A 71,180-nucleotide genomic window follows, 5' to 3' on the forward strand; every position below is an offset into this window, starting at 1 on the left:
GGGGTTTTGATCCCTCTAAAGTGATTAAAGGTAAAAAGTTGATATGAAAACTAATACCTAATATTCTTTCTCATTATAGGTCACAAGTATTTTTTACAAGAGAGAATTTAGCTCGAATTGATTAGAATTAATATAGGCGACATAATTTTTTCTCCAAATGTTTGACATAGTTTTATAATACAAAAACTTGAACTTGAAAGCTCCTGGTGCAGTTGAGATCCATTATTCTATCTTATTCAAGATTTGTTATATATACGAATTCTAACCTGATTGTTAATTTTTTTCATCAATAATCAAAATTAGTTAATTTACCGTCTAACATGAGTTGTAAAGAGGATCTCTTCATATTCTAATTTATTGGTTTAAACATAATTCTTTTAGTTTATTTCTTTCTGCTTATTTTTCTCATTTATTATATGTTGAAATTCAAATAGGGATGTTCATGAATTAGTTCAGATTTGGTTTGACCTATGATTTAATCTAATCAAAATTATATGAATTGGATCAATCCGAACATTAAAATTTATTTTAAATAATTTTTCTAAAATTAAAGTTGAAATAAGGACAAAAAAGTAGATCATGAAAATTAATTTGAAGCTAAATTACTTTGACCCTGATGTGATATTGTCATTATTTATAAAAGCACTTTTTAATGAAATTTATTCGGCTTCTTAAAAAAAATAATTTATAAAATCACGGTGGAAAACCAAAATGAATAACTAGAAATTTAGGATACTGAGATAAATTGAATTCCATATCTTAAGTATATACTAATAAATATAGTTTGAAACTTGGTTAATTGGTGCATCATCCAAGCATTCTAGTTAATTATTATTTAACAAGTACTTAATTTCAATAAAGCAAAAGTAATTATCAATCCAAAAGCTTATCTTATATTTCAGGTAATAATCACAATTTGTTGAAACTAGAAAATGCAATTAAGGATAGAAAAAGTAACTAAAGAACGAGTTGGCACACTGCATCCACCATACTTAAATACAAATAAATACAATATTTTCAAATGTGTTATCGCTAATATTTTTTTTAATCAAGTTTGTGAATCACACATGTATGTGAACACTCTTAGTTCAACGATTTTTATTTTTTTTTGTTTAACGTTTGTGTTGTACTTAAATGTGAAACACACCTATAAGGACGAAGAGACTAGTAAATATAGGAACAATCTAGAGGTATGAACTTGACTTTGGGAGCATTAATGGTTGAGTTTTGAAGCATTTTAAGATGGAATAGTTCACATGTCTTAAGGCACACAAATCTAAATTAAGAGAAAATATTGATTGCACGTTAATTTTTCATTCCTTGGCAGTGCCGTGACTGAACCTCAGGCTCAGATGGTGCGTCCCATGTGCTCGCAAAAAATAGCGGTCACGTTAACTAAATTAAATTAAGTGCTTTCTAGTCGAGATTTTTATGAAAGAATTTAATTGAAATGAATCGTTGATGTATCATCGATAATAAATTATCAAGTAAGATAAATTTGTTAATTTTTATAATAATTATTTTAAAAATTATATTAAAAATAATTTTTAATTAATTGACATTATATTATTGTAATAATGGTCCAACATGATAATACTATTATTACAAATGATAAAACTCTTCTTTTACATATTTATCACAGTTGAATACTTTAAATTTGAACTGAAATGTAAACATCTCTTTTTCTCACTTACTTTTTGACATTATATATATGTGTGTGTTAGCCACTGAATAATTGAGACCAGATCTTGGCTGCTAATATATATTTATTACATAATCAATATTTAGATACTGTTAAAAAATGCAAAAAAGTTGCTAGAATTTTGTTTTAATATAAATTAGTAGCTATTTCCATCGAATTTTTAGTCATAAAATAATTTTAATTTTTTTAATGTTTATTACATAATCAATGTTTAATTTTTAGTCCGTCACTAATTTGTCCCTTAATTAAAGACATCAAAAGTATTAACAATGAGACACTCATGGTTTTGTGACAAAATATATCCGTTGCTAAATGCGACTAAGTTTTTATTCCACTACTAAAAGAGTTAGAAACTAAATACACATTGTAACTATCCTTTTTTGGTCATCAGTTTGATGACCAGTTTATTGACCAACCAGTTTATTGACCAAAATTTATCGTTTAGAGACCACATTGTAGTCGCTAAATACTCTTCTTTTTTCCAAGGAAAACTTGATAATAGAAGCATAAGCTGTTGAGTTTTATTTCAAGAAATTAATGTAAGATTTGAAATTCTCATTCCATTTTAATTTGTAATTATCCATTATCATATTTATGTGTATCAAATTTTTTAATATGTAGTTAAGGTAACATAATTAAATACGTCTAATTTTACATACTTTAAAAATACATATAACTTTTATCTTAACTTATATTAATGGTTTACATTGATATACATTATAAAAGAACATCCATTAAAAAGTGTTATATATATATATATAAGAATATTTTTAAATCCATTTTTCAGTGACAGAGTAGTCCTTTTCATTTGAAAATATATCATTACAGAATAAATCCAACAAAATATAATAATACATATAGAGATGGGAATGTGGCGCGCTTGTTCTTAATGATCAATTTAGAGTATTGCATGAAAATTGAAAAGTGATACGTGCATGAATCTCTTGCACTTAAAACGCCCACGTAAACCTTTTGCATTTCGAAAACTTGGCCAACAAAGCCTGGGGATTCTACAGCACACAAAGCCACAAACACCTCATCTCTGTCTCGGTTTTCACACTTGAAAATATCTTGGAATAAACAGTATAAAATTCTTACAACGTAGCCAAGGAAAGTAGTAGTGTATGAACCAGTGAAAATGAGGCCTTGATTAAACAAGTTAATACCTAGTGCAGGTAATTTCTATATATATATAGAGAGAGAGAGAGAAATGCACATGTTCAGAATAGGCTTCATTTGTATCAAGAAGATGTCACTCTATTTCATTTCAGATAACCACGTCTAACAATAAATTTAAACTATATATATTAAACTTAATGGATATCACTGCTCCCAATATATGGAAAACTTAATTAATACTACTATATATATGGTTTAAACTTGCTCATGCAACTATCCAACACACTTCAGCTAAATACTCTTTATTTGTTCAATTTATTTAAAAATTTAAAAATAATACTTTATTTTTATTTTCTAAACAATAATTAATTAATTTTTCTTTAGAAAAATAAGTTACATTGTCCAATATATATGTTATAAGAAGAATATATAGTTTATTATATATATATATATATATAAGTAGAAGAAGAAGTTTTAAACTATAGATCACATGTGTTATGTGTATATGGTGAAGGATAAAATATATCTTTCTTCTGAAGTTATAATGCGATATTTATTAAAAAGTGACTATTTAAAAAAAATAAATGTTTTTTTCGTAATTAATTTGTGTGTGTGTGTGTGTGTTTTTTGGGGATTAGACTTGTATCTTATGTGAAGCTATCACGTTTTATAGATAAATATGAAATTAGTTACTTTGAGGATCACTAGATACACCATGTTCAACTCAAAGTAATCTAAATTTTATAATGAAACCTCATCTTAAATCTATGCGAAGAACGTGGTGATGGTTTTGCCATAGCTAGAGGATCTCTGAGTCGGGGCATGCAGGATGAAGGGAAGAGGAGAAAATAATTCGTTTAAAAAAAATTAATTCATGTCTATTTTACGAGAGGAATTTCGCTTGCATAAAATAAGGGCATGGCCTGCCACATGCAAAGCCATGGTTGTGCTAGGTGCAATGCCCCTAGCATGCAAAGTCATGGTTTTACCCATCTATCATCAATCTAACATTACTGTTGGGATTTGTGTTCATTCAATTTAAATTTTTTATCGCTTCAAAGGTAAGAATGAAACCACCATGTTGCCTAATCCATATATATATATATATATATAAAAAAGCGTATGCTTAGTGTAATCTTGGTGTTTAATGAAATTATATAGTTTGTCAATCCATATTTTTTTATCACACCAAATAAAATTACTAGTAGAGGTTTTCTTTTCTTACCGGATATAGTATCAATACTAAGTTATCCTTGTTAGGAGTGATGATTAATCTTTATTCAAAATAATGAGTAATATACATAATGTGAGTATTCTTTTCCTAACACTGATCTATTTCACACTCAATAATCAATTAGGATTTGAGTCTTATACCATTTAATTAAAGAACATAAGTTACTATCACCACATGTACAACTGTTAATTTGTTAGTATATCACGAGTAGGGATTGGATTTAAGTATATAATAATTAGTTTACCACATCTATAACAAAAAATCTATTTTGTCCGAAGCTATATTTTATAATAAACTGTTAATCAATTCCCCTAATTAAAACAATCATGAAATTCCACTTAGTATTTTTTTAAAACATTAATGTTATTAGATATATTATTTAGAATAAATAAACAAATGCAAACTATATTAATCCGTGAGGCAGAGTATCGTGAAAAAAATTAAAATAATTTTCTTTTAAAAATCCTTTTATATATAAGTAATTTAATAATTATGCATTATTATTAGTATATATATTTTTACATTACTAACTAATTAAAAATTATCGGTTATATAACTTTTAAAATAATTATTATAAAATTTAATAAATTTACTGTACATAACAATTTGTGATTAAATATAATAATATAAAATTAGACTATCAGTATATAAATTATTTTCTCTTTATATATTATCAACACAATATTTTTTTTTATCAGCTATCTGCACAGTATGAAGCATCGTACAATTATCAGGTTAATAATCGGCAATGTTGTGTAAGAAGTATTTTTAAAAAGGAATGCCGTTTATGAATTAAAGAAAATGAGATGATAAGCGATAAATCTATTTTTTTAGAAAATGGAAAAAATATATCCATAATATAAAAGGAAAAAAAATCAAATTAAAATAATAAAGAGTAGAATCTGTATGTTTGTCGTGACATATTAATGGCTAAGCAATACTACACTAATTTTGACTAAGATGATTCCGTCTCATAATGCTTGGCAAGACAAAAATCTAACCCAAGAATTTATCACCTATAATTTAATACAAATCATATTTACTTAGATTATGTTCTCTTATATACCGGAGAAAATCCAAACACATGCCAGAAAATATTCCAAAGCTAGAAAAAGTCGGTGTAGTTTTGTCTCCGCAGCTAGCTAGCATCATATTGTTTCAAAACTAAAAAATAATAACCTCCGTAGATTATCAACCATATATTATTAGACATCGTTCCTTTGAAAGTAATCGAATTCACTAGCATATTTTTTTTGAATTTTTTTAGTAATAATATTTCTATACTAAATATGCATGATTTTTAAAAGCACTGGTCAACTGTCAACATGATGGTAAGAGTCACTAGTTCTTTTAAAAAAAAAACATTATGTGATTTTAAGTGCAACAAATCTCGTGTTGCTTTGGCCTATTCAAATTCAAATAAGTATATCATACATTGCTTTTGTAATTTGATACTATTGACCAATTCACTTTTTGATGTAGGATAACGGGTAGAGCTTAGTTTGAGGGAAATTATATGGAACTAAATTAATGAAAACTATATAAGCTTGGTTTTTCTTAATTGTAAGTGTCAACTCGATCATATTCTAGTTAATATGTAAAGGAAATCAAAATTATATTTTAGACTAAAACTAAAAAATGATTTTAATTTTTAAAAACTTTAAAAGTAAAATTAACCACCAACAACATTATCTTGGTCTTGATCTAAACGGGAAATGGATTAAACTCTCTCAAGAAAGATTTCAATTTTAAATTTTATGGAAAGAAGAAAAGTGGTAAGAAGGGAAAATTCACTTGAAATTAAAGGTAGTTAATTATATTTTCCAATGAATATTAGTAATTGATAAAACTGATCCATATTTCACACTAAGAAAATAGTTTTTTAAAAAAAGCTTAAAATGTCAAATTGGAAGCAAAGGATTACAACTTAACTGTTTTGGCATTTTTCATTGGAATGTATATTTTTTTGGTTCAACGTGGGCTAAATAATTTTCCAAATACAGCCTACGATGTATATTAATGCATGGATTGGTAATTCAAGTGATGATAAGAAGAGAAAAGCATTCGACGTGTGAATGTTGTTTTAATGATTGGGTGTAGCTGAGTGCAATTTTATATATACACCCTAAATAGTCATGAATGGGGGTATAAAAACATTTGATGTGTGGGTGTCATCGGTACGCGTCAATTGATTATACTATGCAATGCATGTAGAAGTTGGAGATAGAGATCGAGAGCTCCTTAGTTTCATAAAATGTTCTCGCAATCTGTTGGGACCCTTTGTTAATCATGAGCTGAACCTAACACTAAATTTTTTAACATATTCTGCGAACTCTTTATAGTTAAAGTATTATTATTATATATTAATTTCCTAATATACCAAAACAAATACCTAAAAAAGGAGATTTATATTCCTTAGTTGACCAAGAAGAAACTTGTGGCCTTAGATGACCCTACCTACGAATATGTGATGAAAGCAATTAGGGGAGCAACAAAGTAAAAGACAGACACTGAATTGAAACAGATTCGAATGATATCAATGTATCTAACTAAGGTTTGGGTTTTTAGTTTCTACATGTTTGATTCGATGATGTCAATTTCAGCTAGTTTTGAAGTCTCTTTCAAAAATTTACCACATTTTTAATAAAGGGTAAATTGTCTTTTCAGTCCACAAATATTTCTGAATTATTATTTTCATAATTTTAAAATTAATAGATATTGTCTTTGTATTTTTTATAATTAGATTTGCAATTGCTAGTGTATATTCATTATTTTTCTTAGTTTAAACACATTTAGCAAGTTGTAATAAGAGATTATGATAGAATATCATGACAACATAAGTTATTAACGTACTCTAATTAAAAAAATAAGTTCATGCATATTAGAAAATTATTTTAAAAATTTCTAAATTTAAAATTTTGAAATTAATATTTTCCTTTACATAAGAATCAAAATTCGAGTATTTCAAGAAATATAAGAACTAAAATTAATATTTTAAAAATTCAGAATAAAAACGAAAATATGAAGAAAAAAAATAGGGACTAAAAATTTCATTAATTCATAAATTTAATATAAATAACCTAGACAAATCAATATAAAAAAACAGTTCAAAAATAGACTAACTATGATATGTAGAAGTTTTTTCTAAGTCATATTAAAGAAGTGTTATTAGTTAAATTTAGGGGTCATCAAATCCAAATCCATCCAAAATAAAAATAAAAAATCGATAAAAAAAAACTAAAAGTCAAATCAAATTAATTATTTTTTATTTGTTTGGATGATCTTTTTTTCAAACTGGACTAGTTTGGTTTTGTTTGCGGTTTGTGTTATTGAAATCAAATCAAACCAAATCAAATCAAACCTAACACTTATATTATTTTAGTGTTATGCATTTTATGAGTATAACAATTGAATTTCACAGTACTTTATCGTATTATGTATACATAATTTACACAATGTATAACACTTTTTTTTCAAATGACTTTTTTAAGATATGTTTAGTTTAAAATAGATGAAATTTTGACAAATTTTTATTTAGAAGGTTTAGCATATTAATAAGTTTCACGTATTGTTATCAACAATTTTTTAATGTAATTTAATTTAAAAAAGAAAAGAAAATATATAAATTTTAATTAAATAATATTTTAGTAAAAATCACAAAAATCGAACCAAACTAAACTGCAAACTACTAGTTTGATTTGGTTCAGATTTTGTTTTAAATCAAAATCAAACCAAATCATAAATGTTTTTAAGTTTGATTTGAGTGAGTTTTTGATTAAAAATAAATAAATCAATTTGAAACGCAAACACCTCTAATTAAATCATGAAGTACTTGAAACACATTAGAAGAGGGGTTGAAAAACGTGATGGATGAAAACCTAGTCTTTCAAAAACTTTTGAAAGCTTTTCTCAAATAGATATCAATGAACAATGGGTTTCATCCAAGGGGTTCGAAATCACCTTGTGCTTAAAAAACCAGTTCATAAAACTTGGATATGGTATTGTAAAAGTAACTTATAGAAAAGAACTAGTTATATAAAAGCAATAAAGAAAATACAAAGTTTTATACTGGTCCATCCCAACTCTTGTTATGTCCAGTTCTTCTTCAAACCTTGAAGGGTTCCACTAATCAATTCTTTGATTACAATCAAGTATTCTCTATATTACTTTTGACTACAATGAATACTCTCTGGGGCATTCCTGACACTACTCTTAATCTCCTCCTGAGGTTAATACCCAAATATTCTTTGTCATTAAGCCACCACTGGCTTTCACAAAAAATATATGTTTGATAGAAAAAGTATTATAATCTCTCAAAGAGTGTTTACACAATAAGCTTGAATACAATGAAACTTGTTAACTTACCAAAGCTAAGATTCACTTAATTCGCTTAAGTTTCCTTCGTCCAGTAAACTGACAGTGTTACAACACTTTGTTCGTTTTGTTTCATATTATTCTCTTGTGATTTGACAACATTAGTACAAACATCTTCAAGCTTTATATAGACTTTAGAGCTTCTATCTGTTGAGAGATCTCAACTAGCCGTTGTTTAATAGCTTTGGCGTTTTACACGAGGATGCTACTGTACAAAGAGAGTAGGGACAACAAACACTTTTTGTAGCATATCTTCATAGAAATATAATTTGTCAGTGTCACATAGTGCTCAAAGTTGACTTTCAGCGTACAAATCGAAAGAAACATTAACATTATAGAACAAAAAGAATTGAAAATTTCATGACAAGATAATTTAAATCTTCTCTTTTGTGTGCTAAGGCACAAGATGTTTACTAAACCTATGGACGCTACTCTTTAATGATTGTTTTTAGTACTTGAGGATCGAGTAATTATTCCATTGCTTTTGTGTTGCAAGTCAAGTGCTAAAACATTTGTCTTTTTAGGATTTGACGTTGAGGCAATATCGTCCGATGACTGATATTGTGGTTATTGTCTGGAGCCTTTTTTGTTCATGTTTTTTTACTTGTATCTCATGGAAATAAATGAATCTGTAGTTTAAGCATGAAAGATTAATACATAAAATTTATATTTTATTAGCATCAAAACCTTAAAAATTTTATTGTTTGATATAGTTCATTATGATTTAGATGCAGAAAGGCTTAACAAATCACTTCCTTGCATCATCTTTTTTTCCTATGTAAAGGGAAGATTCTCTCTCTTTAGAGTTTTCAAGTTAGAGGCGTATATTACTTTGAATTGTTTTATGCATTGAATCCATTAGGGGTAGACGCTCTAAGACAAGTCTATCTATTTTTGTTTTTGTTTTTCTTTATATTTCATTCGCATTCTAATGTTTTGTAGTTACTATTTTTATTATTCTAAAAATATATAAAAAAAGAGTTTATTATGACACCTTATTAATCCTATATTTGTATTTGAGATATATGGATTGTGACAACTTAATGATCTTTAATAATAGTATAGTGTAAATTATACCAATTATTCTTGAATTTTAAAGAATTTACAGTTAATATACTTCGTTATTTAACTCTAAAAAACTTTTTTTTATTTTTCACATATAACAGCATCTATTCTCCCCTCTAACGTCTTTGACACTATATATTAACAAAAAAAAGGAGGATACGAAAAAGAAAAGAAAAAAAAATGATCTCCCAATTTTTTTGTATTTTTTTATTTTGTTAGTTCCTTTCTCACTTTGATTTTCTTGCCCCTAACTTTTTTTTAAGCCACATTACGCTATACTCACAAGTACTTTCTTTCATTCTTTTTCTCTCTTTCTTTCTCACTTTTTAATTTTTACCGGATGTAAAAGACACACCCCACTTGTGGAAATGGATTCTCCATCGAAAATTAACATGAGAGAATAAAGTGCTTCCATCTCATCCATTTATAATTTTTAAACACAAGTTTATAATATTTTTATTAAATAAATTAAATAATTTTAATGGTTGAGATCTCAATGTCACTGTAGAGGACCCCACTTGCTACTTTATTAGGCTGCATCTTAATACTTTCTTTTATTTTTTTAACTTAGTTATCATAATTTAATAAAATATTGTAATATATTCTTATTTAAAGCTAATTTTAATTCTAAAATTTTCTTAATTAATTTTAAAAGTTTATTATAATATGAATGTGTTTTTTAAAATGAAATATGGATTTTTTTAATCTCTATGTGTGTCTGTGAATGTTTATAATTCTCTACATGTCAATTTCATGAAATAAACTAATCTCATTCTCTATAAATCATGTTTTATTAAAAATAGAGTATTAAGAAAAATGTGTTAGTAACACACGCCTTATATATAATTAATAGTAGTATTATATTTTGTAAAGAAGCTAATATAAGGGTCATGATTTAATGTTTTAGATGAATATTTTAATAATTAGATATATTTTTATGTATTAAACTCATTAGGTTTTTAAATTTATTTGCAAAATTTGTCTTTTTGACAAAATTCTTACCTCTCGTACCTTTTCAATTAGATGGCAGATACAACAAGCACATAGTTATATATTCCAATTTATTCCAAACTAGCTAGCTACTGATCCTATCTTTGCTTCAGGAAAAAAAAACTACTGTTCTTATCTTAATCAAACTAATCCAAACTATAACATTATGACGCGCATTCAATCAAAACGAAAGATCTTTGTTATATTAAAGGTAAATGATCAACTCCATTCCTATATTTTATACTCACTGCTAATTTAGTCTTTCTATTATAAAAATGATTGATTTATTTCACAAATATATAAAAAAGTATCGATGATTTGGTTTGACGGTCAAGTGATTTTTATTTCCATTAATATTTTAATGACATAACACGTGAAAGACAAGGTGACAAATTTAAAGTGACAAAAGTGATTTTCACATGTTGTGCAAATAATACCATATGTCTTTCATACTAAATTCCTTTCTCAATTCCCTCTACAGCAACAACATCCTTTACATTATAAGCTCAATGGGAATTTATGAAATGATGATATCAAGGACTCATTTCATCAAGGCATTTCATAATTTTTATTATCCATTTTTTGCAAATAATGTTGCTGCTTATGCCTACAATCATGTCGTATATAAGCTCCATGGGGAGCATGTGTGTTTGAATTTCCCCAATCTCAAGGATCCATAGAGCTACATTTTGGGAGCAACGGGGTGGTGGTTTGTGATGGTTGGAGAAGGAGAAGGAAGGGTAAACCAAGAAATATGTTTGATTCTCCATGTTGACGTTTATCGTTGCGGTGTTAAAGATGATGTGGGTGGCGGTGATTCACAACAAGATAATAATATATCGGAGCATCGCTTGAAGTTTTGCTCATAACCTCTTATGGTGGAGAGAAGAAACAAATGGGAGAGAGAAGAATTTTTTCCAAAACATTATGTGTTGATGTAGAACCTACCTACACACGTGAATTTGACACTTTAGCAGGAAACGGACATTACTTGGTGGTAAAACTAAATTGTTGATATATTTACATAATTGTGAATTAAATTTATTATTTTTATGATATAAGAACTAAATTGATTATTTATCTTTATATAAATGTCCAGTTTAATTTGTTTTTGGAAAGATATTCTGTAATAATTAAGATTAAACTTATCCTATCTGCATTTCGTAAGCGACAAAAGTAGATAATTAATTAACTCAAATTTTTTGGCTTCACGCTTAATTGGTTCTTAGTTCTTTCGTCTCTCTCGATCTTCCAATCGATCTACCAACTTAGAAATGTCTCTGCAGCCAAACAACAAATAGAGTATAGGAAAATTGGAGTGGAGGCTAATAAATTATAAACTTAAATCGTAGTGGCACGGCCATAATCTGATAATCACATATTCCATAGCAAATGTGTTATATGTTAAGGTGAAGTTGAGTGCAGACACTTAAGCTTCAAAGAAGCTAGCTATTCGTGATTACGTCTTTCTCGAACTTTTCTTTAGTTGTGCGTGACTGAAACTCAATATAGTACAACGTTAAATTAAATGCAACTATATATTATATAGTTTAATATTCCATATAGGCTTTGCCATGTTATTATATTATAGTTATAGTACTGAATAAAGTCTACTATCTTCTATTATCTATCTATTACACTGGAAATTATCTCCTTTATTCACTGATTTAAGATGGTAGAAACTTGCTAATTACACCTTTTTTTTATAAGTACACCCAAATCTTTCCTTTTAAATCTTAAATATCCGTTATATCTTTTATTTAATCTCTCTCACACTTTCTCTCTTTAACGCATAGGCAACGGTATTATCCATGTATACGCACAAGTATCATACTAGTTAATATGTAATGAGAGGAGTTATTGCCTCTAAAAACTATAGTTCTTATAGTGTTATGCTTGATTTTTTTTTTTAAAAAGGAAAGGAAGATTCCAGATTAATCAAAGCATTTTAAGTATGTTGACACCCTAAAAGAAACCCATCATTAACCCGATGACCTTAAATTTATTAATGATAAACAGAGAATCAAAAAGGACATAAGGGCACCAAATCAAAACTCATGTTAAAAAGAAGTAAACTTATACTAATTATGAGATGTTTAAAATCAAGTAATTAAGATCTCAAGTTTTTTTTTTTTTTGAGAGGAAGATCTCAAGCTAAAATGAGCTTTCTAAGGACATTGTATTTAATTATTTATGATATAAACTTTCATATGATTTGTGAAATATGGGTTGAGATATTTTCCAGCAACATATTCCTCTTCAACCTCTTTATCTTTTTCTCTCACTCTCACTCTCTCTCTTCAACCTCTCCATTTGTCAGCGTGGAAATAACGTAATCATCCTTTATGAGGCAGCGTCTTGGAGGAGAAAGAGAGAGAGAATGTGTGTGTTTTTAACCTTATAACCTTGTTGGCTTGTTCGGAAAAAAGCTTGACCTCCTATATTAAGGGCATGCGAGTATTTTTCTATGTTTACTATTTTATTTTTACGTACTTAATTTATTTCTTAATTTTTTCTCTTCAACTAAATAATCTAACATTCAATATTGTTTTATTATATTTTTCCTTTTTCAAATTATATTTCTTCTATTTCAATCTATTCCATTTCTCTTCTCTCTACTAAACAAAACATATATTTTGTTGCAAGAGAGGTAAAAGGACAGGATTAGATCCAAATTCTCTAAAATATTCGTCATGTACTATGTTATGCTCTGTGTAATATTTTTTGGTAGAAAATACAAGTATATAAAATAATATTTTTTTAAAAAGCAAAACAAATATATTAGATAACGAGTATAAGAGTTATCCCAACCCACATACACACACTATATAAAAAGAAAATTGTTAAGTCTTTTTATACTTGTAATGATGAAACAATTTATATCTCCCATTGATATAAATATGATATTACCGTAGGATCCTATTGTATTCTGGTACAACTAGTACCCTTTTATGTGCTAATATATATTTACATTTTGTCTATTGAAATAAAATGATAAAAAAATTTATATGTAATTTTTAAAAATTTGTCGCTGAAATTTTAGTGACACTAATATTAGTCACAAAAATTGTTATTAGTAATTACAAAGGTTTTGCCACTAATTCTTTGGTCAAGTAGAATTACTATATTAACAATAAATTTTGTTTTCTTTTGAGTATTTAAAATAATTAATTTTAGTTTTTTATTGTGTATCAGTTAATTCTTTTTTAAGTACAATAACAAGAAAGAAGTTTTAACATAAAATTTTATATAGACTACTCAAACTCATTATTAGGTCCACTTTACTGGATTATCTATCATCTATCAGTCAATCCTAACGCACATATATATGCTCCAAAAACGTGTTTGTTCAGTTGATGATGATATAGTTGTTTGTTAAAAATATCAAGCAAATAATCATCGCCGACATTAATAAATTGCTGTACACATGAGGAAAAAGTAGTATTTGAATTCTCATCCTAAAAGCAGAAAAGGTCCTAAGTGAAATATTGGGGTGATTCCCAACCTGGCTGTGGAGCAGCGCAAGGCTGGTGGGGGAAGCTTAAAAAGATAAGAAATCAATCACATATATCCTATCATATCAAGAATATGGGACATGACTAGCTAAAAGGAACATATATCTAAGTGTATTCCTCTCTCATATATCTTTGGTGTGTGGGCATTTGGAGGATTGTTTTTTGGAGCATTTGAAATGATATAGTACTACTAGGAGTAAGATTGGAATGGTAGTGGCTAGCTATGCAATACTATCATTCATCCATTCCAAATCAAATTTAATAATATACACACACAACCTTTAGAGAAACGCCAAGCTCGTAGATTACAATATTTTCATGAAAAGGAGAGACTCCTATGAAGTTCGAGGCCTCATGCACATGCTTCCCTCCTTCCATGAAATTTTAACCACTTCTAAAGTGGGGTACGTACACCGTTAATTTTCAAACCAAAGAATTCATATGTAGAGTCACAAAGTAGTAGTTGTAGTGCATATGTATATATATTTGTGTGGTCGACTTGGGAGTTAAATAACACCTAGAAAAAGTCATTGTCAACTAATCAAATAAGACTATTAAGACGTACCTAATTAATTTGGCATCCTTTATCATTATCATATGCACGTTAAAGTACATAATTAGGATTATGTGTACTACTCACCGAAAGTGATGTGCTTCAATAATTTCTTAGCCCTCCACGTACCAATGAAGTAAACCAAATCACACTAACTTTGTAGATTCACATGCCCTTCCAATCAAAGTACAAGAAGGTGAAACCATCATGCTACTTTGCTATAAGATAATTTGATCATGTTTTGATGATAATTTGATCATATTGAAGCAATATCTAATTTTATTGCAATGTCGATTTAACAAGGCTCTTATTAACACTCAACACTAATTGGTGGTAATAAAGAATTATAAGATTTTGTATCATATATTTGTATATTGTGGATTATTTAGGTAAAGGTTTCTAAAAGTGGGTTGGTTAGGGAGAGTTTTGTTTTTGTATTTGGTTGGAAGGTAGAAAGCAAGTATAGAAGTTAATGAACAAATATAGTTGGCCAACGTGGGACTGACACATGGCACCCCGCGTGGTGTGAAAATTGGGTTGGCGGAATGGGCTTTGTGGGCCGAAACAACCCTACAACTCGCGTATCCAATTATTTTGGGGGCTACCACACTTGCGTCACATGAGCCTCTTAGAGCAAGTTGATTCTTTGGTAGATTTATTATTGAGTAATAAAATGTGATTATTTGGAAAAATGTATATTTTATTATTATAATCAATCATGGGGAATTATGTTAAGGAAAAAAGTCATAGTTTTAAGCAAATATAATTAGTGGGTTCTATGATCAATCCTTGTTAATCTTATTTGATAAGAAATGAGGTTTTCTAACATGACCATGTTCCTATTTCCATAAACTTTTTAATAAGTAATTATAGGAGAAAAATAAAAAAATTAAAATGAATTAAGTTATTTTCATAAATTAAAATTAACTCACGTACAAGTTAATTTATAGAATATCTCTCAATTAGCTTTTCTAAGAGCTGATTTTAACATAAACATAAGCTAATTCTTATGAGAAACTTAATTAATTTCATCTTTACATTTTCTTTTTCTGTAAGTGTTTACTGAAAATGTTTATCCAAATAAAGCCTACATTACATCACGTAACAAGAAGAGGGAATCAAAATTTCTCTTCTCTATTTCAGTTAACTTTCAATTATCCACATCAACTTAATTTCTCCCTGCCAACTAATCAACAAATTGTATATGATTTTTTTTTCATGTTTTAAATTGATTTTACTTTACAAATATTATGTTAGCTTAAGTGAAATTGGACTCAAATATTTTGAGTAATGTTTTATGTTTGAGTCTAGTGAGTAAAAAAAAAGTGATTGTAAGAGACAGTTCCATTAATTAAGGTGATCAACTAGAATTTTTTTAGTAAAAATTATTCATCAAAAAACTAAAAAATAATACTTCACATTTATAATATGATAAATAAAACTTATTTCACTTTTTTGTTAATCTCATACGACTAGATATTAATGATCATTATTGTTATTCCCTCTTCATTATTTATATGTTAGATCGACTAGGACGCTTCTTAATTGGGTCTTTTAAATTTTGTTGCATTGATGATATTTATCTTTATCTTTTGCGATTCATGTAATTATCAAGATAATAATTTTTAAATAATTTTCTATTAAGTTTATGTCATTTCAGAAATATGTTTTAGAATTTATTATTTAGCTTTGTTCAGTTTTATATGCACTCCTTATCAAAAGAATCACGTAATAAATCTTACCTAAAGGGTAATGATAAGAATTTTGGAAAAACCTCGTTACTAAAGTTAGCCAATATAATTAGAGAATTCAAACCTTTATAAAACACACACCTGAATTCCTTATTTTCAATGTGGAAGTAGTAAACACTGCTTGAGAGACATGATAAAAAGAATTGGCATCTATTATTAAGAACTTTTAGAAAATAACATCACACAAAAAGGTATTCATTGTAGTTAAATAGTTAAAAGCCTTATAAATTTCACACCGATATTCCATACCTTCAATATGAAACTTAAGTTGCATACCTTATAATTGAATCCTAATACATAAGATTACAATTTGGAGGTTGTTATCCTTATCCTTGCAAATTGACCCTTCTGTTTTTTGTGCTTTAAACAACGACCCCTGTCCACTCCAGTTCTCCGTAAGAAGATATCGTTATTGACTATTACCGGTATGTAACAGATGTCATGCTGGCACATTGGGTGCATGAAAATCCCATGCCTCGGCTAACTGTGTCGCACTTATCACCTAACTAATCATCTTGCATATCGCAAAAATTTATATTTTTATGATATGCAGAATAATTAGTTAAATGATAATTGCGACACAGTTAATTAGAGACATGCCTTGTGATGATGATGAAAGAAAACTTTCTAAAAGGAAAAAATATTAATCAATGAGTGTCTTTCAAATATTGATTAAGAAATTAAAAAATATGTAAAATCATATTATTTATAAATTTTTTTAGGCTCTTAATTTTTATAATTAACATTTTTTCTTTTTAGGTTCGTATTCCACGGAAGATCCATGCAATAATGTCACTTCATGAAATATTCACTAAAAAAAAACAAATGACATGATAACAAGAGAAAAAAAGGGCATTAACTCTCCACTTCAATCACTCATTTCCAAATCTTCTATTTAAGCCCCTCCAACCCCCTCTCTCCTTTCAATCCAAACTCAAACCTCAAAAAAACCAACTCTTACTTTTTTTTCTCTCTCTGAACTTCCAAAACTGCTTCTTTCAAACAATCTCTCTCAGCAAACCCCAAAGGCCAATTAAAACTCAGAAAACCAACACAAGAGAGAGTGAAAAATGGAGAACTTGTTTCGCCTAGTTGACTACGAGGACATGTTCTCAAAACGTTGCATTTGGGTCAACGGACCCGTGATAGTAGGAGCTGGTCCTTCAGGGCTAGCCACAGCAGCATGCCTCAAACAACAAGGGGTACCCTTCATGGTTCTCGAAAGAGCAGAATGCATAGCTTCCCTGTGGCAAAAACGCACCTACGACAGATTAAAGCTCCACCTTCCAAAACAGTTCTGCCAGCTCCCTAACCTTCCATTCCCCAAAGACTTCCCCGAATACCCCACCAAGAAACACTTCATAGACTACCTCGAATCCTATGCTCAGAAATTCGAGATCAACCCACGGTTCAACGAGTGTGTCCAGTGTGCTAGGTACGATGAAACCAGCGGGCTGTGGCGGGTGAAGACCGTTGCCACGTGTGGCTCCGCCAAGAGCGAGTTCGAGTACATTTGCCGGTGGCTCGTGGTGGCCACCGGCGAGAATGCGGAGTGTGTGATCCCTGATATTGAAGGGCTTGGTGAATTCAAAGGTGATGTTATTCATGCCTGCGAGTACAAGTCTGGAGAAAGCTTCAAAGGGAAGAAAGTGGTTGTTGTTGGTTGTGGCAACTCTGGCATGGAGCTCTCACTTGACTTGTGTAACCACAATGCTTCTCCTTCCATGGTTGTTCGTAGCTCGGTAAGTTTCTTCTCTTTTCTTGTAAGGATCTGACTCCTCTAGAGTGAGCAAATCGATACATAAGAAAGCAATCATCAGCGACGACTGAGACTACTTACTTTACACCAGCTTACTCCAGAGGAGTAGACTTTTGGACAAAACTTAGATACAGTACTTTTTTTAAGTGTTTCTGAGGATGTTGTCCAATTAGAATTGGAGTTTTACCTTGTTATGCGTATCGTCTAGGTGAAACTTCAATTATAATAAGAAAGCATAGCCAGAAACACTTAACTGCTTATAAGTTTTTTTTCCTACATTTTTTTTTAATGTTTTCAATATAAAGAGAGAGGGGAATTTTGAGGGTGGTGATTAAATGGGGTTGTTCTGTTTTTGATTTGGCAGGTTCATGTGTTGCCTAGGGAGGTGTTTGGGAAGTCAACGTTCGAATTGGCGGTTTTGATGCTGCAATGGTTGCCACTTTGGTTGGTTGACAAGATTCTATTGGTGTTGACATGGTTGGTGCTGGGTAACATGGAGAGATTCGGGCTCAAAAGGCCTTCAGAGGGTCCATTGTTGCTGAAGAACACAAAGGGGAAGACCCCTGTGTTGGACATTGGTACCTTGGAGAAAATTAGATCCGGTGACATTAAAGTTGTGCCAGAGATTAAGAGGTTCAGCAATGGCTACGTTGAGTTTGTTAATGGTGAAAAGCAAGGAGTTGATGCAGTTGTGCTTGCAACCGGGTACCGCAGCAACGTCCCTTCTTGGCTTCAGGTGAGAAATTGTTACTTTCTATTCTTACAAGAAAGAAAAGTGTCCAATGTCTATTGTCTAGTCACTAGTGTCAATAGAAAAGAGATTTTTTTTGTTTTGTTTTGTGATCATTATTATTATATATTTATATTCATGGCTATAGAAGATTGTCAGTCATGAAAACTTTTTTGGGGTAGATTTTTTTTGTCCTTTTTTCCAACCCCAATATATTTTTTTAGAAGCTTCTTTGTTTTGGACCCTTTTTGAATAGTAACTAGTATTTTATTTTATTGATTTTTTTTGTTTAATGGGGCAGCAAAATAATGTGATTGTGGTTATGTTATGTGCAGGAAGGTGAATTTTTCTCCAAGAATGGTTTCCCAAAATCTCCATTTCCTAATGGTTGGAAGGGAAATGCTGGACTTTATGCAGTTGGGTTCACAAGGAGAGGGCTCTCAGGTGCCTCATCTGATGCTATGAATATTGCTCAAGATATTGACCAAGTTTGGAAACAAGAGACTAGGCAAAAGAAACAACGCACCACTGCTTGTCATAGACGTTGCATTTCCCAGTTCTGAATCACTCTAACTCAAAATCAAATACAACTACATACAAGCAGTGATGTTTCTTTTGTCATAGGAATTTGTTGGTGTATAAACAAAATAACAATATCTTTTGTAAGAATACAGAAAAGAAAAAGAAAAATACACGAATAACAAAGAGCAGAGCAACATAGGCCATAGCCCTCTCCCATGGCCCAAGTTTTTGACTTTTTTTGGGCCTTATTTCTTTAGGAAACCAAGGATGATGAGGCTTTTCAGTTTTTACGATTTGTTTTCCTATATTCGTACGGCGTATACATGTAACCATATTTCATTGATCAAGTTAAATAACAATTTGAATTTCATTTCCATCTCTTCCCTGTATTTAATATATTTTCTTAAGATTTATAAGCAATTTTTGTCTGTTTTCTCCTTTCTTTTAGCAAAGAAACTTATGTTGGTGATTAGAAGTGATTTTTTTTTTCTCTCACTCAAACTTTGTCAACAAGGACGAATCTTAGGGTTGTTGAGCCAAAATTTGGTTGCAGCCAACATTTATTGGTCAAATATGGAAACCCCAAAATCTTGATGAAAAGAAAAGGAGAAAAAGGTTACCAAAAAAAGTTTCCATTTTTAGGCTTCATCTTAGATTTTTGAGTCCTTGCCTCTTTGCTTCCATCGATTAGACTTTCTCCGATAAGATTGGGACTAGGACTAATCTAACTGAAGAATTTTCATGATAGACTTTCTCAACTTGTTGGGGGTAGATTTAAAGCAGCTAGCCAACAAACTGGATGCAAATTTCCTTATCCCGGGTTGAGTATCTTGTGATGGATCTTCATGTGATGTAAAAGTTCATTATCATGTTGATATAAACACATTGGAGAATAAGATGTTCTAACTTACCTTGTCTTTTCTCTAAATAGTAGAGAGATTATATATCCTATAATTAGTGGTCCACAGCGTCAATGGTTTGATGTTTGTGACAACTTGTAGGGCCAACTCCATCGCCCCCATCACATCTCTCTCTCTCTCTTCCTTAGAAATTAAAGCCAAATTTAAGATGGCTACATAACAATATTCTTGTTATAAAACATATACATTGATATATTGGGTTTGACCCACATATAGAACTGTGAGGTTATTCAAACAATTGTTGCACTGCACATGGTCAAAGCTTAATTAGAAGAATCAAACCCTTAATATAAATTGCACCCAAATCATTTCTGTAAACCATAATTCCTGAATACCCTGAATATAATCCAGTTCACATAACTTAGGACCTAATTATTAAGTCATGTTTAGAGAGCGAGTTGTTTAATTTTTAATAAAATAAATATAATTAATCTTAAGGCTCATTGTCGAATTTAAAATTCAAGGGTGCAACTTTCAATTGGAGCAACTTGATGAGATTTCTGGAAACACTTGGGTTCAGATGTAAAAACACGTGATAAAAAATTAAAATTAAAACCATATAGATCAATTTTGGAAATTAAAATCAAGTGAAAAACTGGGTCTTGATTTTCTAAGGTCTAAGACTCTGACCAATGGCACTAGCTAGGTCATGAAGAACGCGTCTTTGCAGTAAACTAACTGCATTTTACCAGCTCTTCATAAAATGAATGTCTATCAAAGACTAAAGAAAAGTTTGACATGAACAGTAAACATTTCAAAGAGGGAAGGATATAAAAATGTACCAAATACACTGCATGGTTGATTACTCCCCTAAATAATTTATAGAAGACCTAAAAATTATAGGGTGTATGACTAAGATTCAAAGAGTTAGCAAGTTAAGATTATGTATATAATCTGTAAAAGCTTCAAATTTGAAAATACTTTGCTTTTACCTAACCAATTAGAGTCATATACCTACCTCTTAGAAATTCTTATTTGAATAGGATTTAATTTAAATATATTAACATTGTAAAATCTAATAATTTTTTTTATAAGCCAATGAAATTTTATTAAAGAAGACCAAACTTGGCACAAGATGTGTCAAAGTTTAGTGAAAAATTACGTACAACAGCGCATTCGGTATTTCAATACCCATCAATCTGACAACCTAGCCAAGAGAAACATATGCATAAAGACACTGTAAACCCATTACATGACTATGCAGAGCAACTTTTACTTCCCTGCATTGGTACAACTTTTGCTCCCAAAAAACATATAAACTAACTAAAAATAGAACCGGTGCATGTTTTTATCATTTCCATGCTGTCCCATTGAATTTGCTTCCAACTCCTCTCAAGAGACTGCAATCTGTGAAAAACTTACACCATTCTGCAGAAGCTCAAACCAATCTGATGTTACCAGTTACCAATCATTAATTGTCAAATATAATAAAATTATTGGATTTATTAATAATTATTTCAAAAGCTATAATAAATAAGTTGACGATATTGACAAGATTTAATACAATTAATAGATAACTGGGTTCTTTAAACATGCATGTTGTCAGGATTCAATTTTGAAACATAAGTTTTCCAACCAGTAACCAAGAATGGTAAAATTAAAGATTGAAAGTAGAACTAAATTATGTGAATTAAAAGATACAAGGAAAAAGAAGTGCAAACTACAATTGATAGTTGGTAGATTACTCCTTTGTCCTTATGACCTAAGTCCACTTCCCAAACATTGTATGATATTTTTCAATTAAAACTCAGCTTCAGTTAATGCTTGAAACCTCTACACAAGCCCTCTTACTTATTGCCACTCTTGGAGCTTGAATCTCTTTTATAAAGGATATAATAAAGAAAATAAAGTGTTTAATCTTTCACGATAACATATCACACAACTTGAAGCAGGAACATGATCCGGGATATGTCTCAACAAGGCCTGATAAGATTGATTGACAAGATTAATGAATGCCCGGATCAATAATTGCCAAGAAGTTGCTGAGTGCATTAAGTGTCCTAAGTCACATTTATAGTCCAGTGAAATTATAATGTCGGGAATAGTTAGTGGCACATTTAATACTGCAAAACCAAGTTATGATACACTTCTAGTTAGTGGCACAATTACACTGACCTGATACTCAATTAATAGTCTTAAGAACACTTTTTAGGTGTTGTATGAATTTTTTTTACCTTTTCATCTTATATAATTCATCTTTAAAGGTAATGTATAATTCTAAAAGAATTATTAAATACACAAATTATTATGATATAGTTTTTTTTTACCAAAATAACCCTGTATTAAAAGAGATAGTATGTGACAAGTTGATTACAACATTGAAAACAAATTTTTGAAGAGTCAGTCAAGCATTATTGCTAAAATATTACCAAATGTCCTAATATATTACCAGCGATCAAAACTTGGGTTTTTTCACCAATCAAACAAGTTTTTCACATTCCAGGTTCTAGAGCAAAATTTTGTAAAATCAAAGTAGATCTTTTTTCCAATATCAAAACCCATCAACTTGAAGGATTTTGAAGTGAACTTAAAAACAAGCTAAATTTGAGCTTAATGAGATATCAAGGATTGCTTTAATTTGTCCAAGACCCTGTGTCCTATAAATTTATTAATTGTCTTTGAAGTTCCTTGAACTTGGTCATAGTCATTGCTATATTTTCATCAAAACCTTCCACAATCATGCATTTCACAAAAGGGTCTAATAATCTCCCAAGCTTTTGATGGCACAACTAAAACAAAATCCCTTACCTTCATGGCGTCATTGAAGGATCCTATCTTATTAGAGCAACTTTATAAGCACTTTATCCTTAAAGCATTGATTTTTTCTCTCTTACTAGCCACCTAGACCACAAATAAAAAGTAGATTAAGACCCTGGTCTCTCTCGAACAACTGCACCTGTAGCAAGGAAAGAAAGACACATGATTGAGACTCATCTGATAATGTCTTTTCCTATCTTTGCTGCATGGCCTTGTACTAAATTAAGCAACATTACTTCTATAAACGATTGTACTTGTACCTAGCATTACTTTTTGAAAAAGTTAATCATACATCCCAATTTTGGAGTGTATAGATAAAGGGGAGAGAGAGATTGAGAAAAAAATTAAAAGAGAAAGAAATTAAAGATGTGACAAATGATATAATAGAAAATAAAGAAAGAGATAAAAGAAAAATGAGATTGAAATGAAATGGAGAAGTTGAGCATACAAATTTAAAAACCTTACTTTCTATAAAACCAAAACTTAGCAACTATTGAGGAAGGAGCGTTAGAATTATTCTCAAGATTCTACTGGACCTAAGCCTTTAGAAACTTCTTTATTTTTGGAAAAAATGAGCCTTTAGAAACTAAGCTGGTGTTGCACCAATCAATCAAAGAAAAGGAATTTATATCCGCTTTTTAAGATCTTAAAACACCAAAAGTGGAACAGGTAAGAACCACTATACTAATCAAATTAATCATTATGCTTTTAAGTGATTAACACTCACATATCCGCCTAGTAAACAAGGACAGAGTTACACAATTTTGTCTAGAGGCCAAAGAGAAATAATACCATTAATTGGGAGCCAAGGGTCCCTCAAGCACAAGGACTCCCTGCGCTGCCCATGCTTGTTAAGAATTCACTTGACACCTCTATTACAAGAAGTGACAAAACACTCCAAGGATTTATTTCTTATTCTTCAAGCATCAAATAAAACCCTCTCTCTCACTTGGTTCAGAATCATCTAGAAAATGTTGACAACCTACCTAAAGAATCCAACTAAGAAATTGCGATTTTGTCAAATATTAAAATGTTGATAAATTAATTGAAACTTGAGTAAGTTTCCTTGGGCAATTTGGTCATGAATTCATTAGAGAATGAGTTAGTGACCAACATTGACACCACAACATAACAAATTACTAACATTGGCATGGATTATGGTCAAATACATAATGTGTAAGATTAGCCTCGACTAACTGTTACTGTGTTTACACACAAAATACTACAAATATTTGTCCCTTCAAATAGAATCTTCACTCTTGAGTGTAGAAGTTGGCAGTGCTGATATATGACCTAGTTCACCTTCTCAAACAGGACTCAACAAGTAGAAACAACCAATATGAGTGCCCATGCTAACTTATTCAAAAATAATTTATGTAAGATTTTGAACTGAATGGCCCATCTAAATTCTTCACCTCACCAACCCCAAATCAGTTAGACTTTCAGTTTTCTCCAAACCCGGCTGCATTTCACAGCTCCAATTTGTTTTGTTTCTATTGGCTTTATTACATGTCTCTGACTTCTTCTTATTGGAGACATTCACTGATAATAGCATTAAAAATACACACATGGGATGATTACTATTCTTCTTCACCACAAGGGCCCATCATTCATCTGCTTACTCAGATTATACAAGCTGCTAATGTGTGAAACAGAACTTGTTCTCTTCACATGCTAATGTCCACAATGGATTTGAGCAGGTGGACCTATGAAAATCCACAAAAAAACATATAGGTAGTAGAAAAATCAATTTCTTATACAAATTTGATGATCTATGTAGTATACTTCATGAAAGAACATTGCAGCACAATATCATCTACAATTTTTAAGTAATTGTACGTCTACATTCATGTCATGTACTCTTTAGTACTGTTGAATTACTACTTATACTTATTTGGTTTTGCTGGAAGATGGAATTAGAAGCACACTTTCAATTACTAATATAAAGAAACTATTTGATTCATTCTTCTCATGATTATTACTCTAATAGTATATTGAAGTGTTTTTCTCTGAAGTTGTTGGCAAAAACTTGAATGATAATGCTCACCTACCTATTGCGCCATTACACTAGTATATATGCCCTTGTTATCGGTTGTATCGTGCATTGCAACCTTTTCTACAACTAAATGGCAACAACCTTGCAACATCCGCATACCAAAATATGCATATTGTTAATTAGAAAGGTTTTCGAATGTATGATATATTGAGAATATGTACACTGAGAATGCTCTTTTTTTTGTACCAAATCAAGAATGTTTCCATGAGTTGATTTTCACCTCTCAAGCCATACTTTTGATTGCCTTTCTATGTCTTCGCCAATTACAACCGAAAGATAAATTGAGACGGCGACATGTTTTTGTCAGATGGGAGTGGTCAGTAGCTAGAGTATGAGTATGACTTGTTCTACTTACCTCATGTGGCAGATCAAACCAAACATCCTTAAATATCAGAGACAGTGTAAGCAACAAAAACATGGTCTCATGGCATGTTGGGTAGACAATAGCAGTACTCCTCATCCCAAGGCTGCCACCTCCAATCAAGCAGGCCTAGTTGTCAGTCCACCCTCATGTTCACTAGATGACAGTGATACCACATTGCCATCACTATGAAGTGTTATCTCCAATGAAGTTGTGCAAGAGTGGACCATACACAAGCTGAGAGTTCATGATTGAATGCAAAATTGAAATCTGATTCCAAAACCATCCAGCTATGAGATGTGCCTTGGTTGACAAGGACACAAGACTGACATTTAAACCCATTTCAAATTGTTGAAAATTGAAATAGTCAAGCCGTTGTAGAGAAAAGCTACAATGTAACAACTTTGAATGTGACTATGGATGTTAGTTAGGGAAAATATACAAGAGGGAGAAGAATGATGATTAATTCAACGGATGTAGCCATGGCAAACCAAGATTCGAATTCCTGCTAGGACAGGTGCTTACATTTAGTGTTCGATTATACCTCGAACATAATTGCCTTTACCGGAGGACATAAAAAAAATATAAAAATCTAACTGATGTATCAATGACTTGGTGAGCTAGCTACTTGCATTTTTGGTTGCCAAAAATAATCTCAGTTTGTTGTCCATTATGAAGACCAGCACCTTGATCACTTTTAATTTGTTCTGTGGACAATCAACCTCATCACTTAACCTTTTTCTCGGGCCAGCATTAACGCCATCACAAGGAAATTCCCAATAGAACAAACAAAGAATTAATAGCACCAAAACAGTGGCATGTGATTGTGAAATACCAGCTCGTTTGAAATGACTATACAGGTCTAGACCATAGTAGTGGCCCATTAGGATTCTTCATATTTGAGTGGGTGAATGCATGACAATTTGGACCGAAGAAGTCCAGATTGGACATAAAAAAATAATAGGATACGTTACTTGTGATGTATATATAAGAATGACTTCTTATCCACAAGTTTAATCTTTTGGGGTGGGTCATGTAGGTTCATTTGGACAACGTACCTCAAAAGTTCATTTGAACTTTACACTTTTCTTTTCTTTTCTTTTTTTGCGTACTGGACAAAAGCTAGTGTCAAGAGTGGATCTCATAAGAGCGATCCTTGGATGGTAACAAAGAGGAGAGAGAATTGGCGTCTCTTTGATGGATCAAAATAGCTTGTTGAATATGCAAGCTACTTACTATGCACCTCTCAGATTTAGCATGTGTGGACTTTTATGCTACATGCATGATATTATGGATGAAGAAGTCCAAAACGGTTTGCTATTGCCACCTCCAATTGTTAATTTTTTTATTAGCAAATGTTAATGGTTAATTTGTTAGTTCTTATTAGCTAGAAGATTCAAGTCTACCATCTATTCCTCCCTCCCTTCTCCCTTCACCCCCAATTGCTAATGACAACCCTTAGATGTGTAATTTATTATAAGATTGAAATGTCCATTGCAATGGTGAGAAGAGGGAGTTTGAACGGATGGAAAGAGCGAAGGGAAGGGGTGGGGGTGGAAAAAACTGCCTTAGGGATAATTTGGTCTTTTCCTACTAGTTTTCAAAAAGTGGCAGTAAGAATGGCAATTGTGGTACTGGGAATAATAGTCTCCAAGTTTGATGCTATACCACACAAGGCCTCCCACTGACTACCAAAGCCTTTTTCCCCCTTCAAAAATTACACTGAATTTCGATTAATTTGAGTCCATTTGAATACATATACTAAGGTAGTTTTGTTTTTACTTTTTTCATTCACTTACTTGGTGTCAAGTTTCCTCTTTTATCTGTAAAAAAAAAGAATTTCCTCTTTTAAGACCTATTACAAACTTTTGCAATACTATTAAGTTAGTAAGTATTACACATCTTGTACAATTTTTTTTTAGAGGTGAAATACAAAAATATAAAAATATACTTATTGATTTTTTTTTATTGATGTCATTGTTGACTTTAAGGTTTCAACAAAATAGGTGATATTATAGTATAAATTTTCACTTTTAAAATTTAAACAGTTTTACAAAAATTCATTTCATTTGTCAAATGGGCACTTTTATAAACTTAATATATTAATCATGAAGGTATATTTTTTATCTTAACTTTCTGATTTATCACAGAAAAAAAAATCTTGATTAATCTAAAGTTTATCTGAATAGTAAGTAAAGTCTCTGACAAAAAATTATTTTTGTCGAGAAACGAACTCGAGTATTATTTGAATAATTTAATCTTAATTCTATGTGTCACTTGGTTAACATGAAGGTATTAAAAGCAAATTAATTACATTATTAATTAATAAATAATTAGTATAGTTGACTATTAAATCTACTTATCCTGTATAAAAAAAAAAGAAATTAAGCATGATTCATTGTCTTGTTTTTTTATAAGAAGTCTTGAATGTAATTCCGATTAGGATACTTTATTTTTCACACGAAGGACTAAAATTATTTATTTTAAAAAATATAAAAAATATCTTGATTTTAAAATTAAAAGACTAAAATTAAGAATTTAATATTATAATGAGAAAAAAAATATAGTTTAGCTTTGGTGAATTGTAGTCACTTAAAATAGTACAAAACAAAAGTTTCTCTCCATTTATTTAATTGGAACGAAAGTAAAAAAAATTAAAAAAAAATACAATTTTTTTCTTAAAAAAACATGCCTCTAAAATTACGAGTTATATAAAGTGGTAGACATCAAATGAACTAGTACTGAATTTGATGGATAGCATATGTCACTAACACTACTGGTTGAGAAAGTCAATGGAATATAGAATTATAGATACTTTGTTTGCAGGAGAAAAGATAAAGGTGAGAAAATGAGCAAGAATATGAATAGAAAAAAAATAAAAATAGCATGTTTTTGTATTATTTGATAGACTTAAAAACTTTTTGTAGACGTATGTAAATCATACCAAATTATTTGTTTCCATTTATTTAATTGAAAAGAAAGTAAAATAATAATAATAATTTTCTTATCATCGTCTAGGCCTTCCACCCCCAACGCCCATCTCTGGTTTATTATTATTGGTGTGTTGCGGAGCTTCTTCTACAACCACCGCATTCTACCCGCTAAGCCCAAACCTAATTAAATTCCAAAGCAATAAGATCGGTTATGGATTGTATTTTTCGTCATTTGTATGATTCATGCCTTTGTTTATGCAAATGTTTCACATAGACACACTGCATCCAATGCAATTCCTACTTCCAACTAGCTAAAGAAATGTTTCTCCCATAATAGAAAAAATTACAACATATTTTAACATGTATATTATATAGAAATAGAATAAATGTTTACTTTATATAATTATAATTTATAATATAAGATTATTTTTAATTGAAATAGACAAACTATTCCTGTCTAACGTTGATTCTCCCGTGTGTTAAGTATATTTATAAATACTAAATGCAGGAAAAAAAGAATGGAAGAAGTAATAGTATGGCATTGGCATTGGGTAACGCTATTCCTCTCTCAAACTTGAAACCTTGTCCAAAGTTATCTTGTTGTTGTATGAAGAAACTCTTTTTCACTCACTCAGTCCCCATTTCTCGCATCCCAACAACGCCAAAGCGTACTCCCACCACCGTAGTTCGAGCCACTTCCTCTTTCGGGTCTCGCCTCGAAGACACCATCAAGAAGACTGTAGCCGAGAACCCAGTGGTGCTTTATTCCAAAACATGGTGCTCCTATTCTTCTGAGGTCAAAATCTTGTTCAAAAAGCTCGGCGTCGACCCATTGGTCTTCGAATTAGACGAAATGGGTGGGTATTCCAATTCAACTCTCTTTCTCTCAACCCTAACTATTCATTAAGGGGCAAATCATTCTACACTTATCATTTCGTTTGTATCTTAAATAAATGTTAGGTCCTCAAGGCCCACAGTTGCACAAGGTATTGGAAAGGATCACAGGGCAACACACTGTGCCAAATGTATTTATTGGTAACTAGTATTATTCTTCTTACTTAATCATACTCTCAGTCACTCATTGTCAGATAATTTATTGCTCACCCCTCACACACATGTCTATACACAAGACAAGAGAGAGAGGTCTTGGTAAAAAATTTCTCAATTTGATTCAACACACCTAGAAGCTTTCCTTTATAGGCTGATTACATGATGTAATATCTTAATCAGAAAACTCTAATTGTAGTGAAGTAGGGCATTAAATGCTTGGCTGATGATAGCATGCAGTTCAATTGTAGGTTTTGGTGCCTAGACTTCTTGCCGTTTTCTTCAGCTTTCTACTTAGGCAGTTAGGCACCTTCATTACTGCACTATGGTACAATTTAAATTGCAATTAAAAAATGGTGCTATCTTGGGGAAGCTATTAGGTTCATGTATTATTGACTGCTGGATAGCTGCTTGTCTTGAGGTTGTAAATCCATCTTGAGTGTGGTGTTATGCTCATTCTCAGTTTTCAAATTTCTTGCCAATGATTCAGATCATTTTTATAAAATGAAAAGTGTGAAAACTTTAATTTAGGACGTGATAATATTTTGTTCCTTTCATTAAATATCAACTATAATTTTAACCCAACGGAAGATACTAGAGATATTAGAATATGAGCTTATCTGCTTATATATTTCACTCATGCCCCTTAAGTTATGAAATGACAAAATCTTGTACAGAGTATAGACATCTGTGTATGTTCAACTTGAGCTGCTATATAGTCTAAATTATAACTTGAAAATTATATGACATATAGGACATATAGGAAGCACTTATAGGTTGAGGACATGCTGAATATGCTTAAAATCTAATGATTTACGAAACTAAGTCTATGTACCTCAAGAGAGAGAGAATTTCAAGTTCGGCTGTGAAAGTTTTACTGTTTTTTCTAATAAAAAAATCATTTGAGTGAAAAGAAATCATTACAACTGGGCTAGGATAAGGTATCGTCTAAAAAGCACACAGATGACAGAATAACAAAACAGGATTTCTCAGTTTTTGTGGGAAGTGGGAACTATGAGGAAAAACCTCTAAGGAGACATTTCCAACCCAATTATCCTCCCAAATTTGAAATTAGTGTTGTCACACAAGCTAATAGAAATAAAAAAAAAATCTGACTTAGAAAGATAAACTCCCACTGTCCCACAAATTAACATTAGTTACCTAAAGTTGAATCATTAGGTTGGGGTAGCATCCATTTTCATCTCAACCATACCTATTTAAAGTCTAAACAACTTGGTGCCATAAAGGAGTAGTCTATTCAGACACCAAATTTCCTTAGCCCAACCTCCCTTTGCAACAAATCTGCTACTACACAAAGTTATTATTTGCACACAATTTGAGAGACAGTCAGATATCCAGTTTTCCCATCTAAGTCCACAGCCCTTTCTTTGAAGAATGTTACATTTGAAACTCCAACACATTCAACCATAAGCTTAATCGAAACCCAACTTGAAAACTAGGCCACATTGACCGCTCAAAATCCCTGAAAGTTCTTACGTTCAATTCAGGTCTCTATAATATTTCATACTTGAACAATGTATTGCATCCTCATATTATCTACAATAAAACCTTGCTTTTGAGTTCATCTTTTGAATGCAACAGTTTATAACCAATCCTAAAGTTGTTCTTCTTTATTGCAGGCGGCAAGCACATTGGCGGCTGTACAGGTATATTTTCCCTGTTTTTTTGTTTTTTATGTTATTGATTGTCTGGGTAAGGATGTCTTAACAGTTCATAACATCATTTTTCCCTCGGTGATTGAAGTGGTACTATTTTTTTTTTGGGTAATATTTATTAATTTCAAAATATCTATAACTGCAAATTCAAACTGTCTGCATATACGACCTTGGTATTCTAAAAGTTTTAGAAGTTTAAGGCTATAAAGTTTAATAAAAACCTAAAAGTGTGATTTCTTTGTTTTACTCCTTTTGACCAACATTGTTTTCTACTCATGCAGATACACTGAAGCTGTATCGGAAAGGAGAACTTGAACCTTTGCTATCAGAAGCTAATGCTAAAAAAACAGGGAGCTAAGCTGTTGACTGGCATCCTAAAGGGAACCTGATCCCGTTACCAAGTTGTTACTTTTAAGGTCAATGCAGTTTTCTCAATGTTATTGTTTGTCACAAATGATGGTTGAAAGAAATCAGACCGCACTGATAACTTGAAAATTGACGTTTAGTTAGGAATTTATAGTTACAAATATGCAGTTGAAAAGTTGCAACTTGGGATTGTACCTGGAATATGGATATATTTATATTTTACTTCTTAGTTAGTTAATGATTCTACTCGACCATTTTGTTTTAGATGGCACGATTGTCATGCTCAATCCAAAATACAATAAATAAGGCACAATCTAAATCATTCTTCATAGGACATATATTGAGTTTCCAATCAATCAAGAAGGCACATATGTACGTAATTGCTAACTTGAGACTGAGCCCGCAAAAATTTATTGGGTGGAATCAGAATTTTCCAATTTTATCAGAATTGTGAACCATATATATCTCTTAATTTTCTTGGAAGAGGCAAGGAAAGCCACTATTGGCTTATTGACTCCGCCATCTATCTCTAGCTTGTAAATTTAAATTGAAAGTTAAGGTGATATTAATTCAACTGTCCAAAGAACTGAACACAATTAAAACGCAAATTATTGTGAACACATTCTGCAGATTGAATGATGGTTGACATGTGAAGTAGCATCATTGAAACAAGAACATTATCCAATCCAATTATCCTAGCACAAGGAATTTTACTAAATGTAAAGGAGTATATCGTACAGATAACATATCAGTTCTAGCCAGCATTCATGCTATCTGGGATGGAACCATGGTCTCCCTCTTCTGCTTGTAATAATCAAACAACTCTTGGTGACTTGGGAAGTTTGTCTTGACAGCGGGGTGCTCCCTGAAGTTCTGAATCCAAGTAAACAAGCGAGGGAAATCATCCACAACTAAAACTTTAATACCAACAACATCTTCAATGACTCCAAAAAACAAGGCTATCCATCCCAAGTTTATGTCTAACAGTCCAATTTCTTCACCACCAAAATACTTCTTGTCCCCAATGGTTTCTTCTAATACTTTGAGCACTTCTCTGACTTCCTTTCTTGCCTTCTGAAACTCTTCTCCAACACTCACAAAGAATGACATAAAAGAAACGCTCTGCAATTGGGATTACAAATACAGATGAGAGAACAAGAATAGAGAGAATTGAAAATTTTAACTGTTTAACCAACAACCTTGTTACCTTTTCCTCTGCAAAACTAACCCAGAACCTTGCCACGGCCCTCTCATACGGGTCCTGTGGAAGCAAGTGTGGCTGTGGCCATGTTTCCTCTATGTATTCAAGAATAACCATGGATTCAGCGATTGGCTTTCCTTCAAGAACAAGAACTGGAACCTTTTTGTAAACTGGGTTATACTTCAACAGCAAATCAGAGAAATCAGGCTTGTTGAATTCTCCTTGTATATACTCATATTTTACGCCCTTCAGCTCTAAAGCCCATATGATCCTGTAAACGAATCCACTAGGCCAAACTCCCAGTAGCTTCACTTCTCCCATTGTATGGTGCAGGTGCGGTTCTTCAACTGCACGTTGTTTAAGTGATTGTTAGAGAACTTAGTATTTCCAAGTTTCACAAAATGGTACTCTACTACTTGTAAAATGTAAATCTTATTAGGAATGGATCATCTCATTAAATTTGATGTAATAAAGTTGTGACTTGAGTTTACAAATATTGACAGTGTAAAGTATTTTGACATTGACTTCCAATATGATCTAACCACTTTACCAATATAAATAAGCCTCATTTAACATCTACGAGAAAAGAGACATACACAAATTTTGAATGACTTGTGTACACGAGAGTACCAATTTCCAAATGTTAATATACAGCAAAATTTGTCAAGGTTTAGGTTGACAAAATGAGAACGACCAAAAACAATGAGAGTAACATTTCCATTGTCTATCCCACTTCTTCTGTCTTTAGCTTATTCTGACCTTGTAGTGCCAGCAGAGAAGCAACCACACGATGTTAAAACATTAAATACACTTTATGAAATGATTTAAATTACTTCAAAAGAAAAAAGCATTGCATGAGTTTTGTGTTTTTTTATTTAAATTTTTTTTGCTGTTTGTGAGGGGTTATTTTCTGTTCCTTTTTTTCTTTTCTCAAGAAGATCCGAAGAAAAATGGAGCTGAAGCAAATAAAAATAGAATGGCACAGGTTTTGAGTTTTGACATGTAATTTTGTTCTCAGAAAAGAACTGAACTTGAACAAAATTGTATTGATTTCAAAATTTGTTAGAGGAACTTCATACTGTTAATTCTATGACATAATTTGATAGAAGACTCAACACAAATGCATAAAATGGTACCTTATGACCAAGTCAAAGATCTTTTCCCGACATAGCAAGAGAAGCTGTCAAACTTGATATCATCTTATAATATGGCATCGAATTTCAATATTGGATATTTTGTTTAGCAGGCTAATCAAGTCCAAACTTCAAAATATCATCGATAAAATCTTTTACAAAAATATTGACTTACAGTTTAATCGTTAATGCAGAGTATCAACCGAGTGAGGGTAGTCCGATCCAATTCTGATCTCAAAGTGGATGAATTGGTTGTGAGAAAGAGGAAGCCATGATTTGGTCGTGTGTAAGGCTGCCAAGATTGACCATTCATACATGGTCTTTAGTTTTATTTTTTATACTATCGCATCAGTGTGTTAAAAAGTAGATTACTCCTTAAAATTATTAGATTAAGAGAAAATAAAAGATGAAAAGAATTTTTTTTAAATTACTCTAAAAACTAATTTGATTTACTCTTTATATATATTAGGTTAAAATACACTTTTAGTCGTTTATGTTTTCAACTAGTTTAATTTTAAAGAAACTCAATTTAATTTTTTATATTTTTAAAGTGAGTTAAAATAATTATTTCAAAATAATAATAATTTTTTTAGTTTGGAACATGAATTTATTTTTTGACTAATTCAAGATGTGAAACTTATCTTATTAGATTCATTTACATGAAAATTATGAAATTCAACTAATGTTTGAATCAAACAAGAGCATAATGAAAATTGTGTGAAAAATAAGTCTTACGAGCAAAAAAAAAATCTAATATTAGATTTTTTCAATTATTTAATTAGTCATTATCTAATTTAATGAATTATTGTCTTGATATGTGAAGTTGCAAAGTTGTATCATTGATACAAGAACATTATCTAATCAAATTATCCTTGCACAAGGAAGTTTACTAAAAGTCTAAAAGAATATATCGTAAAGATACATATCAGTTCTAGCCATCATTCATGCTATTTAGGAGGATGGAATAATAGTCTCCCTCTTTTGCTTGTAATAAACAAACAACTCTTGGTGATTTGGAAGGTTTGTTTTGATGGCCTGGTGCTCCCTGAAGTTCTGAATCCAAGTAAACAAGCAAGGGAAATCATCCACAACCAACACTTTAACACCAACAATATCTTCAATGACTCCAAATGACAAGGCTATCCACCCCAGATTTATGTCTAACAGTCCAATTTCTTCACCACCAAAATACTTTTTATCTCCAATGGTTTCTTCCAACACTTTGAGCACTTCTCTAACTTCCTTTGTTGCCTTCTGAAATACTCTGCAATTGGGATTACAAATATAGATATATAGATGAGATAACAACATTAGTGAGAATTAAAATTTCAACTGTTTAACCAACAACCTTGTTACCTTTTCCTCAGCAAAACTAACCCAAAACCGTGCCATGGCCCTTTTATATGGGTCCTTAGGAAGCAAGGGTGGCTGTGGCCATATTTCCTCTATGTATTCAAGAATAACCATGGATTCGGCAATTGGTTTTCCATCAAGAACAAGGACTGGAACCTTTTTGTAAACTGGGTTATACTTCAATAGCAAATCAGTGAAATCAGACTTGTGGAATTCTCCTTGTATATATTCATACTTTACACCCTTGAGCCCTAAAGCCCATATGATCCTGTAAACGTATGGACTAGGCCAAACGCCCAGTAGCTTCACTTATCCCATGGTGCAGCTCTGCAACTGCACGTTGTTATAGTGATTCTTAAAGAAGTTAGAAAAAAAGAATGGTTGCAATATTTTCCAAGTTTCACCAAAATGGTACTATACTACTTTTAAACCTTATTAGAAATGGATCATCTCATTATGAAATGAGTTTAATTTCTATACTTTGTCAACCAATCCAAAATCACAATTAGTATCACGTGCAAGATTATCATAAAAATCAACAAACTAAACATATATATCAATTTGAAATTGAATGAAAGTATAAAAATCCTTTACATACACTATTTACTCTAAAGTTATATTCAAATTATGTATTTGTCTCTCTCTCGATAGATATTAAATAGGCCTCATTTGACGTCTGAGTAGAGCGATATACACACAAAAAAAAAAACAGCAGAAATCGTCAAGGTCTAGGTTAGCATGATGAGAATGACCAAAAACACTAAGAGCGACATTTCCATTGTGTCACACTTCTTCTGCCTTCAGCTTATGCTCACCTTGTGGTGCCAGAAGAGTAGCAACCTCTCAATGTTAAAACATTGTATACACCTTATAAAAATGTTTTAAATAACTTTAATACAAAGCAATGCATGAGTTTTGTATTTTCTTTTAACATTTTTATTTTTTTGCTGTTTGTGAAGAGCTATTTTTCTTTTCTCAAGAAGATCCGAAGGAAAATGAAGCTCAAGCAAAGAAAATTGAATGGCAAAGGTTTTGACATGTGATTTTTAGTTCTCAGAAAAGAACTGAATCGCTTCTTCTTGAACTGAATAGTATTAATTTAAAAAATTGTTAGAGCAACTTCATACATATCATTAATTCAATAACATCATTGCCACTTCCAAAACCTTGTCAGCCACACCACTATACCTCTGGATTATATATAGATCACTGTGCAATAAATAAGAAACAAATAAAGTGAATATAGCTGATTGCACATATGGAGGTTTTGATAGAAGACTCAAGACAAATGCATAAAATGGTAACTCGTGGCCAAGTTAAAGATCTTTTGTTTAGCAAGAGAAACTGAAAGACATGATATCATCAATCATATGGCATCAAAACTTAATATTGAATATTTTGTTTAGCTGGTTAATCAAGTTCAAACTGCAAAAAAAAAAAAAAAAAAAAAAAAAAAACAAGACTTGCAATTATTGGGTATTGATCTTTAATGCAGAGTGTCAAAACTGAAGGTGAGGGCTGTTTGATCCAATTCTGGGGTGGAATGGTCTCGCTACTAATATTTTGACCATTCAAACGTGGCTTCTACTTTATGCAGACTTCTCTCTTTGTCATTTTTTTAAAACTATCATAGTATACGTTTTCATGCTAATAATATATATATAGTTAAAATGTATTGAAATCTATAAAATCAGAAAAGAGTTATTAAATATTAGGTAAGACTCATTCATTTTTATAATTCTTAATAAATTTTAACCAATGAAAAAAGATATATTCAAAAGAGTCACTTTAGCATTTATAATTTATATATTACTGGTAATTTCAACTAAAGAATTAAAATGGTTAAATGAGGATAAATGTTTAATTGTGTAAGAAATTAGGACTTGAATAAATTACAAATTTCGGCGGACAAAAATAAGAGACTAAATTGAATTAAAACTCGTATAAATTTTAAAGTGAAACAAAATAAAACTCAATCCCAACACTTTGTAATTTGATTTTGATTCATCTAAATTTTCATTGCATTCTTGATTTTGTCTTTGCTTGTTTTCTAAAAAAGAGAATGTAGTAAAAAAAATATTACTACTTGTCAATATTAATCATTCTTTTTTTTCAATCAAATCAAACCTAATCCATCTTTTGTGGCTCATATTAGAATCGTTGTTGTGAAGTGCAAATTGATATTCGATACCTAAGAATGATACTCCATTTTAACCACTTTGGAAATTATTATTTGAAACGATCTGTTACATTCCATCAAATGACGAAGTTAAAAAAAAAACAAATAATTAAAACAAAAAACAAACTAAAACCTAAATTAAACTTACAACAGAAAAATATTAAACATTGCATTTCTAAATTATAAAAAGCTGTCATACTTTTTTCTAAAAGTATGATTTATTGAAAAACTGAAAAAAAAAATAGAGAAAGAAACGTATCTTGTGATCTTCATTCTTCACTCTCCAGCATCCCAGTAATAATACAAATCATCAACGTTTTGATGAATATTTGTTAGGTAAATCCCGTCATCCCTAGCACTCCAAATGCACTTCTTCCAATCACACTTTTGAAAAAGACGTTCATCGTACCAAAAAACATCAAATGTAGCACTTTCACAAGCATTGTTGTTGTCCTTCTTCACATGGCACCAAAATAGTGTTGAGTGGGCGAAATCTGTCCTAAAACTCCAAGTGAAATTGGACCCTTGAGATAGGTTGCGGACACCCAAATCATCATCTGCGGATTTGCAATGGGCTAATAGGTTTTGGTTGTTCCTTAGCCCATTCACAATGTACACATGCCACTTTACGAATTCAGGGTAAACATCTGAAGCAATTGGAGAGGCAAAGGCCAAAATAAATATTGCCAAAATAGCTGAAATTCTATTCTTCTTTTCCATTTTCACTTCTTTTGCTTTGGAGAGCTCAATGGAGTAGTTTAATATATAAATTGTAGTTGTTCCACTTTCCATCATGGGTAAAAAGATTGAATCGTTTGTGGGAATTTTTGGCATTTATGAAGTAGCATGCTGCTTGAGAAAAAAAGGAAGATATAGCATGCTGCCGTTTAAATAGACAGGGGAAGGTTTTATTTTCGGGCCATGGTATGCTTTATTGCATGGATGTACAATTAAAATTAGTAATTGGCTTAAATGGACATAGGACTGTTACAGTGGAAAAATAAAATGTAATAATAACATCCATTAATTAGAAAACCAATCATTGATATTATAATTAATTTTAAATTTTTATATATATGTGTATATATATATATATATATATATATATATTTGATTTTATCACAATTTTTAATTGTAGGCTTTTTTTAATTAACGATTGTGAATGTATTTTATTTTTTAAAGTATATTTTTTTACTATGAAGAGTCAAATCTTAGAAACAGAAGGTCAACAGAAGTTTGGTCAAGTGAAAATGAGTTAATCCTGTACAATGTGGTAAAGGTTAGAATCCTTGCTATAAAAAAAAACAAAGTACCTCAAGTTAAATTCAATTTTTTTAAAAAAAAAAATCATTTTCTTTTGTACGGTTCATTTTTTGCTTAAATAAATTATTTTCTCATTCACATTTAGGTTACTTTATTTTTTATCCCCTACATTTGAATGTCTTTTTTAGTCTCTCAATCTCAAGAAAAATGTTTCTTTTTTGTTTTTTTTCTGAATTGTGATTGATTTTTGGCTGTTTGAGTGCATACATAATACATTGTGACTATTTCTAATCGCATGGATTGAAAAGAGTGTATTTCAAAATTGATATAGAAAAAAAAATTAACTCCAAAGGAGAAAAAAAAAGTGAGAGACAAAAATATATTTAACATTTTTCGAAAATAATAATAATAAATTAATAATGGGTTGCGGGTAGGGGTAAGCGTGGCAATACGAGAATCATCCAAATAAGGAGATGAATGGCCTCAGAATTTAGTTGAGTTCAGTTGCAGACCTTCACATGGCAAAATCATTCTTCACTTAGTTAGGAACCGAACCATGGCTATAACGTTCGGTTTAGTGACTCCTAACTCCAACACTTTGTGTCTCACTCTCACCACACCACCCCTCATCGCCAATCATCGTACTACTAATGTTGTGTTCTCTGGTCAAAGTGTCTTCAGCTATGGACACACTAATCTTTCTTATTCACACCAAAGGGCTTCTTCCTTTGCCACTATTGTCTGTTCTGCTGCTAATAAACCATCCTCTTCTTCTGAAATTAGGTACCCTCTCTCTCTCTCTCTCTCTCTCTCTCTCTCTCTCTCTCTCTCTCTCTCTCTCTCTCTCTCTCATGGAACAAGCAACCAATTGGGAACAATTTCTTAATTTTTGTAAAAAAAAAAATAGTTTCATTTTTTCAATAGTTAACTGTTCTTTGATTGACACTTTGGAGTGTTTTCCGGAAGATAAATTGTGTTTATATAAGTTTTTTTTTTTATCAACAAAGAAGATAGGAAGAAAAAAGAGAGAAGTGTGTGATGAGGTTGTTGGTATGTTAGAAAGAAAGAACAGAAGTAAAATAATGTTGCAGAAAGTATTATAGAAATGTGTTGTAGAAATAATGTAACCCTCTTCCGAATGGTGTTTGTTATATTAAAGTATATTCTATTTCTAATTTAATTGTAATCAGGATGTAGAGTTGAGATGCATGACATGATCATACATACGTACATATGCATAGTACAGGTAGCATTAGCATAAGAGGAAAATGTAGCTATCAATTGATCATTACTCATTAGAATTGATGCCGAGAGTGGCATTGAATGGCCACAAACAAACATGTAATTTTAGTTTTAAGTTCATAATTTCACATGTTGATCATATATTTGGAATTCCTGGTACCCCTTTTCAGTTTTCATGACAGTGTGACACGAAGCCTGAAAAAGAAAAGAATAGGATCAAATGAGTATGGTTTGCATTGGAATTAGGTTTTATATGGAGTGTTTATGAGGAACATTCCACGATGAAAGGTAAAATAATCATTATAATCTGAAGCATCATTTAGAAGATCTTTTTGTCAGCAATGTTGCATGGTTAATTTGTTTGGGCAAACCTCTCAAATGAATGCAGAGTTCACTCAACTTTCTTCTTTTCTTATGGTTTCTCCTCTTTATGCAATGCTTGTTTCATCAGGTTCTATTAGCCAGTGATGCTTCATCAATCATTAATCATATTTGTTCTTCAGCTCTACAGCCAAGATAAGGAGCGAGGTTCTCTCTCCCTTTCGTTCAGTTAGGATGTTCTTTTATATTGCTTTTGTTGCAAGTGGTGCTCTTGGGGGATTCATAGCAACCACACAACTAATTGGTGCACTGGCTAACTCATCAAGAGCATCTGAAGTCCCTGAGATTCTGAAGGGCCTTGGCATCGACCTTGCAGCAGTGTCTTTATTTGCTTTCTTGTATTTCAGAGAGAACAAAGCAAAGAATGCACAAGTGGCTCGCCTATCAAGAGAGGAAAGCTTATCAAATCTTAAGCTCCGTGTGGATGAGAAGAAGATCATTCCTGTGAACTCATTGAGAGGGATTGCTCGACTTGTCATCTGTGCTGGCCCTGCATCCTTTGTAACCGAGTCTTTTAAGCGCAGTGAGCCTTTCACCGATAGTCTTTTGGATAGAGGGGTGCTTGTTGTGCCCTTTGTAACAGATGGAAATTCACCTGCTTTGGAGTTTGAGGAGACTGAGGAACTTGCCACTAGAAGGAAGAGACTCTGGCAACTGGCTCCAGTTTACATCAATGAGTGGTCTGAGTATGTCTATGAGGATTATAAAAAGCTTAACATCTTCATTCATATTAATTTTTCAATATGCAATTGAATTTATTTATTTTTTCTGATTTTTTGAAAAACTGTTCCTGTATTTTCAATAGGTGGTTAGATGAGCAAAAGAAGTTAGCTGGTGTACCTTCTGATTCTCCAGTGTAAGTGCTATCCATGTTGGTGCTGACAAGTATATATGTGGAGATGTCTAACTTTTCAGCTAAAGATCATGCACATCTGTTCCTTTAAATGAAAAGTTTTACAGTCATATGAGGTTATAGTTTTGCAGTGAAATTGTAAGTCATATTATATGGTAAAGGTAGGATAGATACTCTAATGAAAAGCCATTTTTAGTTTGGGATGCATGTGTTACAGTGAACACTGCACAAGAACTTAGACATTTTACTCTCTTTGTACAGGTACCTATCCCTACGCTTGGATGGTCGTGTTCGTGGCAGTGGTGTTGGTTATCCTCCTTGGAATGCTTTGGTTGCACAATTACCACAGGTAAAGGGAATGTGGACTGGCCTACTAGATGGCTTTGATGGTAGAGTTTAGAAGAGCAAGTGTTTTTTTCTACTTCTGAAGGTTGAACTCTCATACTTACCCCCTCCCCCACAAAACAAAAAGTTCTTCAGCCCGTTTTCTTCATATTCTCTTTCTGGTTTTGTTTCTAATAGTGGAGATTCCATTAAACTTTTATGATTTGATTTTAATTGTATTTATTATTTATTATTTATTTTATTTTATTTTTGCTTTGATCTTCTTGCTAACATGTTTAGATATGCTTTAGTGGCTCTAGGTCAAATGAGGACTATTTATATTTTGGGCAAATTACGCTCACAAGCCTTAAGGTTTAATTAAATTATTACACTTGATATCCTTTTACCTTACTTTGACCTTCCAACTTCCAAGATCTATAAAACTGTAAGAAATCAAGGGAAGTCCGTGTTATTGGAAAGGATTATGTTGTTATATAAATTAAAGGAAGTTTATGTAATTGTGTAGGATTAAAAAGGAAAGGAAAGTGAAATTTTGTTAAACTTCAAGGAGGTGCAAGTGTAATTTGTCCTTATATTTTCCATTTTTTAAAGATAACTGATTCTTTTGCATTAGAATCTGTATTGATCCCTTCTTGACGATTGTCATTTAGTAATATTAGCTTTTGTATGATTGTAGTAAGTGACAAGTTGTGTAATGATTATGAGTGTTATATATACCTAATACACCAAAAGGCATGAATTGTTAAGCATTATGTTAGCACTTAGCTTGATGCGACTTGAAGAACACGGTGAAGTCATGTTAATTGTACTTAAAAAGAATTCGCATAGTTCAAATGATACATCTATATCACCATTTCTTTCCAAGATATCATTTAGCTATTTTAGCTACGAATTGGTGATGGAATGTACGTTGAAACACAATGTTACATGAAAGAAAATATAAAATATTATATAATAATGATGAAAACGTAATATTATATAATGATATATGATGAAGATAATTTAAAATTAGGATTTAAAGAATAATAAAAATTAGATGAAAGCAATAAGATTTAAAGAATATTAATGATAGAATGAAAACAAGACTAACAAACATGACTACAAGATAAGTGTTTATCATCTTTTTTTTTTATTTCTCGTTAACCATTCTAATTTATTAGTGATATTTTATTGAAAAATATATACCTATTTTGGAAGTATATCCCTAGAACTATGAATTATAGTTCCAGAGGTACATTTCCAGAATAGGTATATTTAATTCCAGAAATACATTTTTGAAAAGAAAAAGGGGGTGCACTTCTTGAAAAATATATATATAATTGGTAACTAAGGCGTAGAAAGGGACTATCAGGTGTACTTAGAAAAAAAAGTGTAAATAGAAAGAATCCAAATTAATATTAAGACCCAGCACCATGCCTTCAAAAGACCCACTCATTCCTATAAATAAAGTAAGATAATTGTTATTGGCCTCACTCTCATCTATTGGCCCCCCTAAGGGGCACACAGCTGTTTTATTTCCAAAATATTTTTCCTACGGAATCATGATTTTATTATATAATGGTGTACAAAATTCATAATGGAAACGTATTTTCGTTGTAGTACAGGAGTTGTGAACAAAATTACGCAACAAAAATATGTTTTCGTTTCAGATTTTGTATGCATTATCATGTATAAATTTTTTGCACCCTTTTTATTCAACGGAAACGTGTTTTCGTTAGATGTTTTTTCATGAAAAACTAATGGGTAAAATATGTTTGGGGTCCCTGTAAAATTTGAAAAGTGTTAATTTGGTTCTCATAAATTTTTCATATTAATTTGATGCCTATAAAAATAAAATATATTTTTTTTATGGTTCTCAATGGTAATTCCGTTAAATGATTCTCTTACGTGATTAACAAACTTAATTATTTTCTCTCTACCTTTTCAAGTAGAAGACATCAGAACCCATTATTGTTTCATATTTTCCCCTAATCTCATCAAAAAGTGTAAGAAAATTGCCCAAGAAGTGACGAAAAATTACAATTTTGGAAAGGTTTTAGCCGTACAAAAATGTTTAATTCATTTTGGGAGGTTTTAACCACCACAAACTATTTTATTCGTTTGTAATCAAAATACACATGTAAGTTTATTGGTCACTTTAGATTATAGTCTAAAGTCTAACTAAGTTACCATTCAGGATAATAAAAAAAAATATGTTTAATTTTTACAGGATCAAACTAATACGAAAAGTTTTATGAGAACCAAATTAATATTTTTCAAATTTTACAGGGATACAAACATATTTTACCCAAAACTAATTGTAGAAATAAGTTAGCTTTTTTACTTAAATTAGTTTTGATACAAATTATATGAATGATGACACACATTACCTTTTTAAACAATAATCAATCAAATTAATTGTTTTAAACAATAATCAATCAAATTAATTGTTACATGAATTACTTTTTTAGTTAATTTTAAATTGATGGTGACATAAATTAATCTTCTTAATTGTAATCAAATTAATATCATGAATTGATTTGATTATTGTTAATAAAGTTAATTCTTATAATAATTAATTTCATTATTTTTATAAATGATAACTTGTATCCAATTAATTTAATTTTAATTAAAAAAGATATTAAATACTATTAAAAATGATGAATTATATCACAATTAATTTGATTACTTTTTTTAAAAAAATAACTTACATTTATAATTAATAAAAAATCTTAAAACACAATAAAAATACGAGTTTATTGTGCTATTTATTGAGATGCCGAGTGAAATCATATTTTGGTTGTGTATCTAACACAGTGGTGAGAAAAAGGAGGCACTGGTAAGAAAATGGGGAAATAAGGAGGAGTGGGATGTTTGAATAGAGAGGTAAAATGGTTTTTATAGGGAGTGTAGGAGCCAATCGTAATTTTGATAGGATCAACATCATATATATATATATATATATATATATATATATATATATATATATATATATATATATATATATATATATTAAGAAACCTAAAAGAATGTCAAGAAAACATTTGTCACACCACACTAAAACAAAGTCAACTTTCACAATCGTATTCGAAGCATATATCATTACCAAATTAGATTGGATATGAGTCCCTAGTGGCTGAATTCAGGATCTGAAGGGGAGCAAATTATTTTAAAAAATTAATAAGATAAAATATATTTTATCTCTTTAAAACTTTTAAAGTTTAATATATTTTTGTCAGTCTTTCATTTCTCATTTGAAACATACCACTTTTGGTTCTCAAAATACTTTATATAAAGTGTTATTTAAACCATTTTAAGAAACAAAAGTGATCTAATTCAAAATTAGAAGATAAAAATGGACAAAAAATTTAGAGAAACTAAAAACAAACTTAAAAAATTTTAGAAAAATCAAAAATATATTTTATCTTCTAAAACAGAATGAAATGTCTAACCAAATAAGTATAAAAAGAAGAAGAAAAATTACTAAAGAAACTAGTCTATAAAAGGTAAAAGTTGATGACAATTAAAAAATTAAAGACAACGGCTAAATAATAAAATTAGAGGGGGGAAATTGACAACACAAAAAATATCATAATGTTTTTCACAAAGTAAGGGGGTGCAGAGTAATTAACATGTAGGTTCACCAGTAGGCCCACCCCTATTTAGCCAAATGTTAGAACTTGCAGTTGTTTCTAAAGGTTTCAGTCTTTTAATCATTGCAGAGACTACACCCCGCTCCTTCTTCCTAAGAATTGTTCTTCAAGTGGATATGGGTCCACCCCTATTTAGCCAATTGTGAGAAATTTCAGTTGTTTTTAGTCTTCAGATAATTACAGAGACTACACCCATTTCTTCTTCCAAAGAATTATTCTTTCATCCCAAGAGAAACTCTCTTCCTACATACTTTTTATGCCTTGGAATAGTGTTTGCACAAAGACAATTGTACCCTACCCTACACTACATAATAGTAACATTGTATTAAAAGTTTGAATCAATTTTGAAGAAAGTTTGTTCAAGTTCTGTTAAGAAAATAAGTGTCAAAGTAGAAAATTTAATGTGAAAACCAGTATTATGAAGCAGTTTAGGATTGTGACTTCACATGTACTCCTTTTCCCCAATTCTAATTCTAATAAAATTCCTAAAAAATTCAATTGTTAACACCTCTTAAATTTGCAATTAATAATTGATCCAATTAAAAATGATGTTTTCCCTAATTTAATCCGAATTAATTCAAGGCAAATAATAAACTCAGAGAGAGATTGATTAAAATAGATTAATCCACTAGAAATTCATACAATAAATTTGATCATGTAAATTAAATGAATCCAAATTTATTCATACAATAAGTTTAATCATGTAAATTATATTAATTGGTGTTTTCTAGGAAGGTAACACTCACTTGATGGTTGACAGGGACAACAAATCCACAAACCTATTAAAGTGGAACTAACTTTTTTTCCTTTATTATTTAAATATCTAACTTTTAATAAATATTAATTTTTTTAAAACATATATACTATTTTTATACATAAAATTGGAATTAATTTTTAATTTAAATGATAATAACTTTAACCATTATCATAAAAACAACAAATACATAATTAGTTTTACACAATTTTATTTTAGTTATCAACTTAATCATTATAGTAATAATAACAAATATAATTAATTTTACATAATTTTATACTAACTAACTGTAATTATTATAATTATAACATATATAATTAATTTTTCACAATTTTACTTTAATAAACTTAAAAAAAAAAATTATGTACATGAGAAAAGCATCAAGAAATGGTGAGGCTCAGACCCCTTCATTCGTCCCTAAAATAAGAACCGTCACTTTGGAGGACAGTGCCGGTAGAAGAATCAAGCTAATGCTTTGGTCTCAGTTTTGCCACGTGGAAGCAGTGGCGGAGCCGGAGGGAATGGGGTGGTCTACGGTGGCCATGACCACACCAAGGTTTTTAGAATCTTTATATATTATGTGTATAATATAATTATCTCTTGGCCCCCTCCCTTTGCTATATGAGTTTTCTTTACTCTGTCATTTTTTCATCCTATACATGTTTTACTTTTTAGGTTTCTTTTTGTGGGTTTTTCCATTAAATAGAGTTTTCTCTTTTTTTGCGGGGGAGGGGATTTTCACATGAGAGTTTTCTTTACTTTATTCAAGGCTTTTGCATCCAGTATTTTCTATTTTATTCTATTGTCTAGTTATTAATTCATTAGCATTTGTATCCTGTATGTTTTTATTTCTTCTTCTTCTTTATCTTGTTTTGTAACTTTTGCATCCTGCATTTCTTTATTGGGAGTATTCAATATTTTTTTTGTCAAAATTGTAAATTTGGTCCTTTATTTTGTCTCCAATTTTAGATTTTGTCCCCCAATAAATTAATTTACAAATTTTGTCTACTTATTTATTAAAATCAAATAATATTAGTCTCCAGTAATATTGACTAACACATGTGAACGCCTTAAAACCTACTATAGTGAGCTTTTCTTAGGAAGACTCCACTTCAATTCTGATATGCCTCTTTTTATGTATTTTTTTTTCTCTAAAACAAATACTATTCATTCTTTCTCAAATATCATCGTTAATTTTAACCGTTTCAAGGGCAAAATGGTTATCCTTCCTCACCACAATTGGACTCCAGCGCCTCCCAATCCCATGTTGCTAACGGTCAACGTTCAATTGTAACTTAGAGAATCAACATTATGTGATTTTAATAAATACGAGGACAAAATTTGTGAATTAATTTATCGGAAGACAAAATCCGAAATTAAAGATAAAATGGGGGGATCAAATTTATAATTTTGTCTATTTTTTTATCATTTTTACTTATTAACTTATTAGTTATTAACTTTCTTTCGTAAATATTAATTAAAATATTATTGATATCGGTAGGATTAGGTTCCCACTTAAAATCCTACAGGTACTTGCTCTTTTTTGAAATTTTTGGGATAATATGTTTTAATTGTGATAAAATTTTATTTTCACTAAATTTAATTGAAATTTGTTGCATCGTATCAATTTCTATAAATTTTATATTCATATATTTCTTTTAAGTTGAAACGAGCCTAAGAAGGAAACTATTTTCATTTTTTTAAAAGAGGGAAAAAAAGATAACAAAGAAGAACATGTGTGTATAGCACAATTGAACACAAATTCTGGATCCGTCCCTACATGGAAGGAACAGAAGTGGAAAATCACTTCAACAATGGAAGGTCTGCCCTGATTTTGACTATAAAATATGTTAAAATAAATGTTTATAATTAGGAAAAATCAATAAATATCAATTCATCTTCTAGGCTTAAATCCAGAAATACATGAGACACACGTGGATTCATAAAGGGAAAACAAGCTTATGCTTCAGCTGAAGGGACCTAGTCGACTGAGGACTAGTGTGCACCAAGAATGTTAGATCAAGGATCTGCAGCAGCTCAATGGAGTTGTGGTAAAATTCAAAGCAATATATGATATAAAAAACAAAGGTAACATTCTTCTTAATGTTACAAACTCTAGGGTGAATTTTATGAGAGAAGCAAACAACTCACACTCTAGCTAAAGTATCAATGTTTAATGCTTGTAGTCAATCTTTGATTAGCAATGAATAATTTTAACTGTTGTTTCCTTCAAAAACAAAAAACAAAGGTGATAATATATTTTACCAATGTTGGAAAAGAATTGGATATGCTAAAGATGCACCGAACCAATTAAATGTACAAGAAAAATCGTAGATTAACATTAAGGTGAGCACTTAAAGATTAGATAATTTACAAATTTACGCCGCCATTTTTCATTAATAATTTTGTAGTTGTATTTCTAAATATTTTATGTAACTCATAAAAAGAAACTAACTATGCAAAAGGAGACATGATCATATACAATACTCATTTCATTAGCACCAGAATGTTATACATGACCTCATTGTTATTACAATACTCAATAATTAATTTTAGATATATATTAAAGTAGTTTTTTATTTATTTCATATCACGATTTTAATTTAATGGGTTATTCTATATTTATTGAAGAATTTTAGATACAATTTGCATTTATATTTTATTCAATTCCATGGTTACCAAATAACCAATTTTAAAATTAACGTTAATTTTAATTTAATCAACAGATATTTGTTTTTATATTTGATTTTATTGAACAATTACATTGTTACCAAATTTCAAATTATATATAGAGAGAGAAAGAGAGGAGTGATCAAATTACAACTTAAATAATTATTATATTATATTTATAATTTGATATTTAAAGTGATTTTTTATTGATATAATTTCTTTATAAAGATAAAGTTAATCTTTTTATAGCTTCTTTAAAAGTATTTATTTATTATAAATTTTAGTATTATAAAATAAACTTTGAACCTAACTTTTCTCTCAAGGCAAAATTTTCACTAAATTAATAGGAATAGAATAAGATAATCCAATCCTGTGAGTATACTGAATAACTGATTTTAATAAAATAAGATAATTATTCTATTATATTTTTATTTTATTCTAAATATCTCTTAAAAAAATTGTAAAACTTATCGGTGACTAAAATAGAAGTGATTTTGAATATCAATGGAAACTCTGTCCATTCAGAAAAAAGAAAAAAAAATCAAAGGAAATTGTTATCCCATAGTTATTTGTGTGATCCCATATCTATATATATATATATAGCCTCTTCTGTTCTTACATCAATAGTATTCACAAAAATGTCTTCTTCTTTTCACACAGGAGTTACTCCTGGAAACTCTGTCGTGGGTTCCGGTGAAGACTCGCATGCGATTCAGGTGTGTTTCCAAGTGGTGGTGCTCTCTCGTCTTCAATCCTACATTCGTTAAACTGCATCTTCAAAGGTCCTCGAAAAACACCCACATCCTAGTAACTTTCGAAGACCAAAACATCAGACAAAGACAAAGCATGCTCTATACAAGGACTACTCGAGAACCCATCATCCACTCTTGGTTCTCGCCTATTCAACCACAACAGCTATCTCTTGGATGTTTATAATGGATTGGTTTGCCTTTTAGAAACTTTCAAATTTGAAGAATTCTCGTTCACATTTTGGAACCCTGCCACAAGGTTCATGTCTGATGAAAGATGAAAGTGTCGAAAATATTTTAACTTGCTCGGCTTTTTCCAGTCAGCATGGATACGCTTGAGTCGGGTTTTGAATATCAATGGAAAACTGTTGTTAGTATCAATGATTTGGTAATATTTTCATACGATTTAAAGAAAGAGAAACACAAGTATTTGTCGACGCCAAACAGTCTCATTGAAGTCCCTTCTGACCAGCCTTCTCTTAAGGTTTTGAAGGGGTGTTGGCGTCTTTTTAACCATCGCAGGAAAACCCATTTTGTTGTTTGGCTAGTGAGGGAGCTTGGAGTTGATAATTCTTGGATTCAATTGTTGAAAGTAAGTCTTGACCATCTTCAAGATCTTGGCTATCCGCGCTTTCCAACCTAACCTATCATGTGATTCTGTGCATGTCTGAAAATGAAGATGTCATGTTTTGGCAAGCTGCACAATCCGCAGAGCTGACAATAAATTTATTATGTACATCAACGGCAAAATTGTCCTTTGGTCGAATGATTATATTCAAAGCTTGGTTGCGCCATATCAAAATTAAGTTATCCTTCATTTGCTTATTTGAATTATTGTTAAATGTAAGCGGTTCCAAAAAGTTTAATTGACCTTGATTTATGTTAATTGGTTATCATATTTCTTTATTATGTCATGACATCATATATGTTTGTGGATTGTGTTTCTCTTGGCCACTATCATTTGGGGTTCCAGTCCTTCCATGCTTCCACAAACGCTTAAATTCAATTTTACATCAAGAGGATACAAAAATAGGTAGAACAACCTAATTAAATCGGTTAAAGTCAGATCAACCTCAGGACCAAACGTATGATTATTTCACTTTTACTTTTAGGACTATTTCAATAGTTGTAATGGCCATATGATGCTCTAACACGCCCAATTACTGATTTCAAAAAAATGAGATGCGGGGTAAAGATAATGAGCAACTGGAGAAAGAATGTAGTTCATAGAGAATAGAAATCAAGGGGATAGATATCAGAGAGAATATGATACAGATTCTTTTTTTTTTTTGTCGCATGAAAAAAACTTAGGCTAGTAACTGCGATAGCATGACCAGAATCAAAATTACAAATAAATTGGACTCATTCCACTTCCACGATCTCATCCAAAGCATAGTTGTTTGTTGATACATTGGCATAGTTGACTTTGTTGAATCGAACCACAACAGGGTAGCGAGTGTTGGGGTCCTGCACAACAAACACAAACCACGATAAAACAGGAATTGACTTTGCATAATGCATGGGATGGTAGAAAATTGAGAGAGTATTATACTATTATTGCCTAAAAGTGAGTTTAGGGGCACTGACCTGATCAACAGCAACCACTGAACCAGTGCCTTTGTACCAGTAGGATTCCTTCCTAAGAATCTTCACCTGTTGATTGCAAAGAAAAATTAGAAACTAACCCTGTTGATAAACAGCTAGTTCAATACAAATTTCAACTTACAAACTATTTACTAACACAGTCTCAAATGAATGAAACAGACAAGTTTCATCACTGTCCTTTGTTCTTACACATTCTATAGAGAAATGCTAACAACAGACTTTCTAGCATATGATCTTGAATATATTCTTCTTTTATGCTGAAATTCATTAAAAATCATAAAAATTGTACAGGTCTCACTTATTATTCAATAAGTTTGACATAAGATTTTGTAATTTCTATTCATTTTTAACTAACAAGTAATAGAAAGAGTGTTAGAAGAAGTATGTTAGTATAACTCACTCCTCTATTCTGAATTCTCCCTCTTAAGCTTAAATTTGAACCAGAAATCAATAACGCAGCTACTTATACCCAGGACTCAAACTTCAGATCACTAGTCAAGCTAAAACAATTGTTTATAGTTTGAAAAAAAGTTTTAGTGTTTAGTTTGAGAAAATCCAATTTCACTATTTACTATATAAATCTTTGATGACACAAAAGAATAGGAAAATAAGAGGACATGTTTATAACTAGACATTTTCTCATACCAATTCTAATAGGGAGCTAGCCTAGTATATTCTCAGACAAGCAACAACTATTAAGGATCATGTTCATGGGATAAAAGTGAATTATTCTGCACAACATGAGCAACAACCACTTCTAAAAAGTTGAGTTTTGAAGTAACTCACCTTAGCACCTCTCTTGGGGCCAATAGGTGGTGGTTTTGGCTTTGCTTCAGCTTCAGCTGGAGGGGTGGTGGTTGCGGGTGCCGCCGCTGCAGGCTCGTCTGAAGCCCTCACAAGAAGCCTAGAAGCGTTGTTCTTTGTGTTGAACAAGACCACCCTTGAGTTTGTGGTGGAAGCTGCAACATTAAGAGACAGCACAAACCCAGATGCTGCTGAAGCCATGATGATTTCTTCCTCAAACTCTCTCTGTGTGTTGTGTTGTGTGTCTTAGGTTCTCTCTTGGGTGATCTTAAGCGTGGCAAAAGGACAAGAGCGTCACAAGCACTCAGAGGCTTTGAATAAAAAATGGGTTTAGTAGTTTGGCGAATTATCTGATCCCCATAAGTGTGCATCAATCGTGTCTACCACTAGGCTGATGCCACTTGTGAACCATATCCCATTCTATGGATAATGTTATTACAACTCATCCTTTCGTAAATCCCCGAGTCAACTCAGTTAGTCACTCGGCTAGGCAACCAAACTTGAAAAATTCGAAATGGGCCATTCAGACAGCAAAATTATATTCGGACACTCTTTAGTAATACAGTTCTTATTAATTATTTTCATTTTTCACACATCTCACCTTTTTTAAGTTGACTTACAAATCCGATTTTGATTCAAACATTTTACGTTAGATTTTTTTAGTGTTAGGATGAAGTCCAATCCAACTCATTCAAATTCATTTATGTACTGATTCTAATTTTTAAATTTGGTTCCATGAACTCGACCCATTTTTTTTATCTAAAAAAAATAAAATAATATATAACATTTGACACATTGGGTACCCAAAACCATTTACAAAAGAGAGAAATGTACATACATAAAAACACTGTCACCAAAGGTATTGGCAGCCTCCCCCCGCCCCCAATCGGATCATATCACCTAATGCACACCAAGATCAAGACTCAAGCATATGAGCCAATGATTTTCATAATGGCACAAACAAAAAAGTATTAAATCATAAGGCATTTATATATGCTACAACATGACTTTTTGCACCAATTGACCCTCTGTATTTTAGCCCAACCAACTCACTAACCGTAAATAAATGCCATGATCCTTGCATGCCAACACCGGTCATCAATTTAGCTTTCTTTCTCCCTAATCTTCTCTGATCACTGTAGCACTTTAAGGTATTGTTGAATGTTGAGTTGTCATTGTGAAAAAGTAAAAAACCTCTGCCTCCATCAGATTCTTCAGCCAGAACCAAACAAAAAATATGATATCTAGGATCAGTTTGCTCCTATGAAATTGTCTTTTCATACATTCCACGCCACCGAAGACCAAATCACCATCCTAACTTGTCCACCTCTTTTTTGAAGTCATGGATCCCTAGTGTTGCAAGAAATGTGAGGCTGTTGATCTTGGCTGCACAGCATACTCACCGAGGCATAAATAGCATTCTGACCATATAGATTGCATACAAGGGCAAAGAAAGAAAACATGATCAGCAGAATCGATGTCTACATTGCAGAATATACAATTAGGTTGGTCTACCAAACTATCCTTGTAAGGGAGCCGGTTTAGAACTAAGTGTCATACAAAACACCGCACTTTGGAAGGGACATTCAAACTCCGGATTTTGGAGAAAAGATCTTTTGTTAGACCTTCCTCACTTACATCAAAGAAAGTTCCGTATGTTGATTGGACAGAATAAAGGCCATTCAAATCACCATCCCAAATCCAAGAGTCTTGTCATTGGTCTAGGCTTATATACGGTAGTTTTCCAAACAACTCGGCCACTTTTTCCTCCTCCCATGCAAACAAAGCTCTCCTCCAAATCATGCTCCATCTCCATTGGCCATTTGTCCAAGAGCTCATACTATGTAAATTCGCATTTTGTCGGGATGATAAGTAGTAGAGCCTTGGGAATGTGGTGGCTAAGGGTGAATTTTTCAACCATATATCATGCCAAAACCGCACCTTTTCGCCACTCCCAAACTTCCACTTGCAATCAGACACAAATCAATTAGATGTCTCACTACCTTCACAAATAGAACATAAATCCTGCCACCAAATTGATGAAGTGTTTGATACACTACCATCCACCAAACCCTTTCACCCCCTCATACTTTGATTCTAGAATCTTTACCCATAAGGCATCGTGGTTGAAGAGATTCCATCTCCACCTGCCTGGTAAAGCCTCATTGAAATAGCTAAGGTTTTTGATCCCCACGCCTCCCTACTCTTTAGGTCTACACACCTTCCTCCAACTCACCCAATTTATCTTCCTCTCAATGCCATTGTCCCCCCCAAAGGAAATTTTTTTGTAGCTTCTCAATTGTTTTCACCACACTCAAAGGGCACTTGAAGAAGGACCTATAGACTAAAGGAAGAGTGGAGATTACTAGATTTATCAAGCACACCTGACCACCCATAGACAATGTTCTATGCTTCCAAGAGTTCAACATTGTTGCAACTTTGTCCACGATTGGCTTCCAAGTCTCTACCCTTCTAGGATTTTCCCAAATAGGAATACCGAGATACAAAAATGGTAGTTTGGTGATCTTACAATTCAAAATGGTAGCAAATCTCTCCAAAGAATCATCTTCAACCCTTGTAGCCCCTAAGTAGCTTTTGTGAAAATTCACTAAGTCCCAGTATAAGTTCAAAGTTTCTCAAGATGCTTTTAGTGGTGTAGACATTTGATAAGGTTGTCTCACCAAAAAAAAAGTGTCATCGGTGTATTGGAGAAGATTCACTTGAGTTTTGTCCTTTCCCACCAAGAAGTTAAAGAAGATGTTTTTCTCAATGGCTTGCCTCATCATACCGCACAGACCTTTGGCCACAATATTAAACAAAAAATGGTGTTAGGGGATCACCTTATCTAAGATCTCTTTGTGTTTGAATTCTATTGTTAGACTCTCGTTCACCAGCACCGAGATAGAATTAGATAATAAAACAAGATCTAATCCAACCCACATGCTTATCATTGAATCCCAATCTTCTAAACATGTAGAATGAGAATTCCCAATTTACACAATTATATGTTTTTTCACAATCAACTTTGAAAAACAAGCATTTTTTCTCTCTCTTTTAGCTTCCTGAATCATCTCATTAGCTACCAAGGCACTATGCAATAGGTATCTCTCCCCTAAAAAAAAACACTTTGTCTGTTATCCATCACCCCATTCATCTCTCTCTTTAATCTATTTGCTAAAAATTTTGCATGTATTTTGTGCATGCAACCCACCAAAGATATAGGTCAAAATTCACAGTGGTTTTGTGGTTCATCAACCTTTGGAACAAGAGTTATAAAAGAAGCATTAGTACCTCTAGGTAGTGTTTAATGACGATGGAACTTGACAATGAATCTCACAATGTCATCCTTCATGGTCCCCCAAAAAGTCTTCAAGAAATTGAAGTGGATACCGTCCAATTTGGAGCTTTTTTGGCTATCACAGCCCAAATGGCTTCCATGATTTCTTGATCCTCAAAATGATCAACAAGCATTTGACTTTCCTCCTTCGAGATGCAATTGAATGTTGCATCATCTAACTTTGGTCTAGGACAAAATATTTCATTGAACTTGACCCGTTGACATGTTGCTTAATCTCCTCCTCCTCCTCCTTCTAAGCTCTCGCCGCACATGAAATTGAAAAGTAATTGAATGATATACTAGGTGTATGTGCCCGCGCTAGTTGGATTTTCATGCGTTGAATATAATAGAATGTGAACCTAGAGTTCTACATTATGTATGATTGCTTGCTTCTATAGTTCTATTTCACTTTTATTTTGTAAATTATTTTAAAATTTAAAATAAATTAATTTTTTTAGCCGATGATTCAGTCCAAACCAACTAACTCATTTGTGAACATATTGGTTGGATTGTGTTTAAAAAAAATTACACAAAATCAACCCAACTCAACCAAATATATTAAATTTTGACAAAAATTAACTCAATCCTACCTTTGAACATCCATAATTTTTCATTCCAACTCGCTTTACACCTTCTATTATGTGACATATTACATCTATCACTAACCTCTACCTTTTCTTTCTTTTCTCTATCTCTCTCCTCCCTCTACCCAGTGTCAAACTTGGGGGTTGTTTTGATGTGCGAGTGCCCAAAACATATATTTGTACACATAAAAATCAAAATACAATTGAGAAAAGAGAACGAAGTAAGATTGACTCATAAAACATAAATTAAAATACAATTGAGCAACTCAGAGTGCTGAATTGAAATTCAGTCATTACAAAAAGAACAAAAACGAAAACAAGAACTTAACACAAGATGGAGCAAGAGAAAAATCCATGGAAGTACTCCGTTGAAGATCCACATTCATACCTAGAGCAAATCGCTTAAAAAGTTCCAAGAACTCAAGACTTGGACTCTCTCTCTCACCAAGAACACACGAAAATTATATTTTGGGAAAATTATATCCACATTTTTTACAGTCCTAATTTACATTTCTACTTCAATCTAGATTTTTACAGTCCTAATTTTTATACTCACATTTTGTTATCCCTTTGTTCTTTCTTGAGGGCATCACTCATCAAACGCATGAGGAGTGTTTCAATTTTATTTTTAGGTCAATTTCAATAGTTGTAATGGCCATAGATTGATGGCTCTAGCAACATGCCTAATAACTGAATTCAATAAAACAAGACGCGGGGTAGTCAAAGATTATGAGCAAGTGCACACAGAACGTAGTTCATATAGAATAGAGATCAAAGAGGTAGATAAGAGAGAGAATATACAGATTCTTTTTTTGTGACATGAAAAATCCTTAGGCTAGTAACTGCGATAGCATGACAAGTATCAAAATTACAAATAAATTGGACTCATTCCACTTCCACGATCTCATCCAAAGCATAGTTGTTTGTTGATACATTGGCATAGTTGACTTTGTTGAATCGGACCACAACAGGGTAGCGAGTGTTGGGGTCCTGCACAACGAACACAACAGGAATTGACTTTGCATAATGCATGGGATGGTAGAAAATTGAGAGGGTATTATGCTATTATTGCCTAAAAGTGAGTTTAGAGGCACTAACCTGATCAACAGCAACCACTGAACCAGTGCCTTTGTACCAGTAGGATTCCTTCCTAAGAATCTTCACCTGTTGATTGCAAAGAAAAATTAGAAACTAACCTTGTTGCTGGGCAACTAATTTAATACAAATTCCAACTTTCACGGGAGTATTAGATTGAGAATCTGTATTTCCTTTGGCATCAATTTTTAAAAATAACATTCTTGTAGGAATTTGTTTAGTTATTTTCTCACAAAATTTTTCCCATGGAGACATGGAAATCTTTACAGAGTTAAAATTTTCTTTTATTACATTAAAATATCATATTATTCTTATTAGATTAACTAGCTTAAAATCTCATGTCTTAAGGTATTAAATTCACATTTTATAATCTATAGGAATAATTTTTTATATTATTTTAAAATTTTAATATATTATTAATTATCTAGAAAATATATTTGTAGAAAAAAATTTAAATATATTTTTATATATATACATGCTCTAAAAAATTGTTATTATTGGGAGTGTCGTCCTAGGTAAAATTTCCTTGGTAAAATTTCCTTCACTTTGGTGATGTTTTACATGTTTTATTTTGACTTTCTTTTAAAAAAAATTTAATTTAATATTTTTTATTTTTTATAAATAATGATCAAAAGATAAAAGAAAATAAATAAATAATGATTTTCTTAAAAACTGATTACATACATTAATTTTGTTCACGTGAAAATTTATATAAGAATATAAAAATAATTTTGATATTATGTGTAAATTTTTTCACTTAATTTCATAAAAAAAGTTCATAAAAGAATACAATTCAAAATCGGTCAAATTTAACATGAACAATAAAACAATCCATCTTAAAATTATTGGATTCATTTTAGCTCTACCATTCCAAAGAATGAAAAAAAAAAGACAATTTGCCTTAAAAAATATAAGTTAAGCAACATTTCATATTATATACAAACACTCAATGAAAAATATTGATTGAATAATCTTTCCTTAAAAAAATCATCTCTTTTTTTTTCAAGGAAAAAAATAAATATTTTGTATTTTATTTAATTTTAATTCAATTATGATTGTTCTCATTTTAAATTAGCATAATCAAATCAAATATACGGAATAACATATAATGAATGCTGTAATTGATTGCATTTAATACGAAGATATATAGTCATGTTTTATTACAATAAATTATCAAAAAAATATTACCATAATTATAATGATGATTTATGATTTGGAATAAAATAAATAAAACCTAATTGAATACATTTAATGCTAAAAGAATGAATACAGACTTCACGTGACATGATTAAAGTAATATTACTATGATAAATAATTAAAGTAATTGAATTTGATTTCCCAAAAACATATCTAAATACTCACAAAAATATTTATGACGAATCAATCATACCTTTTAACTTCTTCACTTTAATAATAAGATATTAGAAATTATAAACTTAATTTTAAAAAATAAGAATAAGATATCATTCTTCAAAATGCATTAAAATATTGAGTCAATTTCAATAGGATTGGAAATGCATGTTAGCAAAAAATGAAACATATTTCATTGTTTGTCTAAATATATACACATATCAATGTGTGTGTAATTTCTTATCTAAAATAAATTAAAGATAGGTAATTCTAATCTAAATACTGTTTCTATATTCAAAGACATTTTATTATTATAAATTTTAATTATATAAAAAAAAACAATACTTATACTATGACTAAAATCCTTATTTAACAAATATCTATGTCAAATTACCTCAACTAATGCTTTTTAGGATTCAACAATATGAAATTAAGTTTTCTAACTCTGTATAATTAGTTGTAATTTAAAAAATAAATGTCCATTAAATAATTGTGATACATAATATCAATATAATTTCTACTTTCATGACATATAAAATTAGTAATAATTAAAATTTATTCCATTCTCTTCCACCATTAATGTAAAATTTAAATTTGTGATTGATAGGATTCTTAACTTACGTGATTTGCAATAATGGGAATGATTTCCCTTAAAAATCTTCGATAGTTCTGATACGACGACATTCAAATTACATGAATTTGGATGGGATTTACATGCAAAGAAGGTGAGAGAATTTCATTGGAGAACTTATTCTCTTTAATGATAAGAGATAAGAAGATTCACTAATTAACCGTTATTTAGTTTCTAATAGATTTTAAGCAACAATTACTAGAAAGAAAATTAGGAGTGTAGTTGTAGCGGTCACTCCTCTATTTGAATTCTTCCTCTATATATATTTGTAACAAAGAAACTCATCTATTTGGATGACAAGAAAGAAAATGAAAATAAGAGGACATGTATGTGTGTGTATATATATATATATATATAGCTATTTTGCACAACACGAGCAACAACCACTTCTAAAAAGTTGAGTTTTGAAGTAACTCACCTTAGCACCTCTCTTGGGACCAATTGGTGGTGGTTTTGGTTTGGCTTCAGCTTCAGCTGGTGGTGTGGCGGTGGCAGGTGCCGCCGCTGCAGGCTCATCTGAAGCCCTAACAAGAAGCCTAGAAGCGTTGTTCTTTGTGTTGAACAAGACCACCCTTGAGTTTGTGGTGGAAGCTGCAACATTAAGAGACAGCACAAACCCAGATGCTGCTGAAGCCATGATGATTTCTTCCTCAAACTCTCTCTGTGTGTTGTGTTGTGTGTCTTAGGTTCTCTCTTGGGTGATCTTAAGCGTGGCAAAAGGACAAGAGCATCACAAGCACCCAGAAGTGTGCATCAATCGTACCCACCACTAGGGTGCTGCCACTTGTGAATCATATCCCATTCCTTTGGATAATGTTATTACAACTCATCCATTTCTTAGTCAACTAGGTGAGTGGCTTGGCTACTCACTCCCCAAAGCAACCAAACTTGAAAATGTGCTGAGAATATACTCTAAGTTATTATTATTTCAAACACATGTTCTCTAATTAAAATTATAAAATTTAAAACAAAAATCATTAAATTCATAAAATTTTATCTTTTTAACAAATTTTAATCAGTTCAAAAGAGTCAAAAGAACGTGTATTCTATAATTTTTATTGTTATTCATACGATTGTAAAAGAGTATTTGTTTTTATATTCATTCGAGATTAATTTCTTTTGGAATATTTGAAGGCATTCAAAGTTAGATTGCCCTGATTTTTTTTCATAAATAAGAGTTTGGATTCAAATACTTGATTTTTTTTTTGTCTTACGCAATAAAATAAAATGCAAAAGGTAATTTAAGAAATTAATTAATTTTTTATTGAGTCTATAAAAATTAATGTTATTAATTAATTTTCTTAATGGATGTAAATTAGTTTTCTTTTGTTTATATTTTAATCTAAACGAAGTACTTATAATTACTTTTCCAAGGAGACAAGTAGAAACTCAAACAACTATTAAATACGAGATATTGTATTTTTCTCCTCGATCAACACCTTAGAATTTGTTGGTTACCAATTTTATTATAACATCTTTAATGTCTTTTTTAATTTCTATAAATGTATTAAATATTTCAAGACAATAGTATTTATTGGAGGAAAAAATAAAATATGTTTTTTATTGCTAAAATATCAATCTAAATGGAAAAAGTATTTAGTTTTCTTTTATATAAAGTATTTCATTTCAATATTTGCCATTTAGAAGGGCATTTGATACAAGATAAATTTTTAGTTTATCAGGAATCTATATATGATTATTAGTAAACGAGCTATATGCTTATATACGTGAGTAGCATTTCTTTAAATAATTAGAAGCCCAAATGGAGGATATCCTCGACTACAAAGATTTGTATCATTCTTTGCAAAAGGAAGGGGGGGGAAACCAAAAGCCAAGTTTGGTGTTATTGGAATTTGATGAACAAAAAAATGTTGAACAAATATCTCAATGGACACTTAGTGTGTCTTTCATCATGTGGCACAAAAATCAATTATGTACATGTTATGAACAAAACTAAAGTCTATATATGAGAGAAAGACAACCCCGAATAAAGTCTTTAGGATTTGACAATAATGAACCCTAAGTATAAGAAGACTCAGAGTATTTCCAAATACTTGAGTGATTTTCAAGGATTAGCAAATTAACTCAAGACTTAAACTTTCTTACACTAAGAACGCACAAGAACAAAAAAAAAACGGTGAAATCAAGCAAAGTCCTCTAAAATGGGCCTAGAACATATATTTATAAGTTACAGTATTTGAGTCATCGCTTAACATTAGGGTTCTGTAATGAGTGTTAACACAGTTTATCTCCTTACCAGACTTTTTTTTTCACCATTGGAAATCCTTGTAACTGAAAATAGTTATGGCATTTGAATAAGTTAAATGTAGTTATCAGTTTTTTGAGTGTGGTAACACGTTGGGTGTCTCATCCTAGACATTAAGTTTGACACTTGGCAATAGAAGTGTTTTCCCTATTTTTCTATCATTTTCAATCATTTTTAAGTATTTACACAATCTATAATTTCAAATTAACTATATTTCCAATATTTACTGAATTACACTAGTTTTTTTTATTATTTATGTGTAATTTCTTATTATTATTTTATTTAATTCTATAAATTGGTTCAATTAAGGAATCTTCATCAATTGAAGATTCATCAAAAAACCCAAACTTAAATATTTGTTTCTCCTCAAACAAACAAAAATTCTAAAAATTTTCAGCTAAGAGAAAAAAATGGTTTTTATTTTATATTTTGGGTTGAAATGTGGTTAAAGATTTTAAAAAATAGGAGTTATTCAAGCTCAAACGGGATTATCAAGGGATATATTTATCCTCAAACTAATTTTTAAAAAAGGATCCTGAATAAAAAGTTTTTAATTTGAGATTGCAGTGAAAATCACAATGGAATTTTCTATCATACTTTCCAATAAAAAAACATTTGACTTTTGTTTCCTTTAATCACTACCCTAAATTTTATCCTGTTGGTGAATTAAAATTAAATCCAGCCAAACTTTCTACCCCGATGCAGAATTTGTATCATACTTAAAAGAAAAAATATATAGTATTCAAACATTGGATTGATTTTGAAGAAAAAAAAAATCATTTGATCCGATCATTTTGATTTTTTTAATTCATCAACTAATTGATTTTGTTCAAAACATTAATTGGATGAGACCAGATATAATTTAAAGTGATTTGGAATGGATTTATTTTTCATTTTAATCATAATTTATTTTTAAAGAAATATTAAATAAGTGATAAGATATATAGTAAATATAACAAAATTTAATTTAAAATATTAAATATTTAATTTATATATCATTATGTAATTACATTCATGCATCTTTAATTCAAATATTTAGTAAAAATTGATTTTTAATTGAATATATTTTTTATAAATAGGTATAAGTTAAATCAATTTTAAAAATTAAATCTGAAATTTAATTCAATCCCATAAAACATTTCATTTTTTCTAATTTCTCATCTGTTTGATTTTCGATTTATTCGGTATTCAGTTTTTTTTTATCAATTGTTTTTGTTTCTCGCTGGATTGAATTTATGAACATTACTAGAAAAATATATTGTAAATTACACTCTACCTCTTATGTGTTTTTTTTCAAATTATAGCTGAAATTTCTTCTTTTTTCATCTTACAAATAATTCCTTAATTATTTAACTTACAATATATTCAGATTTTCTCTCTCTTAAACACCATTTAATAAGAAAATAGACACATATTAGTTACATAACTTTTAATAGAAATGTATGTCTAAAATACATTCATTTTCTCCTTGACTGCATAGAAGACATGAGATCATTTTCAACTTGAAAATGTTTTCACACTCTTTTTTTTTCTTTTTTCTCTAATGGGACATGAATCTAGCTTTTTGTTGGACGTGAACCACTTTCTTGATATGCATATGTTAACACCCTTCTTTCTTCTTTTTTTTTAGTCCAACTTTTTTATGGGTGTTGGATCTTTTGGTTGCTACATTTTTGTTGAAAACAATGCCTATTGATTGAATATGGTGATTTATTTCAAATTTTAGTGTTTTGCAAATGTATTTGTGTTTTTAACTCCTTTCTTTGAAATATTGTTTTTGATGACTAGGTATTTGATATAATGTCTTAATCAAGAGTTGTATCTTGGACAATAATGAAGTAAGAATCAAATATTAAAGAAAAAAATTATTATTGTCTTAAAGTCCATTCACAAAATCAATTATTAATTTATTATTGAATATTTAATAAAGATGTTAGGATAATTTTATTTGCTCACATATTTTAATTGACGTTAATGTCATTAAAAGGATAAAAGCAATGTAAAAAATAGAGACGGGTGCAATTTAATAAAAGAACAGAAAAAATAATAAAGATATTAGAATAATTTTGTTTGTTCACATGTAAAGAAAAAAAAAATATCACGTGCAATTTAGGAAAAAAGTATAATTTACACAAAAATATATTTAAAATGAGGACATATTTTTGTTCAAATTTTACACGGTTGAGGAGGAACTGTCACGTGCCGTTTGGCGCCAAATTCAGTGTCCCCATTCTGTGTTCTTCCTTCCGACTGCGAGTAGCATTTGTGTTGCAGAGCGAGCGATTGCAATGAAGAAAAGGAAAAATCCCCAAATTGACCCCAACCTTCCGTTTACCAGTACCCTAACTCGACCACCACCATTCCATGCACCTCCAAATTCCCTAACCAAAGGTTTCTTTCTTCTCTCTTTTCACATTTTCAGATTCGTCGTTTATCGTTCGTTTTTAACTCTCACACTATACGATTGCAATCAATACCTAACGATTTGTTCTTTCTGAGCGATGCGTTTTGCTCCACATTCTCATGGTTCTGTGTTGTAGAAAGTTTTGCTATCTCATCTTTGCTTGCACATTGTCATAACAATAGTTAGAATTAAATAACTTGATTTTTTTTAGCGGTTGACCTAGGATTTGGATTCTGGTGCAGATACAGGTCCAAAAACTTCTGAGTTTGCTTTCTTTAAGAAATTGAAGAAGGATGCAAGCGCCGGATTTCGTTCACGCCCAATGCAAAAGGATTCTCGCCTGTCATCTAAGAAGCCTGAATCCAGTGGCTATTCCAGGGGTTGGTTGAATTTCAATTTCAAAGTAAATGAAATTTTGTGTATGTTACTGTTTTAGGTAACTTTTGCTACAATAAATTTTTCATTCTTGACTTAACTACTTGGAATGAAATTCTTAGCAATAGAATTTGAATTTGTGTATTATACATCTTCACACATGCAATGGTATAACATTGTCAACTAATCCGAATTAATCCTTAATGACTTAAGGTCATTACTTTAAAATATAGTAGATTTATCATGTATGACGATTTGTGATTGAATAACCTTGTAAAATAAATTTACTCAAAAATGCTTATATTATTTATTCAGAATTTCCAGAAATATTTATGAAAAATATTTGGTAATTGTCTAACTTTTTTAGAAATAACATATTTACTGTCAATTGTTATGAAAAAGTTTTATTTTCATTTATAAAGGTGGAAAAGTTTTGTTTCTACTCATTTATAAATTAGCATTATTAGGAATTCTTTATCCTCAAAAGGAAATTTTCTTCTCTTTTATAAAACATAAGAAATTTTTATTCTCCTATCACTTTTCTTACCATGTTAAATTATTCCTTATATTAAAGCCACCTTAATTTAATTAGGTTGGGGACTTTCTTATTTCTGTATAAGGAATTGAATAAATTTTCCTTTCCCTTACTACTCTGAAAATTGAATATTTCCCCCCTGGTTTGAAGACAAAGACATTGTACATGTGCCATCTTCTGTTACAACAGAATAGTCATCGCATTTATTTAAGATTTAAATATATTTTTGATATTTGCAAAAAAAAAATATTTTTGGTTCTTATAAATATATTAAATTTCAGTTTTAATCTCTTTAAAATTTGTTTAGGTTTGTGTGCCTTTATTTTTTTTAGATTAGTAGTACTTTTGATCTCTGTCATTGTCATTGATCTGTTAAACAATGATGCTTCACTAAACAATGGGTTGCGAATTCATTTTACATGTTTGTAGTTAATAGGTTATAGGTCTATAATAACAACCGTCACCAAAAGTGTTCACTGTTCACTTTTAAAGTACAACGCACATAAACTAAAACTCTAATTTTGGAGGAACTAAAATCAAAATCTATAATTTATATAGATTAAAAACATATTTTCATATTTTAATCTTTTATCTTATGTATATGCAGAGAAGAATGGTGATATCAGGGTTGGCATCAAGGGTGACACCTCTTCAAGGATCATTGAGCACGTATCAACTGTAAGGACAGACTCATTTTTCTCACCTTCTGTTGAAGCTTGGAATAAATCAGGTGCGTATTAGAGGAAAATTACACAATATTCTAGCCACAGCGAAACACTGATGCTTAGGATCATGATGTTCACAATCACAATAAATAGGAAAGGTGATACTTGTGATTGGTGAAGAAATGTTTTTGTTCTGGAAAACTTTGCTTCGTTCCCCTCATAATATCAAATCTCTATTCCTATTCACTCGTATTCGCTTGCTAAGCTAACATCATGTGTCATTTTTATTTTTCTAATTGGCACATGTTTAAAATACAAAGATTACCAGTCTATCAGGTGAATCGGGTGGACTTTAGCCATTATGTACACCAAAAAAAGTTGAAACGTTGGGAACTAGTATTTTTTCTCCCACTATAATTTCAGTTTTTAATTTCCTGCTAAAAAACAAGCTTGTATTCAAAGATCTTTTTCTCCGTGGTAAATGCTGGCTTGTACTCAATCAGCAACACACCAAAAAACTCTCGAGATTATAGTGACACCTTAAAACCCCAGCGAAAATTTTCACATGAAGGTTTGTTTGATTTTCTTCATTTAGATTGCTTGGGTACAACGGATTTGCAGGGGGGAATGATGCATAGGACAGTTTGAACATTTATGGTTTATATTACTGGTCATCCAATGGGGGTAAGTCAAACCTTTATTGGGTGCCACTGATTTGTTAATTAACCTTCCGAGGGTCAAATTTATTATTGTAAGAAAAATGTATGTAATGTAACTGGAGACGTGCAATTTACTCCTCATATTTGAGAATGTTTTGACACTTGACACAGCCTGTGTAAAACAATTACTTTGTATCAAAAATCTTCAGGAAACCTGCATGTGCATGGAGAAGTTTTTGCAAGAAAGAGACAAAAATTACAACAGTGTGTCGCAGATGCCTTATTTACAGACACAGAGAAGCTCTGTTCAAAAGGGTTAGGCACAGTTTTGATATTAATATTAATTGTCCTTGCCCTTTATCATGAATGTAATAGGAATTTTTCAGGCACGATATTATTTCCAGGCTCCTCAGTCGGCTGTTCCCTATGGGCACTGAGGCAAATGTATGTTGTTTTAGCCATTTCTCAGGTTATAAAATCTTCCAGTGACTTGCATTCGTTAACAAAAGTGATTTTTTATGCCAGAAATATGTGGATACACATCCAGGAAAATTAGGGAATGCTACAAGATATGATTTACCCGATTCTCAAGAGACAGATGATCAATTTAAGGAGCACTATCAGATACCTAAAAGGAAACTTCTTGAACTAGAATCAAGTCCATACTTAAGCAATGATATGCCGTCTCCTATGTTTCTCAGATTAGATGAGAGAATTAATCTGCACTCGGAGTTTCCAACCAATCATTCTCACAATTTTCCACCTCTTTACAGTATAACAGAACCTGAGTGCAAACTAAGTGCAACTCCAAGTTTCAGTGCCACAGCCAAGAGTGGTGTAACTCTTGAATCTCTGTTTAGCAAAGCAGCAAATGCTACCAGATATGGTTTACATGATTCTCAGGAGTTAGATGTTCAATTTGCAGAACACCATCTGATACCTAAGAGGAAACTTCTTGAACATGAATCAAGTTCATCCTTCAGTGATCATTTGTTGTCTCCTGTGTTTCTCCAATCAGTTGAGATAATGAATCCACATGTTGACTTTCCAACTTATCCACTCAAGTTTCAACCTCTGTTCAGTATGACAGAAGCTAAAAGCAATTTCGGTGGAATTCCAAGTTTCATTGACAAGGGTTATGTAACTCGAGAATTTCTGAGTAATAATCAAGAGCATGAAATCCTTGCACTGAATCATTTCAAAGAGCTGGGGAAACTTGAGAGTGAGTCGTTTCCTCTTATGGAGAATTTTTTTGACTATACTACAGATGAGACAAGTTTGCCTATCACTTGTAAGTATACAAAGCCAAATATAGCCCCTGAGTTACCAATTTTAGGCTACGGTGAAGAGCAGATACTAAATAATACATTAGATGAATACCACGTTAGTCCTTCATCCTTGCTACTTGACAAGCCACAGGTCTTCAATTCAATATTGGATTCTGGTTTCTTAAGATGTCAAGAATTCAAGTTTGGAAATTATGTCTATGAAGACATGGACACAAATTTTAACCCGACAGCATTGTCCTTGTCACACAATAAACACTACTTAAATGTGTCTGAAAATTACAAGAATGGCATTTCATGTGTGCAAGACAGCGTGTTCCTTTCACCATACCAGCATTGGGTTGGAAGGACAGTTTCCGGTGCCTACCATCATCGTCCTAATCCGGAAACCTGGCTACCATCTTCACCAGATGAATGTCAGAGGTGCTTATCCCTAACTAGTTCCCATTTAAATCACCAAAGTTCAAATTCGAGAACTTTCCAATTACCGCAAAGGGAAAGTATGTCTTCTCTTTTTCATATTAATGATAATTACAAGCCAGAAATGGATGGTGAAAATCACAGTGTAATGCCTTACCATTTTAGGGAAGGCTTGATTGAAATGTATAACTCATCTTTTCTTCATATGTCCATGCAAAGAAACAGTGGATGCCCATTTCCTTTGGATGGCTGCAACTATGTCAACGAACAAGAGAAAACGCAGAAGCTGTTCCTCTAGAGTCTAACAGTCTAAAATGTTTGATCAAACGTAACCCTGCGGATATTTCTGGTTAATTTTGGACTGAGATACAAAAAGACATGTCCATCAACTGTTACCTTTTGGTGGAAATTAATATTGTTACTGTGATGGGATCTTTGGTAATTTGGAGCATTATCAGGACTCTGTCTATACTTTAAATTGCACCAGTATCTAAAGTAACTATATAATTTTGACATATCAAAAACTAACTTTCCCGTGATTCCCCAGAAAAAGTTAGAACGATTTTTTTGGCATTTATCATGTAAGAGTAATGCTAAACATCATGAATTGAATTTCAAGAATGCATATGTTAAAAATATTGAAAGGGTGCAACTAATTTGCGTAGCTCACATTTATAACCAATTTACCCGCTTCTATCATTTACCAAAGGAGTTACTCTCGTAAGCATTTGCATAAATCCTTACGTTAAGCAAACAACAAACTTGAATTAAAAATTATATCTAACTTGTTTCTCGGATTCTCTGGAGTGGTCTTCATGCTACTCCAGATTTCAATTTGGTTACGCTCTTCTGCACTACTTTATGGTGTTGGTGGTGTTTGAAGGCCTACATCAACGTCCCTAACCGCGCACCCCACGGCACCGTGTGGGGGAATGTATGGGGCACATGATACTAACGTTGTTTGCTTTTCTAATTTTCCATAAAGTCCACATTATAAGTGAGATTTAGATTTTGTTTTGTTTTGCTTGCTATATTGTATTTAAAGGGTCATTTTCAGTTGCATGTGCAACTTGTACGTCACTCATAAATAGAAAACGATATCTGACCCATTCGGTATTTTTTTTTTTTTTACCCAAGATTAAAGGCTAACCTATGATACAAATTTTTGTTTTCACTCGCTTATAAATCCTAAAGTTTTCTGTACCCTCTGTCGCATTAAAGGTGAGATCAAACAAATAATTATTATGAAACCAACCTAACAGAATGTAGAAAATTTTGGGGGACTCAACCGATATGTGGCTTTTCCCCCCGTTTTATTGTTTGTATGCTTTTCATGTTATTTTACTCCTTTAAAGCAATGTCCTTTAAAAGAATCTCCTTTCCATATGATACTATCTATTTGGTAATCACTCAATTTTAAAAATTGCAAGATAACATCTCAAAGATTCCCTGCTATTGAGTCAAGTAACTAACCTTGTAAAGTTGATTCAAAAATGAAATATTACTTCAAGAGTTCTTTTATTCTTTATATCAAGTAATGAATACTTATGCTATCTTTCCTTACCAACTTTATTGGGTCAAGATTTGGAAGAATGAATTATTTTTATCAAATTGGGATTTCATAGTTATTTGCCTATATATAAGTGTAACAACTTGCCTGTTTTGTTAGACGACTTAATTTTGTCATCAAACATGACCAATTGAATATGTGATTCAAATTCCATCGGAAAAAAGTTGAGAATTCATTTGTACTAAATGAGATAATTAAATCAATAGTAGTTTGATGAGAGCATTTCACAAAGAGAGTGGATGGCGGACATGGTACAGAACTAATCAAAGGCAGGGACAAAGAAAGAGGTAGGACATCATGCCCACCCTTTTCTTTTTCTTTTTTTTTTTTTTGGATATACACTTATCTCTCTCCCTTTTCCTGGTGATCTTTGTGGAGGTTTCTCTAAATTGTCTTTAGTTTTTGTTTCTTTCCTAGTTGTGTGGAATAGTTGCACTTTAAGATTTCTACAATTGAAGTGTTTCTCTTCTATTATCTTATTCTTTCCCAAATGTTGTGCCTATTTGTCTTGCAGCTTCATCATCATTTTCAACAAATCAATATGATGGTGGTGATGGGATAGAGAATAAGCCAGAAAAGTAAATGGAGCACCCATCAAGATGCAGATGCTCATAGACAAAGAGATGTCCAAAAAAAAAGACTCCAAGCACACCCTACCAAATGTAGTAGCAAAACTAATGGGGCTTGAGGCCCTTCCAAGGGGAGAGCCTCATTTATCTATGGAAAGAAGCCACAGAAGAGACTATTCTCAACAAATGTATGGTCCTGTAGGCTTACCATTCAAGCATTGGCAACAGGAAGATAGGTTTATGGATAGGGAAATGCTTCATGAAGTTCATCCAAGCACAGAACAGGTTGCTTACAAAGATATGTATGAAATATGGCAGCAATCTCAGAGAGCAAGCCATGACAGAGGAAAGTGGAGTGAAGATGTTGATGAGAAAAGAATGGCTCTGATTCGACAGAAATTCATGGAAGCAAAACGTCTGTCAACCGATGAGAGACTGCACCAATCTGAACAATTTAAAGATGCCTTGGAAGTTTTAAGCTCCAATAGTGATCTCTTGATCAGGTTATTGGATTCTCAAAATGTTTCTGATTTATACTCAACTTCACCTAATGAGACAAAGCGCATTACTCTTATTAAACCTTTGAAGATGGTTGACAACGACAAATCTGCCAGAAAGGAGAAAACGAATAATAGACCGATTAAGAAACCATCTAGTGTTGATCAAGCAAATCCTGGAAACTCTCCAGATAGTCAGAAAGTTGATGAATCTCCGGTCCGAACCACTCGAATAGTGTTACTAAAGCCAAGCCCAGGGAGGACACCTGAGCAAAAGGCTGTTGTTTCTCCAACAACTTCGCTGAATCTGAAAAGCAGAAATTTCCATCATGGACCTGAATATGATGATGTACTAGAATCCATTAGAGTGGCAAATGAGATCACACAGCAAATGCATAAAGGCCCGAGGAGCTATCAAAAGGATAAAACTCTGTATTCCTCAGTGTTTTCCAATGGCTATTCTGATGATGAGAGTTCATTCAACAAATCATATCATGAGTATGCATCTGCGAATTTCAGTGATTTTGAAGCTACGTCAATGTCACCATTGCCAAGGCTTTCGTGGGATTACAATTACATCAATGGCTATGGCAGCCCTTATTCTACAATGTCCTTGGGCCGTGTGCCATGCTCTCCCGAGTCATCGGTGTGCAGAGAGGCAAAGAAAAGACTTTCTGAAAGATGGACTATGATGACATCAGATAATAAGGGTCATCAAGAACAAAGGCGAGCAAGGAAAAGCTCTACCTTGGGTGAGATGCTTTCTCTTACCCACAAAAAGAAATCTGTAACATCTGAGGTTGAGAGTATCAATGAGGACCAAGAACCTGGCAAATCTGTTTCTTGCAGTCATTCTTTCAATGCAGAAATAAGCATTGAGGGTTCTCCTAAAAATCTCCCCAGGTCAAATTCTGTGCCTGCATCTTCTACTGTATATGAAAATGGCCTCACAGTTAAAGTAAATGATCATAAGAATACTGGCAAAGCACAAGGCTCCAAGGAGCAGAAAAAGCCTAAGAGTATGAGATCATCTTTTAAAGGGAAAGTTGCTACTTTCTTGTTCTCAAGGAGTAAGAAATCAACCAAGGAAAAACCAAGTTCATCTCAATCTAAAGATGCATCCCAATCTACTTCCACTGTCACTGCAACATTAGTTCTTCCAGCAAATTCACCTGGAGTCCTTAGGGGTGATGTGTCTCAAAGCATCAATGTGGATGGTTTTGAAGAGTGTTCTCTTGCAGCGCTATGTGAATCATCAGGGAAAAATTCAACAGATTCAGTCTCTAACGGACATGAAGAAGACATGATTACACTAGAGGTAATGCTTACTATTATGCAAATTT

The 71,180-nt window shown here is 31.4% G+C and overlaps 9 protein-coding genes across 12 annotated transcripts in view; 5 read left to right on the top strand and 4 right to left on the bottom strand.

The window, feature by feature from the left end:
- The first annotated feature begins 17,244 nt into the window (after positions 1-17,244).
- Positions 17,245-19,692, top strand: LOC114381843 (probable indole-3-pyruvate monooxygenase YUCCA5). The gene is made up of 3 exons (XM_028341066.1): positions 17,245-18,045; positions 18,427-18,798; positions 19,128-19,692. Exons 1-3 carry the CDS (start codon positions 17,374-17,376, stop codon positions 19,353-19,355), a joined length of 1,272 nt encoding a protein of 423 aa, XP_028196867.1. The 5' UTR covers positions 17,245-17,373; the 3' UTR covers positions 19,356-19,692.
- Positions 19,693-28,848: 9,156 nt separating this feature from the next.
- LOC114382534 (glutaredoxin-C5, chloroplastic-like) lies at positions 28,849-31,743 on the top strand. The gene is made up of 4 exons (XM_028342021.1): positions 28,849-29,198; positions 29,302-29,376; positions 31,029-31,055; positions 31,346-31,743. Exons 1-4 carry the CDS (start codon positions 28,877-28,879, stop codon positions 31,420-31,422), a joined length of 501 nt encoding a protein of 166 aa, XP_028197822.1. The 5' UTR covers positions 28,849-28,876; the 3' UTR covers positions 31,423-31,743.
- Positions 31,744-31,977: 234 nt separating this feature from the next.
- On the bottom strand, positions 31,978-34,082 carry LOC114382533 (probable glutathione S-transferase). Of its 3 annotated transcripts, none has more exons than XM_028342017.1 (3): positions 33,940-34,082; positions 32,638-32,978; positions 31,978-32,552 (listed from the first exon to the last, which is right to left on the bottom strand). In XM_028342017.1, exons 2-3 carry the CDS (start codon positions 32,950-32,952, stop codon positions 32,196-32,198), a joined length of 672 nt encoding a protein of 223 aa, XP_028197818.1. In that variant the 5' UTR covers positions 32,953-32,978; positions 33,940-34,082; the 3' UTR covers positions 31,978-32,195. The 3 variants fall into 3 exon arrangements, with proteins under 3 accessions (XP_028197818.1, XP_028197819.1, XP_028197820.1); XM_028342018.1 differs by lacking the exon at positions 33,940-34,082 and adding an exon at positions 33,768-33,928; XM_028342019.1 differs by lacking the exon at positions 33,940-34,082 and adding an exon at positions 33,228-33,448.
- Positions 34,083-37,572: 3,490 nt separating this feature from the next.
- LOC114381730 (S-protein homolog 1-like) lies at positions 37,573-38,088 on the bottom strand. Its single transcript, XM_028340954.1, has one exon. The coding sequence runs from the start codon at positions 38,086-38,088 to the stop codon at positions 37,573-37,575; it is 516 nt and encodes a 171-aa protein (XP_028196755.1).
- Positions 38,089-39,038: 950 nt separating this feature from the next.
- Positions 39,039-41,638, top strand: LOC114380949 (protein LOW PSII ACCUMULATION 1, chloroplastic). Its single transcript, XM_028340089.1, has 4 exons — positions 39,039-39,342; positions 40,305-40,868; positions 40,988-41,038; positions 41,297-41,638. Exons 1-4 carry the CDS (start codon positions 39,116-39,118, stop codon positions 41,433-41,435), a joined length of 981 nt encoding a protein of 326 aa, XP_028195890.1. The 5' UTR covers positions 39,039-39,115; the 3' UTR covers positions 41,436-41,638.
- Positions 41,639-50,384: 8,746 nt separating this feature from the next.
- LOC114380772 (photosystem I reaction center subunit IV A, chloroplastic-like) lies at positions 50,385-51,967 on the bottom strand. The gene is made up of 3 exons (XM_028339815.1): positions 51,577-51,967; positions 50,773-50,838; positions 50,385-50,652 (listed from the first exon to the last, which is right to left on the bottom strand). Exons 1-3 carry the CDS (start codon positions 51,793-51,795, stop codon positions 50,548-50,550), a joined length of 390 nt encoding a protein of 129 aa, XP_028195616.1. The 5' UTR covers positions 51,796-51,967; the 3' UTR covers positions 50,385-50,547.
- A 4,265-nt stretch (positions 51,968-56,232) lies between these two features.
- LOC114380975 (photosystem I reaction center subunit IV A, chloroplastic-like) lies at positions 56,233-59,354 on the bottom strand. Its single transcript, XM_028340135.1, has 3 exons — positions 59,010-59,354; positions 56,614-56,679; positions 56,233-56,505 (listed from the first exon to the last, which is right to left on the bottom strand). The coding sequence occupies exons 1-3, from the start codon at positions 59,226-59,228 to the stop codon at positions 56,401-56,403; spliced, it is 390 nt and encodes a 129-aa protein (XP_028195936.1). The 5' UTR covers positions 59,229-59,354; the 3' UTR covers positions 56,233-56,400.
- Positions 59,355-64,712: 5,358 nt separating this feature from the next.
- Positions 64,713-67,645, top strand: LOC114382347. Of its 2 annotated transcripts, XM_028341689.1 has the most exons (3): positions 64,713-64,901; positions 65,705-65,939; positions 66,021-67,645. In XM_028341689.1, the coding sequence occupies exons 2-3, from the start codon at positions 65,922-65,924 to the stop codon at positions 67,497-67,499; spliced, it is 1,497 nt and encodes a 498-aa protein (XP_028197490.1). In that variant the 5' UTR covers positions 64,713-64,901; positions 65,705-65,921; the 3' UTR covers positions 67,500-67,645. The 2 variants fall into 2 exon arrangements, with proteins under 2 accessions (XP_028197490.1, XP_028197492.1); XM_028341691.1 differs by having other exon boundaries at positions 64,713-65,939.
- A 790-nt stretch (positions 67,646-68,435) lies between these two features.
- LOC114382346 overlaps positions 68,436-71,180 on the top strand; it is a 4,760-nt gene continuing 2,015 nt past the window's right edge. The window contains exons 1-2 of the mRNA XM_028341688.1: positions 68,436-69,058; positions 69,286-71,155. Of these exons, the coding sequence (XP_028197489.1) occupies positions 69,371-71,155 (1,785 nt within the window). The 5' untranslated portion in view covers positions 68,436-69,058; positions 69,286-69,370. The remainder of the gene's footprint in view (positions 69,059-69,285; positions 71,156-71,180) is intronic.

The sequence above is a fragment of the Glycine soja genome, chromosome 13 (assembly GCF_004193775.1).
Source record: "Glycine soja cultivar W05 chromosome 13, ASM419377v2, whole genome shotgun sequence".
NCBI classification, from domain to species: Eukaryota; Viridiplantae; Streptophyta; class Magnoliopsida; order Fabales; family Fabaceae; genus Glycine; species Glycine soja.

What these genes read in the sequence shown, in the direction of transcription:
- LOC114380975 (XM_028340135.1), bottom strand. Translation starts at nt 59,228, where the DNA reads ATGGCTTCAGCAGCATCTGGGTTTGTGCTGTCTCTTAATGTTGCAGCT. An exon ending in GTCCCAAGAGAGGTGCTAAG is followed by an intron (nt 56,680 to 59,009) that starts GTGAGTTACTTC and finishes TGCAATCAACAG; the next exon opens with GTGAAGATTCTTAGGAAGGA. An exon ending in CAGTGGTTGCTGTTGATCAG is followed by an intron (nt 56,506 to 56,613) that starts GTTAGTGCCTCT and finishes TTCGTTGTGCAG; the next exon opens with GACCCCAACACTCGCTACCC.
- LOC114380772 (XM_028339815.1), bottom strand. Translation starts at nt 51,795, where the DNA reads ATGGCTTCAGCAGCATCTGGGTTTGTGCTGTCTCTTAATGTTGCAGCT. An exon ending in GCCCCAAGAGAGGTGCTAAG is followed by an intron (nt 50,839 to 51,576) that starts GTGAGTTACTTC and finishes TGCAATCAACAG; the next exon opens with GTGAAGATTCTTAGGAAGGA. An exon ending in CAGTGGTTGCTGTTGATCAG is followed by an intron (nt 50,653 to 50,772) that starts GTCAGTGCCCCT and finishes TTTGTTGTGCAG; the next exon opens with GACCCCAACACTCGCTACCC.
- LOC114382533 (XM_028342017.1), bottom strand. Translation starts at nt 32,952, where the DNA reads ATGGGAGAAGTGAAGCTACTGGGAGTTTGGCCTAGTGGATTCGTTTAC. An exon ending in TTAGTTTTGCAGAGGAAAAG is followed by an intron (nt 32,553 to 32,637) that starts GTAACAAGGTTG and finishes TCCCAATTGCAG; the next exon opens with AGCGTTTCTTTTATGTCATT.
- LOC114380949 (XM_028340089.1), top strand. Translation starts at nt 39,116, where the DNA reads ATGGCTATAACGTTCGGTTTAGTGACTCCTAACTCCAACACTTTGTGT. An exon ending in TCCTCTTCTTCTGAAATTAG is followed by an intron (nt 39,343 to 40,304) that starts GTACCCTCTCTC and finishes TTTGTTCTTCAG; the next exon opens with CTCTACAGCCAAGATAAGGA. An exon ending in GTACCTTCTGATTCTCCAGT is followed by an intron (nt 41,039 to 41,296) that starts GTAAGTGCTATC and finishes CTCTTTGTACAG; the next exon opens with GTACCTATCCCTACGCTTGG.
- LOC114381843 (XM_028341066.1), top strand. Translation starts at nt 17,374, where the DNA reads ATGGAGAACTTGTTTCGCCTAGTTGACTACGAGGACATGTTCTCAAAA. An exon ending in CCATGGTTGTTCGTAGCTCG is followed by an intron (nt 18,046 to 18,426) that starts GTAAGTTTCTTC and finishes TTGATTTGGCAG; the next exon opens with GTTCATGTGTTGCCTAGGGA. An exon ending in ACGTCCCTTCTTGGCTTCAG is followed by an intron (nt 18,799 to 19,127) that starts GTGAGAAATTGT and finishes TGTTATGTGCAG; the next exon opens with GAAGGTGAATTTTTCTCCAA.
- LOC114382534 (XM_028342021.1), top strand. Translation starts at nt 28,877, where the DNA reads ATGGCATTGGCATTGGGTAACGCTATTCCTCTCTCAAACTTGAAACCT. An exon ending in CTTCGAATTAGACGAAATGG is followed by an intron (nt 29,199 to 29,301) that starts GTGGGTATTCCA and finishes AATAAATGTTAG; the next exon opens with GTCCTCAAGGCCCACAGTTG. An exon ending in TGTGCCAAATGTATTTATTG is followed by an intron (nt 29,377 to 31,028) that starts GTAACTAGTATT and finishes TCTTTATTGCAG; the next exon opens with GCGGCAAGCACATTGGCGGC.
- LOC114381730 (XM_028340954.1), bottom strand. Translation starts at nt 38,088, where the DNA reads ATGGAAAGTGGAACAACTACAATTTATATATTAAACTACTCCATTGAG.